This window comes from Cibotium barometz, chromosome 27, assembly GCF_041138505.1.
Source record: "Cibotium barometz isolate CiBa-2024 chromosome 27, ASM4113850v1, whole genome shotgun sequence".
In the NCBI taxonomy this organism is placed as follows: domain Eukaryota; kingdom Viridiplantae; phylum Streptophyta; class Polypodiopsida; order Cyatheales; family Cibotiaceae; genus Cibotium; species Cibotium barometz.
Window position 1 is genome coordinate 49,565,287 of NC_141072.1, and position 72,089 is coordinate 49,637,375.

Consider the following 72,089-nt stretch of genomic DNA (forward strand, 5'->3'; position numbering starts at 1 on the left):
ATTTTACTTTATTTGATGTAAATAAATAAAGCAAAAGTAAGTACTTATCTTGTTTTTCTCCCACAATTTGATCTTGGTTGAAGCTGAACAAAGACGCTGTTCAATGGCTGAATTGAATTCTCGTCGCTTCAAACAAATCCCGAACGATTCCGTGTGATTCAAGAGACTTGGGCTAGTCGAATTGTTGATGAAATAATTTTTCTGCACTTTGTAACCTACTGAAACAGTCCTGTAAACCTTGACCAATCTCTGTAATATTTTTTAAAATTTTTTCAAAATTTTTCAGAAATGATTTCAGAATTTTCTGGCCTTTTCTAGGCAATTTTTAAGCCTTTTAAAACCTGTAAATCACTTTTCTGCACCCAGAAATTTCAGATTTGGAAACCTTTTATATTTCTCTTCAAATTTGAAAATAGGAGAAGTAAAGGCTCCAAAAAAAAAGTGATGTGACTTGTATAGGGATTGGGAAAAGTAAGACTTGATTAATAAAGTGATTAAGCTTATGATAGTTAAGCTTATGGGTTTTTTTTAAAACCTTCTCCACTCGCTGTTTTGCGCCGGGGCAGGCTGCCGCCGTGCGCTTCTCCACGAATTTCTTTTGATGATTTTTTTTATGGCTTTTACACTGATTAATCTGCTCCGTCCATTATGGATTTACTCATGCTTGAAGCTTTCTGAGAGAATCCCGTGAGGTTTTTGGCTATGAGGATTTCATCCATGCGGTCAGATTTTGATTTCACTGAGTATTTGGAAAAACCACTTTTTGATAGAGGGATGGTTTTGCAGGGTGGTGAGTGGGTTTGAGAGTAGATCTAGTTTTGAATCTTTAACCTTTGGGTAAAGACCTACAAAACACCCTTCTGTCCAATGGATAAATTCCTGCACTTTCTTGATTTTTGAGAAGTTGAAGCCCTTTCCTACCTTCTCCACAAACCTCCTAGCCCAAGCTCTGATACCACTGCAACCGGAATCTTATTCTAGGATAGATTATGGAAGAGTAGAGAATTCACAAGAATTGATTCAACCATAAAAACCATTGCTTTGCAAGCTTCAACTAAATCAAATCAATTGAAATTTAAACACTTAACAAAATTAAAATACTTAGCTCAATAGACCATATTGGGTGCAATCTTCCCCCCTCTTGTGCGTGGCCTCTCCCCACACAAGAGTCTTTCTTTATTAGCTTTCTTTTCACCAAAATTAGGCCATAGCCCCCAAAATATACAAGATGTGCTTTTTAGAGAGCACGGCACTCTTCTTTAACAAAAATAGAGTGTCAAATATTGGGACTAGGGTAAAGCCATAGGCTTTAATAAATTCCACATAATAAATGTATCTTTTCTAAAGTTTAAAATGGAAAAATCATTTGCTAAGGTTGCAAGCTACTATGCTTGCCCAAAAATGAAATGTGATGAACCAAGACATTTCTTCCAAAGTAAACTCTTCAATTCCCATAGTCTTCATCACCTGAAAATATAAGCCCAATTAATAATTAAATTAATCCCACAAATATTAAACAGGCACAAATCATAACCAACTCTGACTATCAGGCGTAAGTACCCCAGGAATCACCCTGCCATACAAACCTAACTGAAATAATCATAGGTGGCCTCAAACATACGTCATATACCGCACGTATTAGTATTTATAGTAGTGGTATCACCCACGATATTAACCTAGCCGGCATGACGCAAGAGTAACCTAGGCGTCCCCAAATTACTCAAGAGGGAAAAAAATAATATTTTTCTAGAGGACTTAAAATATATTCTCATAACAATATATATATATATATATATATATATATATATATATGTACATATGTATGTATGTATATATATATATATATATATGTACATATATATATATGTAAGTACACACATATATATATATATGTACATATGTACATATCTACATATACATATATATATGTACATATCTACATGTCTACGTATATATATATGTACATATCTATATATGTACATATCTACGTATATATATATATATATATATATATATATATATATATATATATATATATATACGTAGATATGTACATATATATATATGTGTATATATATATATATATATACATATATGTAGATATGTATATATATATATATATGTAGATATGTATATATATATATATGTAGACATCTAAATATGTACATATATATATATATATATGTATATATATATATATATATATATATGTATGTATGTATATATATATATATATGTATGTAGATATGTAGATATGTACATATATATATATATGTGTGTATATATATATATATATATATATGTATATATATATATATATATATGTAGATAGGCACACATACACACATACACACACCACACACCACACACCACACACATACATACATACATACATACATACATACATACATATATATATATATATGTATATATATATATATGTAGATAGGCACACACACACACATACACACACCACACACCACACACCACATACATACATACATACATACATACATACATACATATATATATATATATATATATATATATATAGATAGATAGGCACACACACACACACACACACACACACCACACACCACACACCACACACATAAATATAGATATTTATATATATACATCTAAATTTTAAATATTATGATATCTATACTAATAAAAAAACATATATTCATGAAGAAGAATCAATCTAACCACAAATAAAACTTTTCTAAGGCGCTAAATTGGTCCATTAAATCCATCTAATAGTTTTTCTTTGATTATTCATATTATTTATTTATTATATCCAATAAAAAAGACATAATTAAAAAAATTATAAGTTAAAGTAATTTACATAAAAACATACACAATACACACAAAGAACATACCTACAATTTAAACAATAATAAGAGATAGTGTAGATATCACCTTCAACACAGTATTCTCTCTCTCTCTCTCTCTCTCTCTCTCTCTCTCTCTCTCCCCCCCAAGAAGTGTCAGCATCCTCTCACTCCTTGGGTATTTATGTCTTTATTCATAAAAATAGCCCACATGCCAAAAATAGTTGCACGCTTATGCATAGGCTTGCCTTTTACAAAAATATGAGTTGCGTTAACCAAAAGCTAAGATAAATTCTTCCTAGCTAAACCACTAAAGGAAAAATACATAAAGAGCCCTAAGGGCTAATTCACGTGCAACTAGACAAAAACTTATATCCATTATACAAAACAACATACCTAAGATACTTAAAAGCATATTAAACACCACATATTTAGGATAAAAATTTTTAAATTTATAAGCGACTAATCTTATTAATTGTGGTAGAGCAGCTTATAACTTGCCTTGCTTCAATTTGGAATCAGCACCAAAAAAAGCAGAATGATCAACTCTTTTTTCACTTCTACCGAAGACAATTTGCAATGAAAATAAAAGTAGTGAAAAAGAATATATGTATACGTATGTATAAAGAGTATATAAACATATAAGTATATATATTATGTGTATGTGTATAAAGAGCATATATATATGTATGTATATATATGTAAAGAGTATATATATTTCCACATCACCCTGTTTAAATAAAATCAATGTGGGTAGAAAAGCAACGTGGACAAAGTGAGGGTAAGGCTTAACCAAAATAAGAATGAAATTTGGAAGCATGGGGAGGAGGAGGTCACCAATGATGCCTGGATCGAGCACAGTCAGAAGAAGCTCACTCCCCACCATCGACAGCGATTTGGCTGCTACTACAAAGAGGAGGTGGCCGCATATACTCCCCACCGAAAGAGGAAGTGGCCGTGTACGTTGAGCGAGCCATGGTCCAGAGCACAAGGAGTTGAGTGAGCGTTGAGCTAGAGCATGAACAGGCTATAGATTACTCCTATGTGTTGTTTCCACATGTCGTGAGCTTTGGGGAAGCTACTCCTACTTATTTAGTATTTTTTCTTTTCGGTTATTCCTAGTTGCTTTGTGAGCCTCTCATGGTTTGTGGTTATGCGAGCTCTGTGGTTTATTAGTGATCTTGGGGCCCGAAGTGAGCGAGTTATGGTCACAGCTACAATTAGAGCAAGCTTGGTCAAAGCTAGAGTGAGCATGGTCAGAGTGGATGGAACTGAGTCGAGTGTGGGTGATGATGAGCCGAGCAGCAGAGCATGAAGCGTGAAGTCAAGTGATGATGAGCCAAGCGTGAACGTCGACAAGAGCTCACGCTTTTTGTGGAAGAAACACACCTCTCCTCCCGCCATGTAGCAAGGGAGAAAGCTATATGCGTAATAGAAGAATAGATAGATTGAGCTTCCCCCGCTGGTACGTGTGATAGTCTCGAGGCACACTGAGAGTGTTGAGAGGCCGTGAGAAGAGGTTTTCACGTGAGCCTGCTCCCCTACCTAACTCAAATGGGTCGCTGGGAGAGAATTAAGGGTAAGGATTCAAGAGTCAGGACATGGTGGTGGGGTTTGACTTGGATAACCACGGTCCGGGCGCCTGTTCACACGTTTGGAGTCGTTCACACGGTGGTCGGCGCTAGAGATGCATGATACAAACACCACCGACGGCTTTTTTTCTCTCCCTCTCTGCGTGTCTCTCTCCCGCGGCCTACTTGCTGAAGCTCTGCCGCCTGGGTTGCAACTGTTGCCTCTTGGCTCCACCGTCGCAGCAGCTGAAGAAGAAGAAGAGCACAGCAGCATGGCTACCCAATGGTTGAGGGGCACTGTCAAGGCTGTGCCCTCGGGAGACTCTGTAGTAATCATGGGCAGCGTCAAGAGCGGCGCGCCTCCTGAGAAGACTATTACGCTCTCCTCGCTCATTGCCCCGAGATTGGTGAGTGATCGAATTGTTGTTTTGATCTGGTCACGATTTGGTGAGGATCCGCGTCCTGTGTTGTAAAACCTGATGTTGGGTAATGTAATTAGTCGGCTGTGCGGTTTCGGCCTTCAGATCAGGAAGGCTTTTCTGTGACGACAACGGCCAGAGAGAAAGAGGCCATAGGGGCACACAAAGGGGTTGATTCCAAGACGAGATGATGGTGTGCGCCCCTGGATATAGCAGAGCAGTTGAATTCTTTTTTCTTAGTTAGCGTACAAGTGGTTGGGTTACGTGGAGACCTCTTCTCACATTTACACGTTTGAAGGCTAGTGGATCTGCAAATTTGACCATCACAAGCTGTTAAAACAATAGATAATGATGCTTTTGTCATGCCTGAATCTTGTAATATTTGCCAATTTTTTATTCATTGTATAATTTTCCCTTTCTTTAATTTCTGATGCTGCCCCAGGCACGGCGGGGAGGGCAAGATGAGCCTTTTGCATGGGAAAGTCGGGAGTTCTTGAGGAAAAAATGCATTGGCAAGGTGTGCTATGTTAATATGTCGTTCAACTTAGTACTGTGTTATTTTCATTTTCCATTATTGCAGAAAACCAGATTTGATTGAACAAAGAAGTACAAGGTAGGCCACTACTTTTTCTGTTAATGTTTACATCCGCGTGTTTATGCAGGAGGTGATTTTTAAGGTGGATTATGTAGTTTCCACCATAAATAGAGAGTTTGGATCAGTTTTCCTCGGAGAAACTAACCTGGCACTGGAGGTTGTCAGTCAAGGATGGGCCAAGGTAGAGCTGTATACACTGGGGCCTTTTTGTAGTCACAAATCTCCTTTCTGAAGCATTTCCTGTCCTCAAGATTGTAGTAAAAGCCAAAGCTTGTTTCTTTTTGGGATGAATGTAGACTTTTTGTAGTAGTGTTACTGAGGGTTGAAATTTCACAGGTTCGCCCCCAAATAGGACAAAATAATAGCGAGGCTAGTCCATTTTTGACTGAGTTGGAGCAAATGGAAGAACAAGCAAAACAGAAAGGGATTGGAATGTGGGACAAAGTGAGTTGGTTACTATAATGAAAATCTTTGCTGAAGGTTAGGTTTTTCTGGGTTTTTATTTCCTTTCGGCTACCCGGCAGACACCTGCTGCAGCTGAGGCGTCTATTAGGAATCTTCCTCCCTCTGCACTTGGAGATGCAGCAAATTTTGATGCAGCAAGCTTTCTTGAATTAAATAAAGGGAAACCGTTGCCTGCTATTGTGGAGCAAGTAAGGGACGGAAGCACAGTCCGAGTTTATCTGCTACCTGAGTTTCAGTATGTTCAAGTATTCATTGCAGGAATTCAGGTAGATGTTGACTTTTTCCTTGCTTTTTGTCCCTCTTTTCTGACAGTGCTTCTGGCATGGTGTGTCATGAGTGTAGTGATAGCTGTAGTGTTTGAGAGCTGTTTTGCTTACATGCATTCCGCACTTGCAAATTGTATGCTTCAATCTTGTATTTGCAGTCTCCATCGATGGGGAGGCGACCCCTGGCCTCTGACAGCCAAAACTCCACAAGCAATGGTGAGGCAGAGCCTATAGATGGTAGTAGTTTGAGCAGCTCATCAGGAGCTACGTTGACTACTGCACAAAGGTTGGCTGCATCAGCAGCTGGTGTGGAGGTTCCTCCAGACCCTTATGCAAGGGAGGCGAAGCATTTTACTGAAGTGCGAGCATTGCATAGAGATGTAAGATGGCATCTATAGAGATTTTGTCTGTAGGCTAGAATTGGTGTTGAGTGTTTGCCAGTGGCCTCACTTTCTTGTATGACTTGGGGCTGCAGGTGCGCATTGTTTTGGAAGGGGCAGATAAGTTCAGTAATCTGATAGGCTCACTGCATTACCCGAATGGTGATGTTGCAGTGGATTTGGCCCTTGAGCTTTCAAAGAATGTGAGTTTTGTTGCCAGCAACGTTTTCTCATCCTTCAGCTTGTGAAGGATGCAAGATTTGTCTTTACCTTTCCTAGATCTATAGCCATGTTTCTGTCTGCTACATCAGGGCCTAGCTAAAGTAGTTGAATGGAGTGCAAAGCTGCTGGATGAAGATTCAAGACGGGCTTTAAAGAATGCAGAATTATTGGCAAAGAAGGAGAGGCTGCGTTTGTGGATAAATTATGTTCCTCCCCCATCAAACTCAACTGCTATTCGTAATGACAACTTCAAAGGCAGAGTAGGTGGAAAGCAGAATGTTTGACAGCATGTTTTCAGATGTAATATTTTGTTTATCTTTTGAGGGGTTTAATGGGAGGCTAAAAAGTTTCTGGCTGCCTTTACAGGTTATAGAGGTTGTCAGTGGAGACTGTATCATGGTGGCTGATGATGCTGTGCCTTTTGGAAGTCCATCTGCGGAGCGTAGGGTGAATCTGTCAAGTATTCGGGCTCCTAAGATGGGAAATGTAAAGAAGGGTGAGAAGCCGGCTGCCTTTGCTAGAGAAGCAAAAGAGTTTTTACGGTCGCGCCTCGTAGGACAAGAGGTTCGTGTCCTTTCCTCCGTTTGTTCTCTTTTATGTGGCTTGTGTAGCATACGAAACTTAGTGTAGCTGCCTACAATGGAAATTATGAGAGCTCCATGGGATAGACAATGCATTTGAATTTTGCACTGTATCTTATTGTAGTATTTTTTTATGTGTCTAGGTTATATGCAGAATTACTATTGCCATTATATATCAACATATCAAATTACAAATTTTTCTGTCTGCCTCGAGTTGTCAAACAGTATATTAATTTGAGTTTTTTGTGTGGATTGTGCTAGTTATAAGTTTATACAGTGTCTTACTTGTTATTGCTAGCTCTGATTGGATATCTGGGTGCTCTCCATGTCTTGGCAGGTTAATGTAGTCATGGAATATTCTCGCAAGGTCACAGCATTTGATGGGCTGATACCCACCCCCGATGTGAGCACGGTGGATGCTCGTGTCATGGACTTCGGTTCCGTGTTCTTGCTACCTACGTCAAAGGCTGAAGCCTATGATGTGGTTCCTGCTTTTCCGGTGCCAGGACAGCCTGAGGGTATAAATGTTGCAGAAATGGTGGTGGCAAGGGGACTCGGGACGGTTGTTAAGCACCGGGATTTTGAGGATCGATCTAACCATTATGATGCTCTGGTTGCGGCTGAGTCAAGAGCTAAGAAGGGAAAGAAAGGGTTGCACTCCGAAAAAGAGCCTCCTCCATACCATATTAATGACTTGTCTACTCCTGTAAGTCGTTCCGAAGTTCTGTTTGTGAACCTCAAATCATTTACAGGATTTCAGCACTTCATTGCAGGAAATATGTTAATCATCACCGTGTAGTAGCACAACTTGGTAGTTCTGATTAAATAGATGGCTTCTGGCTCTGTTAGAGTAAGTTTTATATACCTCAAATTTTCACTGTGACTATACCACTGTAGTATTCTTTAAAGACTATCATGCTTCATTATAAGCTGCATTTGAGGTGTTAGAACGCATATTCATATTTATTGGAAGAAGATGCTCATCCTTGAATTGCTAATTGGAATGTTTGTTTTCAGAGCATTGTATCTCAAAATTCACAGAACGTAACACAGAAGACACAGAATGTGACATATAAGGCAAAACAGTTTTTGCCCTTCCTTCAAAGAGCCAAGAGGCTTCCTGCCATTGTGGATTTTGTGCTGAGTGGGCATCGTTACAAGCTGCTCATACCCAAAGAAACATGTGCAATTACATTCTCCTTGTCTGGTGTACGATGCCCAGGCCGGGGAGAACCTTTTGCAGATGATGCAATTGCTTTTATGCGGCGGAGAATACTACAAAGGGATGTTGAGGCATGTGGCTTTTCCCATTTCTCATCGTACCCGTGTGTGCATGTGTGTCATGTTGATGCTGTAATAGTTGAGAATTGTATAAAAAAGGAAATGAAGGCACATTTCCTTGAAAGCTTCCGAGTTTTTTTTAAAAGTAAGCACTCATACCGATCATCATGTTTTTGTTATGTGTCGGCAGATTGAGATAGAGACTGTGGATAAGACGGGGACATTTTTGGGTAGCTTGTGGGAGTCAAAATCAAACGTTGCAGTCTTGCTTTTGGAAGCAGGTTTGGCCAAACTTCATCCACTTTTTACTGCTGATCGAACAACAGAGGGCCATTTGCTGGTTCAGGCTGAGGAAAGAGCTAAAAAAGAATTGACAAAGGTAACTTGTCTATTCCCAGCTTTTGCCTCCATAAAGCACTTGTCCAAGTTGATGTGTCGGAAGGACACAACATCGATATGTCTGTAGGTTTGGGAGGGCTACGTTGAAGGACAGCAAGAAGCAGGGGTTGCATCCTTGGACAGTACCAAGCCAAAGCAGGAAGTTCTTCAGGTGATTTTATCCTGCTGCTTTGTGTTAATGAAGTCAAATGTCACAGTGCTAACATAAAAAACTGTTTTGGATTCTAAACCTTGAACTCACCAAATGTTTGAACGAAACCTCTTAGGAGTGAAGTTTATTGTCTTGTGGATGACTACCATGAGGTTATAAATTGCACTTTCTTATAAGGTGAATTTGGGCAAGTTCCTGGATTCATCTAGGTATATGAGGATATCGTCTCCAGTTTGTGGGAGGCATCCCTTGGCTCTTTCTTGCTCTCCACTACAAGGTCTGCAAGGAGTCGACTTCTTTTTAGGGGAATATAGATGGGAGCTTGACCAGCAAGTGCTGTATCTTCATATCCCCTCAATGCAGGAGCCTTCTTGGATCATGTTTGTATAGCTGAAATGTGTGAACTTGCCCATTCTTTAAGCCATCTGAACATATGTCCTTAGGCTGTAAATAAAGCGGTTCCAATGCGTGTGAACAACCGCTAGTGTGTATGATTTTGTGGGAACAGCCTCTTAGAAGGATATTATGCTAGTAGTGATGTGTGGCAAGTGACACCTATTTGGGGCACCTTGGCATCATATTTGACATATGGCATACGTGGTGGCAGCATATGCTTCACCTTTGTAAAAGGGGGTCTCCCCTGAACAATAGCTGGTTTCAGTATCAAGCTGAAGTAGATCAATCACTCATACCTTTGTTTGTTGCAGTTATGTGCTCCCATCTTGTTAACGAGCTACTGCTACTCGCTCAGAGCCGTGCTGCCTCTAGCCGCTGATCAAGATCGATGTGCTGCCCCCAATTGCCGCTCGGAGCCCCACGCCGCCAGCTAGTTGGGTGGCGGTATTGTGGAGTGAACCACCTCCATCGGCGTTTGTGGTGGCCGAGCGTGGCCAGTGGGCGGCGTTACTGTAGCGAGCATCACTGCTGGCGGCGGTCAGCCTGTCACCGCCACTGTTCCGGGCGGTGCTACCACAACGACAACCACCTATGCCCAGCCTCATGGCTCTGAGGTGGCCACCGCCTTTGCTCCCCCCCAATCTTTGCCCACGCTCATATCTCTGAGACATCGCCCCCTTTGAGCCATCCAGTGGTAGAGTGGTCAAATAGGGCCTTCATTGTCCTTTCTTGAGCTTCTATCGCCTGCACAATATATTTTGGGGGTTTCTTTTGCAAGCTTATGTGTTGTATATTTGGGAATCTTGTCCATACGGGGAAGATTTGCAAACTGGGAGCATCCATAGGCACTCTTGTACTTGTGCATATCATCTAGGCAGTCCTGTTCTTGTGCAACACTCCCGGAGTCTTGTGTTAGCTTGTAAGTATACACCCTGTTTCTGGTATACTTCAGCGATCGCACCTTTCATTTCGTCATGTCCTGGTGCCTTGTGTACATACTCAGTACCTCTCTCCTTCTCTTACTTTCCCGAAGGGGATTTCTTGCATCCTATCCAGCTTTGGGAAATCCCGCACTATGAGGATGTTGCAAAGAGCAGCTTCCACTGATCTTTCTGGTTTGGTGGATTCATGACAATTGAAGATGGGCTTGAAGTTCCCAACTACTCACTATGGAGCTTCATGATAAAGAGTCTACTAATAGCCAAGGGGGCTATGGGAGATTGTCACGGGGCAAGAGGCTCGTCTTGCAACACTAACTCTTGGCACCTCCCTTGTAGCACCAAGGGAGGCTCATTTTGTGGCACGAGTGGTATGTAGCATGCAATAGATTGATCGTTGTAACGCACAACAAAGACTTCTTTAATCTCATGAGTTTATGCAATTTCATTTTTTACTCTAGAGAGAAGAGAGAGAAGATAGAGGTCGACACAGTATTGGGTTCCAATTATCCAGTGAAGGCCTCCCCTTTGCAAGTAATGCATGCAGGAGTATTTGCTTATATTTCTTTGGAGAACTTTGTACAATGAGTATGAAAAATGACCAAGGTTTGCCAAACACAAGGACGAAGTAGACTGAACGCAAGCTGAACCATATGCTGTCCAAGCTTCTTTGAATAGCTTAGATGTTATTGGTGATAAGTCCATTTGTAGACGAAGATCGTATCACAGGCAGTCTCCCACCTTCACTGGGCTAGGCACCCGCACTACATTGGTCTTTCGGGACCGTGCACCAACAGGCACGCCCGTACTAAGACCTGGTAGGGTGCTGGCTCTCAAAACTTGAGAGCACGGTTAGAGAAAGCTTCAAGAAAAGTATAATCTCACATGCTCCTGGTGAGAGTGTGATAGCATCTACTCTACACACAAATCAAGGAAGAAAAAAAAACAATACTTAATTGTCATTCTGCTTGCAGCTCTTACCTGGTGGAAAAGGTAGGTTGTTATGACCAGTATTTTATGCTTCTTTAAAACACAACCTTCACTCAAATAGGTATATGCAGAACCGGTTCACAGCAAGAACATAGCAGGTACAGTAGAGTTTATTCAATAAGAGCAGCAACCTTTCAGTAGAGTTTGCAGCAAGTATAACAGGTACAGAGGGCTGTATGATGTAGCTTCCAGCAAGTACAACAGGTACATAAGGATTTCCAACAAGTCTTAGATTCGCTTTAGCACATTGTATCCAAACTAGAGGGAGAAAAAGATAGTGCAATCCGGTACAGCTCTCGTCCATATGACACGATCTTGGTCACACACGGGTGGCACAAGACTAGCTCCCGTCCATGTGACACAAAGTAACTGGCCCCTTTCACATGAGACACTGGCTTGGCCTCATGTGAACATGGCACAAATCTGGCCGCTCTATGGAGTGATAATCCCATAGGAGTGGCACCAAAAAATGGAGATGGACCAAATGGTGACATCCCCTCCGGCTTCTAAAAAGTTGACCTCAACTGAAAAGCCTCAAGATACGCTTGCAAAAGTTGTGGGTAATCAACGAAGTAATCCTCATCTATCCACTTTGCATCAATGGGTAAATAATTTTTAAACTTCATAAGGTATATCCTGGAAAGCTTTCTTGCTGGTAGCCTTCTCTCCTTGTGAAACACAATCTGCTTTGGTTGGAAGATCTCCTCAAGCTCATCATCAACCTTGGGTGGATCTTCTGTGACCGGCTCCTCAGGATCTGGCCCGACATACTTCTGCTAAAGACTCACATGAAAGGCATTGTGAATCTTCCAATGATTGGGTAAAGTAAGCCTGTAAGGTACTTTCTTGATTTTTTCAATCACCTTGAAGAGTCCATAATATCGAGTAGAAAGCTTAGGGTATGATCCCTCTCGTCTTGGCCTCTTTCAAAGCCTAGCTTTCTCAAATTTCAGCAATATCCAATCATCGTCCTTGACTTGCATGTCTCTTCTATGCTTGTTGGCAGCCCTCTTATGCTTGTCTTGAGAGCGTGCAATGGCTATCTGGATCTCAGGAAAGGCGACATCCAAATCACACACATACTCGTCGGTTGCAAAAGTCTCATCCTTTGTTTGAAGGATGGGTGGCAAGATCACTCTACCATAAATAATTTCAAACGGGGTCTTTCCCGTGGAGGCATGTACCGTGTTATTGTAGGCAAACTCTACAAGTGGAAGATACTTCTTCCAGGCACTCATTTGATGTGCCACATAATTCTTCAACAAATCCAACACAACAAAATTTGCAGTCTCACTTTGACCATCTGTTTGGGAGTGATAAACAGATGAGAACTCAAGCTTAGTGCACATGTTGTCAAATAAAGCCTTCCAAAAGAGACTCGTAGTCCTGGAATCTCTATCTCCAACAATGGACGTAGGTATACCATGATGTATAAATATGTGAGCAAGGAAAAGCTTTACCATATGATCGGCTTTAATGGTTTTCTTGACGGGCAAGAAGTGAGCTTGCTTGCTAAACCTGTCAACTATGGTCCAAATAGCATCATTCCCATGCGTGGATCTAGGCAAGTCCATAATGAAACCCATAGTAATGCTTTTCCATGGTGGCTGCGAGGGAATAGGCAAAGGTTGAAGCAAACCTGGAAGCTCTTGGCTATCAATTTCACCTTCTGGCAAGTAATACATGCACGTACATAAACCTCAATGTCTTTACGCATGCTTGGCCAAAAGAAATATCTGTCTATCATGTGTGTCGTAGGTGAAATACCTCTATGACCAGCATAAGGTGGAGCGTGACATCCTCCATAACCTTTGGACACATATCCTTCACCACACATAAGCAGTTATCCTTCATGAGATAACCGTCTTTGATCACATAAGTGGCATGTGTGTGACCAGCCATCAAATCAGCCCAAATATGACAAGAATCTGCATCCAAATGATATAAACGCATGGCAGTCAAGTCCCCATGTGAGGCCATTGAAACGGCAGCCACATATGGCCTCCTGGACAAGGCATCTGCCACTACATTCTTCTTTCCCAGAGTATGTATGATTTGAAAATGGAACATAGAAAGGAAATTTGCCATTCTCATTTGCTTCTCCGAGAGCTTTGTTTGAGATGAAAAGTACCTCAAACTTTGATCGGTTTTGACTATAAATTTAGTCCCAAGAAGATAATGCTTCCATATTTTCAAGGCATCCAAGAGCTCTTTTTCATAGATGTCCATATGAGTCTCTGCATCATGCAACCTACGGCTTTCATAGGCCACTGCATGACCCTCTTGATTTAGGACAGCCCCTATGCAATTCCCACAAGCATCACATTCCACCGTGAAGGGCTTTTGTAAGTCCGGAATGATCAATACAGGCCAACATATGATAGCATGCTTGAGTTGGCAGAAGAGATCCTTCTCATCCTGAGTCCATTTGAAAGTGGCTTTCTTCGTTGTAAGCTCATATAATGGTGAGGCAATCTTGGCAAAATGCCTTATGAACTTCTCGTAATATGAGCATAATCCAAGGAAGCTACGGACCTCATGCATAGTCTGCAACTCTGGTCAATTCCGAATGGTTTCAACCTTAGCAGGATCCATTCTCACACCCTCTTTGGATACAATGTGTCCCAAATAGTGTATCTCTGAGAGAAAGAACTCACTTTTCTTAGCATTTATGAAGAGTTTATGCTTTCGCAACTCTTCAAACACTGCGGCCAAGTGAGTTCTATGCTCTTGCCCATTCTTGGAGAAAACCAAGATGTCATCAAAGAATGCATCTGTGAACTTACGATGGGCTCGAAATATCCTATGTTGACTTATGGACATCTTGGGATACCACATGAATCTGGTGATAACCACTCTTTAAATCGATGTGGCTAAAACAAGCTGATCCATCAAGTTTATCTAGGATGTCATCTATGCGCGTAATCGGAAACCGATTCTTGATGGTGAGCTTGTTTAGAGCTCGGTAATCCATGCACATACGGAATGAGTCATCTTTCTTTTGCACAAGAAGCACGGGAGAGCAAAAAGGCAAGGAGCTTGGTTGAACCAAACCCTTTTCCAAAAGCTCATTAACCTGCTGCATGATTTCTTCTTGTTGTGCGGCACTCACACGGTATGTGGGTTTGTTGGGTGGGGAACTACCTGGAACAAGATTTATGCGATGATCCTTGGGCCTCTCAGGAGGTAGCTCTCCTGGCAATGCATCGGCAAAACAATCTCTATATACATTAAGAAAATTCAACCTTTCTTGAGTTAATACATCCACATTCACATTACCTTGTTCAATTTTATCACGAACAAAAACCAAGTACGTGGAAAGACTCTTTTTCATTGCGTTATTAATTTGGATGTGTGATACAACTAGGATGGAATCCCTCTCTTTGTCAGCATCAACGACATGCATGCGACCTTTATGCATAAAAGTGATCCTGTTGGTTTTATATTCTCTGTGGGGCTCAAGCCTATGATGCCAAGGCTTACCAAGCAATTCATCACATCCATTCAGAGGAGCAATCAAGAAATGCTCATGATCCAAACAACCTTATATATGTATGCGTAACTTCCCAATCAGAGGAGTGACCTGCACCTCTTTGCCAACAAAAGCGGCCTCTGCCTCAATATGGGGTTCCATGTTCCCAATCTCTATGCTCATGCTCCCAATGTAGAGATGAAGTTATCCGTCTCACGATCATCAAACATAAACAAGGCAGGTTGATCCTTGATTGCCCCTAAGCTTTGCATGACACCCTCTCTTTGTCATCATGCTCAGTGCTACCTTGTACATCGGGAATGGCATGCACATTAGCCTTAGGTTGTTTATCCTCTTGCTTTTGCTTGCGGGTAGGGCATTGCTTAAACATATGCTCTTTACTACAACACGAAAAGCATTTCCCCTCTTTTGCATATTGCTCTCTTTGCTCGGGAGTCAAGCCAAACTTGTTCTTCTTTGGCCCATTGTCATTAGATGAAGCATTTTTTACTTTACCTTCCTTTTGGGCTTCCTGATGAAAGTTCTTTTTAGGTGGCTGTCCACCTTTTTGCAGGTTTGGGACAGCCCTCTTTTTGCCCTTAGAACCACCATTATCTTGCTTAATTTTAAGCATCAGTTTTGCTGAGTAGCAAGAGTAGATGCTATGAGCTGTTGAAGGGTGTGTTTTGGGTGCAATTCGATGCCCGAACGGTAGGCTGGTTGCAACCCGGAGCGAAACTTCCTTTTCTTCTCATCTTCGGAGAGATGCATAAAAGGAGTAACCTTAAGTAAGATCTTTCAGAATTTGTTTACATATTGTTGTACACTCTCATTGTCTTTCTGCACAAGTCTATCCCACTTCTGTGTGAGAGTTTGCTTTGTATTTGGAGGTAAAAATTGGGCATAAAATCTGTCCTTGAACTCTTTCCAAGTACAAATGGGATCTTTGGTGGTCTTTTCAGTGATCCACCAGGGTGCGACTGTCCCCTTCAAAAACATGCTTGCAAGGCGAACTTTAGACTTCTTGGTAAAGTCCTCATTATTGAAAGCAATGTCAAGTTGTGCCACAAATGCTAGGACTTTAGATGCATCATAGTCCCCATGAAAGGCATCAAACTTGACAGATTTATCACCTGCCTTAAAACTCTTTAAGCTTTTTGGCATGTGATTCATGTTCTTCCCTCTTCCTCTTCCCCCTATCCAACGGGGCAGCCCTCTCTACATGGGCAACGGTGCAGCCAAAGGTGTTTCACGAGGCACTGTGGCATGTGCTCTATGAATCTATGGCCCAGAAGCATGTGACCTCCTTGAATGATGCAATGTCTCACCACGAGACAACTCAATGGGAAAAGTTTTTCGGCTTGCATGTCAACCACTCTCACCATGAAATACATGCTTTGAATGCACTGGGCATCATGCCTGCCACTGGCTCCAACATGTACATACTTGTTTCCTCTTGTTCAATGTGGAGTAGATGCATGGCGAGAAGTGACTGACATCTCTTCCTTGTGCACAAAAGATCTCAACCGTTGAGATGTTGGATCATTAGGCTTCAAACGAGATGGATTCTTGAACATTAACTCTCCATCCTCTCCTTTGAGATCACCCTTTCGGATGAGATAGGAAAGTGCCATTGTTGCCCAAGGCCCATAACTTTAATAAATGTGAATATATGACTTTATAAATATAAAGGTTAGAATAGCACCACCTATTCACATGTAATAAAACATGTCAAAAAATAGGGCAAGCTTCACAGCTCACTGGTAGGCGTCCCCACTCAGTAAGTGACACATCATGACAGGTAGCTACACAAATACAAGTCACGCGAAAACAATTTCAGACATGCAAAAATGAATTCATGTGCACATGTAATGGACAAAATCTCCCTTTCATGAAATTTGTACAAAACATTCTTGTCGGGCACAAAACTGGCGTGATAAAATGTGAGAACCCCGGCCTCCCTATGGAGTGACCGTCCCATAGGCCAGACGCAATACAAACACGGGTCCTTCCATGGAGTGACAATCCCATGGACAAGACGACGTCCTGGCCATACACGGGTGGCACGATACAGCTCCCGTCCATATGACACGATCTTGGTCACACATGGGTGGCACAAGACTGGCTCCCATCCATGTGACACAAAGTAACTGGCCCCTTTCACATGAGACACCGGCCTGGCCTCATGTGAACATGACACAAATTTGGCCGCTCTCTATGCCATATGGAGTGATAATCCCATAGGAGTGGCACTAGAAAATGGAGATGGACCAAATGGTGATAGGGGTCATGACATACAACAAAATATTCCTAAAAGAGGTAATCCTACTATATGAATGTTGCATTGATGTAGAGCGAATGTGTCACATAGCACTTGAGTGAAGGGTCCTTGAGACATTTCCTCTTGCTTAGCTTGGCAGTAGGTTCATGGCGTCCAAATAGCTGGGAGGAGTTGGGGGCATTTTGGAAAGAACTCTTCGTCGAGCCATGCTTCATGGACACCGGTTGTCCTTGAACTTCGTGTAGAATTGTCTTTGTCTTCGACCGGATCCATGCTTCCATTTGTGGAGAAGAATGTGTTCAAACTCAAATAACTTCGGCTTCATCTACTACGTTTGGTTGTTGCTCATCTGCAATATCCTGCAAGGTTGGACCAATGTGGGGCTTCAACCAAGAAACATGGAAAACATTATGCATAGTCTAACTATTTGGAAGCTGAAGCTTCATGGAGACATCATTGATCTTTTTAATGATAGGAAAGGATCTGAAGCTGTTTGGGACAATGCTTGTCCATTTGCTTCAGTCTCTGCTTCATTATTTGAAGTTATAACCAATCCTCTTCTTTAAAGTCGACATCTCATCTTGATTTGTTGGCTTGTCTGGTGTATGCTTCCTGTGCTTTGGCAAGGTGCTCCTTGACAGACTCAACAATCTCAGAAAAAGTTTCGGTGGTCTTGTTGGCCTCTAAGGAAGGAGACCATTCTTGTAAGAAGCAGGGGTGAAATGTTGCCTTGTATGGAGTCCGACCAATGCTAGATGAATGAGTGTCGTTGAGGATGGCTTGAACCAAAGGAAGGTAGATTTTTGTCTGTGGATAGAATGCATTGGACATATGCAACTTGGTCCCAAAGTTGTTGAATAATGCTCTCCAAAAATTTGAAGTAAACTTGGGATCCGTGCATGATGTTATTGTCCTTGGCGAACCACCGATAGGATACCAATGATGAATGAACAGGCGAGTGATGTCTTCAGCTATGGCTGTTTGCTTGCATGAGATCAACATGACTCCTACAAATTTTGAATTGTGCCTTTACGACTTAGAGCATTAGCAACGGGTTTATTCTTGCCAAGAATGTATTCAATCATACCTCCAAACTATTGAAAGATCTGACTCCATTTGGCTTGTCTATCACTCCATTGGGCACTAGGCATGATTTGCAATCATTAAGTGCCCGATGATCTGGCTTAACTGTGAACTCTCTCCCATAAAGGAAAGGTTTCCAATGCTTAAGAGTTGTCATCACTCCCAATAACTCCTTGCCATACAGAAAATAGTTCTTTTGTGATAATTTAATTTCCAGCTATAATAAGCCATTGGGCTCCCTTCCTGTTGGAGGACAGCTCCTATGGCTACATTGCTAGTGCCAATAAAGGATCATCCCATGAAGCCAATTTGAGAATCGGAGACTCGGAGGCAACTTTCTTCATTGCATGGAATGCCTGGAGTGCCTTGCTCGTGATGGACACTTTTTGTCATCTCATGCTTTTGAGCATATTTGTAAAAGGTACTGCAAGGTTGGAAAATTTGTCAATATGTTGAACTGTATGCTTACTAGAGACCTACGAAAGAGCGGATCTCGTGAGAATTTTTGGGAACATCCCATTCTAGAATTGCCCTTATCTTTTCAGGGTTGAGGCTAATCCCATCTGCACAGATAACATATCCGAGATAATTGAATTTCTTTTACTCCAAATTCGCTCTTTTTTTTGCATTGATGTAGAGCACATTATCTTGCAAAAATTGCTAGACCTTTTCAACATCGTGCTCATGTTGCTCTGCAGTAGCAGAAAAGATGAGTATATCATCCAAAAAGATGAACACACATATGAGCTCCACAAATACTCCAGACATCATCTTGTTAAATGTCGTCGGTGCATTGGTGAGGCCAAATGGCATCACCACAAACTCGTAGTGGTTTTGCTCAGTCTTGAAGGTTGTTTTTAGAATGCCAACCATAAACATCCGAACTAGTATTTCAGGTTTTGGCTGGCCTACTGGTAAATTTTTAGTAGTAGAAGCTAAATGCTTGTACTAAGCTACCCACTTTTTGTTGTCAGTGTCCATGATGCTTGATGTTTAATGCTCATTTAGAAGCTAAAAAAGGCATGTAAGCTTAAAGTAGCTTGTGATGTTGGCTTTGATTTACAGATTAGAGTGACAGAAGTTCTGGGGGGAGGCAAGTTTTATGCACAGTTGGCCAATGATGCTCGTGTTTCAAGTGTTCAGATGCAGCTGGAAGGATTAAGAGTCAAGGATAAGTCGCTTGCTCCTGTCAACTTTGAGCCTAAGAAGGGGGAAATAGTCATGGCCCAGTTTACTGCTGATGGCTCCTGGAATCGTGCTATGGTGAGCTACTCACAATCTTATATTTCGAAAGAGAATACATATGCATTTTTGCCTTCAGGAGAATACATACGCACTTTTGGCTTCAGAATCTTTGTTCTTTTAAAGAAAATTTGACTACGTTGAAATTACCATGGTAGTTTTCTAGCAGAGTTTATGCTTGCCAGTCAATTTTATGGAATGTTTGAAATGTGCAGATAGTGAATGCACCGCGGCAGTCTTCTTCAGCAACAAGCAAGGAGGATTATGAAGTATTTTATATCGATTATGGAAATCAAGAAAAGATCTCATTATCAAAACTTCGTCCCTTGGACTCGTCCATTTCTTTGGGAACCCCTGGTCTGGCATTACTCTTTAGTCTTGCCTATGTGAGGATACCAGAGTTGGAGGAAGACTACGGTCAGGAAGCAGCGGAGTATCTCAGTAGCATGATTGGAGAGAAGAGTTTTATGGCCAAGGTGGTGGACAAAGATACTTCTGGTGGAAAAGTGAAAGGTCAAGGAACTGGCACAAAGCTGAGTGTCACTCTTTACGATGTTGAGCCAGCCCAATCAATAAATGCTTCAATGCTTGAGGTAACATTCTTTTCAGACATTGCAGGTGGTGTCCTAATAATACTTGATGCCACATTTTGGTTATTTGCATGCCTACCACATTAGTCACTGATTTGTGCTTTTGTAAGTTTTATGCAAGTATTCGTCAGTCTTGTACAGAAGCTATTTATACCTCTCTCTACCGCATATAACACTATCAAATGCTACAAGACACTTTGGTGGGATCAAGTTATAGATATTCAATTTTTTTTAACGATTGCTCGTTTCCTAGGCCTGGACTCAAGCTTGAAAGGATTTCAAGCACTCTGTAGATAATATTTGTTTTGGGAAGGCCAGCAGGCAAAAGCAAGTCAATTTGTCCTGATACTAATACGAGTATTTCAAGTGATTCTTTCAGCCTTACCCAGAGTGGAGGCAATGAGGACATCATAAGAGAGGAGCAGACGGTAATCTGAGAGTGTTCGTGGTAGTTTTAGAAGCTTGGCTTTTGAAGCATTGCTTTTTCAACAAGAAGTGACCTAGAAAGAGGAGACGGCTGATAATTGTTTTCTGGCACCTTCTCTCTACCCTTTTGGCTTCTTGTTGTGAGCCCTTGAATGTGGCCTACATACTGCATAGATAGAGATAAGCAGCTTCTAGCTTGCCAAAATTTTCTGTGTTTTTTTTTTTTAAAGATACTTAAGAGGTCCATTTGGTTCCTGCATTCTAGGATTATCATGAGATGGTACACGGTATTATCAGGTAGCTACGGGGCCTCAATGAACTTAACGCTGTATACAACTCAAGGAAAGAAGTGTACCATTGACCATGTACAGTGTTTAAAAAATATAAGGCCATTACTTCACACCTTTAAAAGAATGACTTGATGCAGTGTACAAGGTGCTCTTGGTCTCCAAGCAGAGGGCATTGTCATCTGATTTCAAATTTTCAGTCTTGTGCTTTGAGAGGGATTCTAAGTGAAAGGTGTGTTGCAGGCTGGATTTGCTAGGATTGAGAAGAAGAACAGATGGGATTCCAAAGACAAGCAGGCAGAGCTGGACAAGCTAGCCGAGTTTCAGGAAACTGCCAAAAAGCAACGTGCAAACATTTGGCATTATGGTGATGTTGAATCTGATGAAGAGGACAGTACTCCTGCTCGCAGAAGTCGTCGTTGATTGGACGGTAGAAAAGTTTTGTAAGCTAGAGGTTTTCGAGCTTGTTCAAGAAAAGCCCAGAACAGTTTATCAAATAAAATGAGGTGCTGTTGCTAGTGACATTGTACACCCCTCAGTTTATTAGGGGGTGCAGAAGTTTTGGATAGAATTTTGTCATGCTTTTGTTCAGAACGAGTTTTTTAAAACAAAAATTGATGTAGGAACAAGTACAGCATCAAGCTACCAAAAAAATGCCATCTTCGGCTCTCTAGTTTTTTTCATTGATCTTGCAGCTTTTTGTAGAGCTCTCTCCCTCCCCTCCCTCCCCCCCCCCCCCACCCTCTCTCTCTCACACACACACACATACACACACGCACGCATGCACGCGTGCGTGCATGCACCACATGCCCGCTCACTCACTTTTAGATGAAATTTACAAAGAAATTTTGCTCTAGGCACAGAGCCCCTCAATAAAATGTGGATGCTGTCATTGATAATCTTAATATATTAGTGAAGTGTCATTTAGACCCTCTTACCAGTAGTAAAAATGACCCTCTTACCGGTAGTAAAAATTGTGTCCATCTTTTGATCATTGTGACATCAACTCTTTTCTACTGGGGGATTTGGTTAGGAGTCGTGCTATATGCCATAGATGTTTTGGGAGGAAGCACCCCCTAGGAGTCTTGGGATGATGTTGTGAAAGTATAGATAACATTTAAATTCCAAGGCTTATACACGTGCTAAGGCCACTACACCATACTACACGCACTGTTAAATACATGAAGCATGCCCTTGGAAAGAGTACCATTGTATTGGGAAGCTCATGCCTAGTGATCGGTTGCAAAGGCTTCCATGGAAATTAAGACCAAACTGTAAAAGGTTTTAAAAGGCGGATTGCTGACCTGTGCGCATGGTGCAAAAGACGGGTTGCAGAATGGCTACTTATAAACTCCCTTGGCATGGATCTGTTGAGCTAGCACCATGGAGTTGAGTATGGACCTTGGGAAAGATGAGGACATGTAAACGCTATGCACCCTTTACAACATTCTGCAGGTGGAGGATTGATAACACTCCCATGTCAGCCCATTTAATGCACACATTAACAATAAGATCCCATCGGTCCTACATAAGTTTCTCACTTTTACTTGATATGCTTTGTGTCAGCAAGATGCTATTGCTACGTGCACTTCTTGTGCTTATGTTCTTGATCATCAAGACTACTTGCTCAAGCTTGTTTAGAGCTTAGATTAATTGATACTTAACTAGCCACACACGTGCATGAGCTTGTGTGCTCATATCCACACACGTGCATATAGACACAAATACATGTACACTTGCATAGTAATATATACATTTCCTTTTTAACCTTTATCCTTTTAACCGCCGTTTTAATCCAAATATATTGTTTAATATTTGTTTACGTCTAAAGCCACACACATCACACTTTCATGTACATATGTGCATGTGAACACAGAAGCACATGATGACAATTTTATATTCTCTTTTTAATACTTTGAAATATTGAAGCAAATCATGCGCACTCAAGCCCTCTATAGAAGATAGAGCAACTCTAGGCGTCATTTTATTGATTCACAAGATAACTCCAGATTGAGGAGAGAGAGAGAGAGAGAGAGAGAGAGAGACTTGTCATTGACCTTGTGCTATCATAGTGCCTTGCCCATCTAAGTCACAAAATCCAATTAAGGTATTGCATGAAGCATAAGTAATGTTGTACTCGTGTACTTGGAATTTACTTTAACACCTATATCCATGTCTTCCCGAGGCTTATTCTCAACACAACTGCATAGTTGATTTCAATGGTGTTGCATAAGAAGGAGACTAAATTGAGGATCAAAAGCATTGGTGGTTGCAAGTCTCGTAAATTTTAGTGTGTAGTAATAACTTCTAAACTATCCAATCTTGTAGAGTCTAATTGACTATAGCAGTTATGAATGTATCTAGCTATTATGAAGCATGCACCACTGCTAAATTTTAGTGTGTAGTAATAACTTCTAAACTATCCAATCTTGTAGAGTCTAATTGACTATAGCAGTTATGAATGTATCTAGCTATTATGAAGCATGCACCACTGCTATATAGAACCACTATATGACAAACATAAGAATGCTATATAACAATCATGATGTAGGCACCAATACTATATATAGTAGTCATTATGATGCATGCACCACTGATATATGACAAACATAAGAATGCTATATAACAATCATGATGTAAGCACCAATACTATATATAGTAGTCATTATGATGCATGCACCACTGATGTGCGTGACGCCTCATCTCCAGGTTTGTGAGTTGTTTGGGCCCATACAAGAAAAGAGGGCCAATGGTGTACTTTCAAGTTCATGCACCAAGACTACCTTCGTTTGATTGGCAATGGCCAATAGTGGTCGTGAATGGCATGGCAAGGTATAATTCCCATATCACGGAGTGAAACTAGAGACTGAGTTGCTTTCGTTGCTCTCTGATGGTGAGGTACTTGTTGTGTAAAGAAGAGGCAAATGGTCCAATGGAGATCGAAAGGAGTTGTTCCCATTGAAGGTGTTGGGAGGTTCTTGTATGTTGGAAGAGGATTCGGGCGATGGGTCATATCATAGACCATAGGCACCATGGCACCCCATCCAAAAATGTAAGTGGATGGCTGACGATGATGAGGCTTAGTGTAGGCAAGCTATTATGAGTGCCTATGTATGCAAGCTATGTTTGTAAAGTTCAAATCCCTTGTAATAAATCCAAGTGTCATGCATGGCCTATGAGGGCTAAAGGTGTGGTTGTGTGTTCTCCTCCATGTGAAAACTCCAACTCTCTGTTTTCTTCAACTTTGAGTTTTGCTTTCTTTGACATTTACCTGTCATCATGTCGATGTCGGGGGAAATCAAGGTCATAAAGCTTTTACGACACCCCTCCTTGAGTTAATGAGGGTTTTGTACTAGTTCTAGGCCCATAAATAACTTGAAAGTAGTAGACGACAAGGCCTGATATGGTGGTGAGACTCCAGCTCCCTATTTCTTCGACATGTTTTTACTTTAGTCGAGAAAAAATAAGGAGATTTTTCATGTGAAGGTTTGTCGTTTGTGGGGTTAGTTGCTGAGATAGGAATGGATTGTCTAAAAGAATGGTATAACAACCATTAGTGCTTGCAACACCATTCAAGGGAACACAAGCAATGGTGGGTCATACCATGGACCAGGCTTTTGCCCATAGTGGCCCCCCAATCTAGAGATGTACCTAGAAGAATGTTGATGATAAGGGTATGGGTTTACCTTATTTGAGGTTGGCGGTGCGGGTTCTTCTAAGTAGATCCTTATTAAGGGTGATCTTCCATTATTAGCCCATCGGACATGTTGGGCCTCCCCTGAATTGTAAGTGTTATGATAGGACTCAAAGAAGCATAGAGAGAGTGAGAGGAAAACCCAAGATCCATGATGTTTGGATTCGGAAGGCATTGAGACCGACCTTGTCAAGGTAGGGGTAGTTGAAACATGACATGACACTCCGAGGACCTTGGACCTTGTGGAGCATTCGAGATCTAGGGAGCATGAATATGCTTAATGGTGACTCTCAATTTGGTAAATGGATCAAAAAGATCCATAAGTTGCATGTTAGTTTCTCGTTGGAGTAGGGATAAGGTGTTGTCAGCTTGGTTTTTGCTCTTGATGTTCTTTGTTCAAGGTTTAGGTTCTTAGTTTCAGTATGTGCATAATCGGTTTAGGTGAAGTGTCGAGGAGGCAGGCTTGCCGGAGGTAGTTAAATCTTTTGCCATAGTTGTTGACGTTGTCGTCATGGCGGCACTCCATCGGCACTAAATTGTGCTTTCCTCTCGGTTCTTCTCAGCTTTATTTTTATTTTTTTTAAATATCCCACTTTGCTTTTGTCAGTGCTACTACCATTTTCTTTACCGCCATTTTTCTTGCTTTGCTGCCAACTTCTTTTTTATCTTCTTGTTCTTATTTATTTCTATTTGTCATGTGCACACTCTCCCCAGTGTACACGACACTCTCTCGAGAGTGTCATGTCATGTGGACATGCTTCTATCCATTGGCCACCTCAAAGGTCAAGTATGTGGTCGGATTCATGTGTTTGTAAAGGCTATTGTTCCAAATCATTGTAATATTGAGTGTGATGTAGGCATGCTTCTATCCACTGGCCACCTAGTATGTGATCGGATTCATGTGTTTGTAAGGGCTATTGTTCCAAATCATTGTAATATTATCCAAGTGCCCAATGAGTAGTCTAATGTGGACACGGTTATTGGATTATTGTGCGAACACACTTCGTTGGACATTATTATTAGGGTTGGTAGAGTTAGTAGACAACTCACCAACATTAGACACTATAAATAGGAATCTAGGCTTTAGCCATGTTCATTTATTGATCATCATGGAGTCATTGAGAACTCATGAGCCACCATTGAGTACCATTGAGTATCTACATTCAACATTGTATATATTTCATGTTAGTAATACATAATAGATTAGGTCATCTTTCTCTACCGTGTATTGAGTAGCATGAAGAAGCAACAGCTTGTGCAATCTCTAATTAGGTGCTAAATCACAATCGATCAATTCATAAATACACTATAGGTTCTGACGATAGAAAGACTACACTTTTTCTCTCTCATAAGGGCATGGCGATCACGAAGAACCCATCATCATCAACGTTTTCACTCATGTTTGCATTTTTTTCATCAAGGTGGCGTTTGCAAATTCTATATTAGATAGCTCTTGTGTGTTCAAGGGGCACTTAGCCCCAAAGGGCAAGAAAGAGGGCCAAATACACCAAGTAGAAGGTGGTCAGAGTAAGCAAGCAAGATGGCATGTTTATAAACATGCTTTCGCAAGCACCCATGTTGCATTGGTATTAGAGCATTAGGTTTTGACGGCGGGCCGAATGGCTACAATTTTTTCTCTCATAAGGGTGTGGAGATCCATCGCGAAGAACTCCATCATCATTAAAATTTTTCACTCACATTCGGGATTTTTTCATTAACCTCACATTTGTAAAATCTATATTAGCAAATAGTTTGTGTGTGCAAGGGGTGATTAGCCCCAAAAGGCAAGAAAGAGGACCAAATGCACCAAGTAGAGGGCGAATAGAGAAAGCAAGCAAGGTGGCCTATTGGTGCTTCAAACATAGCTAGACATGGGTAGACGCAAGTGCATCAAGGGGGGGTCGGGTTATGGGTACCCAAAGGCTATATCTAGGAGAGCATAAGGGTGGCCATATTGAACAAAAATGCAGCTCTATTCAAGCCGTAGGACAACACACAGTAGGTGGCAAGATTCAACAAAAATATAGCACACAATAGGTGGATAGATTCAACAAAAACACCACCATTTTTTAGGTTACAAGATAGAACACAGTGGGCAACCATCCACAATAGCAAAACATAGCAGAAGGGCGGGGTGCCCTTCTATCGACCGGCCAGTTTGTGGACGGAGGGGATAGTGTTCACTCTTTTCAGTATACCCAACTTCCCCGCCGCCTCTAGCCTAAATTGTATTCACATTATGTATAGGCCATGGGCCATTGAAGTATCAAAGCAAGCCATAGCCATAAAACTTATATATATGGGTAGAGATAGGAATTGGGCACCCACTTAAGTTGGGTGGTCAAGCAAAACCCTTTTGTAAACATATAGCTTTTGCTAATGTAAATTGGAAAATTTTATCATTTATTAAGTGAAAAGCTTTTTGCTTTTCTTGAGCTCTTATTGTCTTGCTTGCTCATAGGGTGCATGCTTGTGTGTGTTGATGGAGTGTATTGAGTGTGCATGCTTGCTTGCTTGAGCGAGAGTGTGATTGAGCATGATTGGAGAAGAGGGTGGCTCAAGCTTTCTAGCTTAACCATTGCCTTTTGGAAGACCACCAATTTTGCTAGTGCACTTGATTGAGGCTTGGACTTCCAACTGGCAAGTTAGTGTGCTATGGGCATGGTATACAGGGTGCTATGGGGCATTGGTGATCCCTTTGAGGCTTAATATTATTTGGGGATTACAAGGGATGCACGGCACTCTCAAGGGTTTGATGCCATGGGTGGCTCTTCTTTTATGAACATGGAAATGGGTATAGGGCCACCACACATGGACTTGGTAGTTCCTCTTGAAGCATGGTTGCTCGGTGGATCTTTCAACTTCTTTAGAGGTGGTGCCGGCTCTTGAGTAGAAGAAGTAGTAACCACTACTCTCCATTCATGCATGGGTGTTATGGGAATATATTTTATACCCTTATTTAGAATATTATTCAACCTTTAACTTGCACAAAACTATAAGATTTAACATTAAAAATAAATAAAACATGAAAAATGCTTAGCTCAAGTGCACTCAAGTGTACGACATAAACATGAGTACAATCTCCCCCCTCTCATAAGCATGGCATTTTCCCACACGAGTATCTACAAGTTCCTCCAAAAATAGGCCATAGCCACTAAAAATACAAAAGTGGCTCTTTCCACTTAACTTGTAGGGCATCTCTCTTCTACTCAAAATAGAGAGTTGCAAAAATATTAAACTAAGTGGTGGCAATGAATTAAAGCTTACAAGATTTTAGAAATATAAATGCTCAAATGTGCACAAGCTCGCAAATTTATATATATTGCTTGCAAAAATAATGTGAACGACCACAAAATATCTACACATGCATAACACCTTTAATCATCATAATCCTCATCACATAAAAATAAGAATTCCAGATAAATAAATAATTAAAATAATCCAATCAATTCTAACACAATATTTAAAGGTTCAAAGGCGTAAACCATCACCAAATATCGATCATCATGTGTAAGTCTATACAAACCACATCCAATAACCAACAAGGGCCTCAAGCATATGCCAACACCACCAAATGTATTAATATTTATTTATGGTATCACCCACTATATTAAAATAAGGATTATGATGATTAAAGGCATTTGTGCATGGGAGGGACTCATATTTTGGGTCCATATCTTCACCAGCCAACCACCAACAACTTGTTACAAGCTCTATAGATATTAATTGAAGCGGTCAAAGATATTTGGTTAGAGATGTTGTGATGATTATGATGATTGAAGGATTTATGCATGGGAGGGTGTTAACTGCATTGGCTAACATTACTCCAAAACGTGCGGCAACATCTTCAAGCCATATTTTTGTATAGTGCAATGCGCTTTATGTAAAATGATTATGGGATATCTCCGAGTGTAATGCCAAAAGATAGTCAAACACCGAGCTTAAGACTTGTGTAACATGCTATCAAATAAAAAATCCAAAAACATGCACCATTAAGGCTAAATCGGAGGAAAAAATTTAGATTTTTAGACCAAAACATAGAAAATTGCTCTCTGGTTTGCCTGCGTACGTGCTTGATTGGGCCTGCACACGCACGTTCTCAAGTAGAAATGCACGTACCTAAGTTTGACATGTGCATGATATTCTCATTAAAGATAATATTCCTCCCATAATGCCCATACTAATAAAACAGTTGAAAACTGATCATCATGTGGCCCTGACTTCCATCACTACAAGTGGCAAACCTGTCAGAATTACGTACACATGTGTCAAAGTGAGAACGTACATTCTCACTTATGAACGCACGTTCATAAGTCCATTGACACCTAGGCATGCACGTTCCTATCTCAGAATGCATGTTCATAAATCATATCGGGCCACACACGTTCCTAATTCCCCATGCATGTTCCTAAGATTGTGAATACACGTTCGCAAGTCTAACTTCACTGGCATAGTCCGTGATGCTACGGGTGATGACTTGACCTCAGCCCTCACAGTCGATGTGGCTCGTGAAGCCTTGCACCTTCCTTAAGGTTGTGAATACACGTTCGCAAGATTGTGAATACACGTTCGCAAGTCTAACTTCACTGGCATAGTCCGTGATGCTACGGGTGATGACTTGACCTCAGCCCTCACAGTCGATGTGGCTCGTGAAGCCTTGCACCTTCCTTAAGGTACAAAGCCTTACCAGAAATTGAGTGGAGCACAAGGAATGGGCAAAGACATCATCAATAAAGTGGAGTAAATTGGGAGGACGTCACTTGACCTGATCTGCTTACCCCAACCTTTGTGACAGATAGTACAATATTTGCAACCTCTCCCTCCTCGCGCGCCCATCTCAAGCAAGTTCTACCACCACTAAACTCAATCAACCATTTCCATCACATGAACTCCATGGCATCTACGTGAACCCAACCACAAGTTTGGAGTAGCCATGATTCTCACAAGGGTGCTATACCATGGGAAGAGCTCCCCAAACCCTATAGCTACCAAAATGCCATCACCTCGAGCTAGTCCTCTCAGCAGAGCAAATCCGAGTGTCTCTCTCAACCCAAAAAGCAACGACTGGATCAAGTGACCATTGCCACCAAGGCCTTTGCCAAATTTTTGGAAACGAACCTAATGGACACCCCCACACAGCCAGTAGCAGTAGTCATAGGCACAAGTAGCATAGCCAAGACCCAATAGAGCTAGCATAGTCTAGTGCTACCCCCTATCGATCATTTCCTAGGGAGTTTAGGGAAGTGCCAGGCATGCTGTCCACTTTGAGGGAAGCAGATTCTAAAGTTCTTAAGAGGCGAGAATCTTATAGGAAGGGGATCTCACCTCGACTCTGGAAGCTTCTCCCAGGCCATCTTCAACTCCAAGGGAAGTGCCAGGCATGCCGTCCACTTTGAGGGAACCAGATTCTCAATTTCTTAAGGGGCAAGAATCTTACAAGAAGGGCATCTTGCCTCGCCTCTCGAAGCTTCTCCCAGGCCATCTTCAACTCTCAAGGCCACCTCCCAAAATTTTCCACTGCCTTCTCCTCTATGATCTATACCTTTAGTGGGCATATGACCAAATTAATGGCATGCCAAAAGGAGTAGATGGATGCGGCCGAAAAAGCACTACTCCTAGCGCATGCAAACATTGCCTAGCTAGAGGCTCACAAGAACAATGCCATTGCCCTGAATGATCGGCTATAAAGGTCCAACAAGCCCGACTCCATTGTTTGTGAAGAGAACTTGAGGTCCTACACGTAGAACTAGAGGGAGCCCAGGAAGACAGAGCCCAAACACAGGAGGAACTCACCCTCGCTACTACTCGCTGCACTCCAGAAAGCCAAGACCAATGACACGCAACAAGTAGCAACTCATGGACGAGGTCCATAACCAGAGATTTTTGAAGGGCAATTAAACCATCTCTAACCTTGAACAATCCATTACACAGATAAGAGCTAACCCCCAACCCATGTTGATTGCCTCAAAAACAGAACGACAGTCAGCCTTAGGAATATGCCACCGTTGACCTAATAAACCTCACCATCCCTTCCCAACCACCCTCTGAGCTCCTTGAACACTGTAGCATAGGATAGTCCAGCTCAACCTCCTCCAACACATCTTCCTTGATGAGATTCCCACCTCCACCTTCTCCACCATCCTCTCCAAAGTCTCTTATGCCTCCCACACCACCCTCACCATGGTCTTCTTCCAAAACATCATCTCCTTCATTGAGACCTCCACCATCTTTCGATTCCCTCACCATTTTGTCTGCCTCAACCTCTATTCCTAGTGTAGAGTCCTTACCTTCTCCCACCACCTAGATGAGGGGGACTTCATCAACCTTTTTGTTCCCACTAACTTATGCCCATAGCTTGCATCTATAGTAGTCATTAGCAAGGCATTCAGTGGATACACACACATGGTTGGCACGTTGTGGATGAGGCCTATTGCCATCTCACTGCAAAGGCCAGCACTACCTATGCACCCATTGGCATTCTTATTTTATACCATAGAATTTGGAAGTAGCTACAAAAGTGCCACCCCAATGAGGAATACATGGAGGCCCTTGAATTTTATTAATCCATGAAGCCAGCACTAAAGGTAAGGGAAGAGGAAGAGGACACAACATACACTGCCAAAGACAAGGATAACAATGATACATTCGACAACAAAGACATGTCCAAAGAAGGCATGGCCCTAGTGTGGAACTCACCAAGGCCCTTTGACATCAAGCCCCTCTTTAGCTACACCCACTCCAAGAACTTTTGCCAAAGAAAGGAGAAAGAACATGCATTGAACTCCTTTCCCTGGACCAACTCTCTACATCCTCTCCCTCTCTCCTCGCCTTCACCTCACCACTTTTGCCACTCCTCCTTGGATTACCCCACCCTCATCTCCAACACTGCTATCACCCCCAAGTCTCATCTCCTAAGCCGACCCCACCACCTCCCTCCCTCAATGGACTCACCAAGGCCTCAACCTTGCAAGCCGATCACCCCTCTCTCCCATCACAAGTCTTGAAAGAAGGCAAGATCCAAGAACCCCCCATTAGAGAGCAGCAACATTTGCACCCCTCTAACCGTCCCTTCAACTAGAGTGATTCTCTTGATAGGATTAACAGAGCTCTCTAAATCCTAGACCAGTGGCAATGCCTTGACCCTATTCTCGACACTTTGTAGGATCATTGATCACCTTGATCTATGCCTTATCAATAAACTTTATCTGGAACAAAAGTTCAATCAATGTTCTAAGTCTCATCTCGCAAGAGGGATCATGGGGGATACAATGACCACATGCCAGGGCATCCCCAATAATGCATGACCTCATGGGAGAGCAACCTATGTGGCATGGCAACCCTAATCCATGCCAAGTATTGGAAAGAGTATTGTTATGCTCCAAGGTATCTCAAGACTAGCCCTGTTTATTTCCTGATCAAATGCAGATGGTCCTAGGACCTCTTCGAGCAAGAAGAATGGATGCTTTGCACAATGCAGATGGTCCTAGGACCTCTTCGAGCAAGAAGAATGGATGCTTTGCACAATGCATAAGTTCATCCAAGGTTATAATGTAGTGTCGGACCCTAATATGGTCATAACCATCTGCATTTTCAAGCTCATCACCATTCTTTTTGTGGAGTTTCCTAATTGGCATGTATTTATTAAAGGTTAACACGACATGGCCTTTGACATCAACAACGGTCCAATTCTTCACCAAATACTCGGCTACTCTATAAAGCCAGTATAGTGGATGCAAGGCTCGTGCATGCTCACATTCAAAGATATATTTGAGACAGCCTTCTAGACATCCTACAAAGCCTTTCATCGAATCACCCACATGAAGTCCCACTTCGACTTCTACTAGAACTTCAGCGGCTTCTATCACTAGCTCCCCCTTGAAGCTTTATTGTCGATTTCAAGGACGGAACCATGATTAGGGAGGGGGGTATGTTAACCACATTGGCTAACATGACTCCAAAATGCATAGTAGCATCTTCAAGCCATATTTTTGTACTACACAATGTGCTTTATGTAAAATGATTATGGAAAATCTCTGAGCTTACGACTTATGTAATGCTGGAAGATAGTCAAACACCACAAGTTTGCAACTTGTGTAGACTTTTACTAGAATTTCCTTTCTGAACCTACAGGAATCACAACCCCAGCAACCGAGCCCGAAACGGGACAGAATCATTCTACAGTTGATCCTAACAAATCGGATGTTATCGCTCATCTCAAGTTGTTCTGCGTCGAGAACTTGGAGTGTCGGAGCCCCTTAATCTTGCTAAGTCTCTCAATTTTGAGGCAGAGCCGCAGCACATGGCATGCCCAGCCCCCGTTAAAGAGAATACTTTCCCCCGGCGGAGGGAGGAGGGATAATGTACATCAAGACTAGGAAATTAGCCTAGACTAACTTATTGGGACCTAGACATTATTTGGGTGGTTGGGCATTGTACAAATGAGTCTTGTATTTAAGGCATTTTGACTAATGAGAAAACATATAATCTCATTCTCACAATTGAGTTTGAGTCTTCTTGCTCTTGTGGTGGTTGAAGTAGCTTGTGTGCTTCTTCTTCTTCTGACTGCATGCATACTTAGGGATTGTATGAGTGAGTGAAGGATGTATGTTCTCTTCTCCCTCTCTCCTTCTCGTCTACTCTCTCATGATCTCACTCACTGTGGCATCAATGTAGAGGTTGAGCTTTCGATAGCTCTCTCTCTCTCTCTCTCTCTCTCTCTCTCTCTCTCTTCTCTCTCTCTCTCTCTCTCTCTCTTTTCTCCCCACCCATTTGCAAAGCTCCTTTGTGGTGAGAATGAAGGAGGCAAGAGTTACTCTACCAAGAGTGGCTTGAGGTGCAAACCGATAAGACCCTTGCGTTTGGCTCCCCTTGCCTCTATGTTGCAAGGCTCAAGTGTTCTCAATCGATGGAACAAAGGGGCTCCTTACCTTTACCAGCCCCCAACAGCTTGTTATAATCTCTACAGATATCAATTAAAGTGGTTAGAGATATCGTGTTACATGCTCTCCAAATACCATTTGAAGCTGTCCAAATGATTGTATTATCATTTGTATTATCGTACTTGTTTTTTATAAGAATGCCTCAATCCATTAGGTGTTTTTAAGTTTATCTTTGCATATGCGATTAGTTTCCCAATCATGAATCACTCTTGTGTCTCCCATATTTCTAAGGATCATGCTGTAAGATCCTTTTCTCTAGAAATTCATCACCAAGAGTGAGTGATGGAGGATAAGAAGGCTGTGAGGCCTACTATGTCCCACGCATGAGCAATATTCACACCCACTTGGAGGACAAGAATACTGTGAGGCCTACTATGTCTCATGGTCCCATGTGGGCAATATTCACACTTACTCAGAGGTGGGAACGTGCATTAAAACTTCCCCTATGTGCATTATGCCTCTAGATGAAGTCACCTTCGAGAAGATATTGTGTGGACCCATTTGTTGAGAAATTTGGGTGATCTAGCAGCCATATATCTTTAATGTGAGTCTTAGTGAAGATTGCATATGTCTAAGGTTATTAGAGCCTATGTTTACCAGAGTGAGCTCTCAGTGAAACTCCAAGTGGAATTCCCGTGATCCTAGGCACCTCCCATTGAAGTTGCGTATGTCTAAGGTTATTGGAGCTCTCAGTGAAACTTTAGATGGATTCCCCTTGATCCTAGGAACCTCCCATTCATGTAGAGAAGGTGGAGTAGATGTAGGAGAGGTGGGGAGGATTGTGGATCTAGGTTCCTATATCTATGAGTCCTATGTCCACACACTCATTTGGTGTGTATGAGAGCCTAGCTTATTTGTAACCTTTGTTGTTGGTCTAGTAGGTGTGAACACCTTCTCTATGTGTGTATATGAGAGCCTAGCTTAATTGTAACCTCCTTTGTTGGTCTAGTAGGTGTGAACACCCTCTATATGTGTGTACTTGTTGTTATGAGTCATAGGATAAGTGTTTCGTGTGTCATTAGTGTGTGGGTGTGTGACAGTGTGTCCACTATGTGACATGTGTCATTAGTGTTGCGTGTGTGTGTGTGTATGTGTCTAGCTATGTGACTACAAAAAAACATTATACTTCTAGCCTAAGCTACCCTATGTCTATAACCCGCAAATCGACTTGATAGTTTTGTCGTTTGCTACCCTACGCCGCCTCCCTATGTAGCCTATACGCCACCTTGTGCTGTCCTCCTTAGCCGCCACTATCTCATCTTCTGCCATTGCCGTGCACTTGCTCCACATGTACATGTGTCAACGCTTGGCCTCAACATGTCATCAGCACACCAACGACGTCAGCATCCACACGTGTAATTACAAAGCCTTAACAACAAAGAATAGGGCTTTTTAAAAAATTTGGTTTAAAAAAATCATCAAATTATTGCTCCTTTTTTGGGCTTTTCAAAGTTGAGTCCTCTGCATCAAAATATCGAAAATACGGGGATTTTTAGCCTCTTACATTGAATTGAAGTTCCTTTTGTGCCATGGAAGGAGTAGTGACATGGAGCGTCATTGAAGGAGACCGTTCTTCATCGACATACACCTGAGAAGTTTTTAAACTTCCAAAATTAATCTTTGTTTTTTGTTTATGTGAGCCGTCGAAAGAGGCCATTCTTCATCAACATACACTCGAGGAGTTTTTAAACTTCCAAAATTGATCTTCGTTTTTTGTTTATGTAAGAGTCATGGGTTCTCTACTCAGGATGTCTCCCAAAATCTGATAAATAATCTTGTATTTTTCTTATAAGCCTTGTTTTTATAAAAGGCTCCGTATTTTTCACATACCTTACTTAGAGCCAAGGGGGTTATTCTAGGTAAACTAATGTAGGCATAGGCATGAGTGGGTAGACTGATGTAGGCACAACCATGGGGGGTTGTTCTGGGTAAATTGATGTAGGCATAGGCTATTGGAAGCATAGGAGTAGCGCGCACACATGCGAAGGTGGCGCCAACGAGGCCACCGCCAACTCCCAATATGCCAAGGGTACACCATACTCTTTATACTAAGGTTTTTTAAGCTTAGTGATTGCATGTGGGAGCTTTCATAACACATGTGGCAACTAGAGAAGGATGTCACCACCAACACCCCCCGACCAACATGGCTCCCTAAACAGATTATGCTAGAGGCTGCAACTTTACGATGACTTGGCTCAAAGTTAGACAGCAGGCTTAGGTCATAGGCTTCAAAGGCTTAGCCATGGCTATTACGACTTGGCTCAGAGGAATTGGCAGGGCTTAAACTAGCTCAACGGCTTGACCATGGCCCTGCAGTTTGAACACAAGGTGGGAGCTTCATCAACAACATCTAGGAGAGAGCGAGGCAAAGCGTAGCTGTGATACTATGTTGGAAGTATAGGAGTAACACACACATGCAAAGATGGGGCCAATGAGGCTGACCCCCCTTCCCCCTCGCACTCTTTTCGACAAAGATTTGTGGAGGGAGAAGGGGTCCAAGGAGGGTACACCATACATTGTATACTAAGTTTTTCAACCATAGCGATTGCATGTGGGAGCTTTCATGACACGTGGCAACTAGAGAAAGAAGTCACCGTAACATAGTCATGAGTGATCAAGCTCTTATATCAAGTGTGCTAACGAGAGGGTTTCAGACGTTAGCACACTGTGATCTTTTATATCACGTGTTGCATGTTAGAGCTTAAACTGCCATGGCTGCTGAAAGTCTCTTAGACAACATCCCTTCACTTTGAAGGGGGGTTTGTTGGATATTTCGAGTCTATGCCCTCTTAGGTGTGAACACCCTCTATATGTGGGTACATATTATGAGAAAGTGAACACTCCCTATAAGTCATAAGATAAGTGTACCATGTGTCATTAGTGTGTTTGTGTGCGCGCATGCGCGCAGTATGTGACATGTGTTCAATTATGTGTCAAAAGACAAGGCACTCCCTAGCCTACAAAAGCATTGTACTTGGTGAGTGAATATCACCTATCAATCCATCACATCATTTAGTCGTGCAATACTCTCTCTCTCTCTCTCTCTCTCTCTCTCTCTCTCTCTCTCTGCACACACTCACACCCATGGATCTCTTTGATCCCCCCAAACCCTAACCTACAACCTCTTGGTGATTAATATAGCATAGCGTTACTTTTGTAAACCTTGCTCTTGCCAAAGTTACTCATGTTATATGTGTGCTCATTTTATTATTATGCTTTTCATTTAGCTTAATCTAAGTGCCTTATACTTTCTTGATTAGCTCTAATCTTACTTAGCTCACATACATTGAGTGTACTTCATTCATGATCTCTCACTTGACTGGACTAATCCTATAACCATTGCTTCATTTTTACTATGTTATCAGCACATCCATTCCGTAGGAATACATCTTGCTTATAAGTTGAGTAGGAGCATCTTTGTGTGTGGGTGAATCATCACCTTTGTGAGTGTGTGGATTTCCTAGCAACATTGACTGGTTTTCTCTGAGATTTCAGCCCTCTCTTATAGTCACTCAACTCTGAAATCTGCACCTTTTCTACCGTGAGCTGAGCTTCACCTTTGTGCAAGCACTCTCTACAGCAGACATTAGAGCTCTGATTAAGATCTATGGGGCAGCAACAGGCGGCTTTCTGTGTGCATCATTTGCCGCAGGCCCATGGCCTGTTTCTTGCTATCTCCAGGTCTGCTCTTGAGAGCTGAATAAAGCTCTCAACCAAGAGCTTCCTTGAGCTTTGTTTTTCAGCTTAGAGGAGTTTTCCAAGCAGTAGTAGCAAGGTGACAGTCTCTACGGTTTTCTGCGCACCTTCTCAGCAAACAAACGCCGACGTTCCTCTCCTTGTAATACCGTCATGCTATGAAGGGTTCCTTAGCGTGAGTAAATAAATGGTATCAAATACTTTGTGATCAACATAAAGATCCTTTGTATTATGCTAACATTATAAAATACTTCCTACCTAGGTGTTATATTCATGGCAACCCCCTTTCCAATTCCAAATGTCATCTTTAGCATGTCTTCTACATTCTTCTACATATTCACGTGGTGTTGGAATATAAGTGAATGGTTGCACATAATCTTCTTCCTCTACATTTAGAGTTTATCCCATGGGATTAGGCTAGGCAATTTCAAATGGGAACTGATTCTACACCTACCCAGCTTTAAGGTTGTGGGCTTGTGGTGGCTAAGGATATATTAGGTGGTTGCCTTTGTGGAACATCAAGGTTGGAAGTAGTGCCTGGGAGGATGGGCTCTTTACCTTTCTTCACATTCCATGTTCCTCATCCAAATGAAGAGGATCTAGAACTTGGTTTCACACGACATGGTTTGAGAACTTGTGATTCGACAAACCTTGATGGTATTGCTTCTGCCCTTGCTCCCTCATTGGAGCTTTGCCTGAAGAGAGGATGATTCCACATCCTTTTCATAAAATTCATGGTGCTATTTACTAATGAGCCTGTTTGTTAGCAAATATTTGGAGCTTTATTTGTCTCATTTCTTAGCTCCTCGCTTGAGTTTCATTTAAAGGAATTGAATTATGACTTGTGGGTGGTTCCTCCACTCGCCAACTGCATTTATTTGGCTCGTTTCTTAGCTCCTCACTTTCTAATCAGGTTTCCCCCTAGTTATTTGATGGACCAAAGGTTACGTGGGTTTGAGTATGTATGACTTGACACACTTTAGTTGCCTAGATTGTAATTTTCAATAATTTGCCTTGACCAAGTTTGTATCAAAAAGCTTCTCTTGGGTGAATCAGTCTAGCGCTCCTTATAGGTTCACTGGATTTAATGGACCAAAGGTTGGGTGGGTTTCAGGATGTATGATTTGATGCACTATAGTCGACTAGATTGTTGTTTCCAACAATTAGCCTAGACCAAGTATGTATCAAAAATATTATCTCTCAGGTGGATCAATCTTTAGCACTCCTTGCAGGTTTGGATTCAGACATGCATGTAGTGCTACTTAAGTTGCAAAATATATATATTTATATATACTTTAGATTTTAGTTTTTTTCTCTTTTTGAACTCTTTTTTTCTTTTGTGGTTGACTTGCATCATGCCTAGTTAGACTCACATCACGTCTTGTAGAATTGCATCACATCCTCCTTGTAGGATCATGCGAATTCGAAGCACCTAGGATCACATGATTTTGGTGGGCTCATATCACAATTGACTGACTCCCGTCATATCAAATTGTGACTTGGGCAGTTTTGCATGAAATAGACACACAATTTTGGATAAGCTTGATTCGCATCACGTCTGGTTAGAATTCCAAGTTGTGCGTATGTAGCCCATCATCCTCATCCTTACTTTGTTGTTGTCACACTAGACAACTTCCATGGCTATGGGTGTGAAGGAAGATCTCTATATATCCGCCTAGATGAGGGTTACCTTCACAATGGTTCTCACTCACATCTCAATCACAAGACATGGATAGAAGAGAAACTCATGAGAGGGGGACACCTACAATCAAACCTATCCATACAAGCATCCATCAATATATGCAAGCATTCAATAAAACACAAGCAAGAGAGTAGGGAGAAGAGGGAGTTCACGCTTGGCCAGTCATAACTTTAAAATGGTCCATGGCTACTATTTCTAGCCTTAAATACATACTTTCCCATTTAGCGTTAAGCAAAGGGTAAGGTCACTTCATATACTGCAGCACCAAGATAGGCTTCTATTACACACAAGTAAGATGGCAAAGCGCCTTACCGTAGAGCGAGGGAGGGTCGGTGGGTGGGTTGATGGGCGGGAAAAACCATGTTAATTAAGTACTAACAATAAGAGATCAAACGAAACATTCGGTTGGATGATCTGTTGTTGCAGCTTTACATACATTAGACATGGTTTTCTTCTTCCTTCAAGTTTAGCATGAAAACCCAATTTTAGAGGGATCACTTTTTGAGAGTCTATGACGATGGTTTCATTTTGATCACAAGACACATACAAATGCATATGTCACATGGCATGCGTATCGTGATTGGCTAATTATGATTTTGACAAGATCAGGGTTATTGGCCAACTCTCTTAGGGTGTCTACTCTTACGCATAGTATGCACCAAAGGATAGGTGGAAGATAAAGTGCACGATATGTTGTTGGCCAACCTAGCATGAGTTACCAAGGAAATTTTACTGCCTCTTTGGTGAGGGATTTGGCCCACTTGCATAAGTGATACAGCTTGATAACATGCTAGGTCATGTACTTATTGAAGCTCAGACGTCATAAGGATGCATTATTGAGATAGCATACCTAAAGGCAAACCATACATGATACTTTCGAGAGGGTCATTAAAGATTTCTTCAGTACTTAATGCATCCACATTAGAGCCCACCGCCCACACTAGCGGTTTGACCCAAAGCCCTAGAGTTGGTGATAGAACTCTTTCTATTTAGTGGATCAAACATCCCAAACCGGCATATCACAACCCTCCATTGGACATATGTATATCAAGGAGGTTCATCGACACTGTGATATGCTTCCTTTAAAGAGGTCATATAGTCTCTTAGTCATCCAATCCATATGGGTTGAGGAGGGCATCATTATGGTCATGGGCCAGCTTCCCCTATAAGGGCCACATGCTAATATCACATTTGTATACATTAGTGATAGTTACTTTTCCTTATCTCTTAGTTGAATTTTCATGGCTCAGTTAATCCATGTTACTTATAGTCTCATAGACCCTTGGGGTCTTAGTTACTTTTTCCATGGCTCAGCTAATCCATGGTATCATTGTAATCACTTATGGTCTCATAGACCCTTGGGGTCTTTTGTAGACGTTAATATGCATACCACTTACTTTAGGTGGACCTTTACTATATTTGATCTCTGCTCTATTTTGGTGAGACCGAGACTTTACAGATCTACATTCACCGTCTTTGACATTAGAGTGATGTTGTGCGAAGTCCTTACCTCTCAATCTTACTCTTCATTGTGATTTTTCGTTTAGGTGTTTTTTCTTGTAGATGCACTGAGAGAAAATCTAACCTTAACCAGTGATGTACAACCCAACCCTTAGACTCAATGAACAAGCATGCAACCTACGTTGCAATGTTTGACTTTGCACACTATGATTTTGTTACATCCATGATACGATTTTCTTATGACCACCGTGATCCAATAATGTATCTATTGCAATCATGCATAATAACAGTGTGTTAGATGTGACAACTCTTTTTTTTCTAGGATGTGCATTAACAAATTCAAACTCTCAACATATCTTTGTCATAAAATTGGGATAAAATTGAAAGAGGCTTAAATGGTTTGGTCTGAAATTGCATGGATTTAGCTTTTGATCCAGTTATTGACCAAAGCACATCATTTGAAGGTGCTGCAACTTTCAGTTTCAATGGCAAGGTGAACAAGACTTGCACACCATCCTTCAATCATTTACATCTATTTTTGATAGTACAAATTTGCAACCATTGGTGCACTTGATTTTGGTTTTGAGATTATCCCAAGGATCACGGACTCTAGGTTGTTTTGGTTCAACAAGAAGTTACAGTAACAAGTGCCTCAAAGAACCTAAGTTACAATTATTTAGAAGTGGAATTGAGGAAACTATTGCTTGTCTAAGGACTTGTAGTTAGCATGTTATGTTATAAGAATCAACTTTACTTCGATTTGAGAGAGTACAATCCTAAGCTCAAGTGACTTGTGTTTGTCATGATCACCAATGTGCTGAAATGGCGTGGGTGCTACATTAAATCAAGATGACTTTTGGGGTCGAATAGACCTATGAGCTCAATTGCAATGACTCGTGTGAAGACACCTTCAAATTGCAATTGAAAAGACTTGATGCGGTTGAATTCCAATGTAGTAATAAGAAACCGCATGGCCAAGATAGTGGATACTTCATTCATTCATCGTGAAAAAGAGGTGCGAGTTAAGGTCCGTATCATAGTGCCAAGTGATGGTCTTAAAAATTGCAAGTAGCAACCACAATTTAAATATCAAAAACGAACAAACCTAGAATGTTTTTGAGGAGTCTTAAGAACTTCATAGATTCATAAAGGTCTATTCAACACTTCTACAAGGTGGACATTATATCTAGTAGATTCTTTTTAGTGATGTTAATTTTCCTGAAATAGAAAGAAAGCTATATTTTCAACAATCATTGGGATGCGGATACAGATACAGTATGGAAGCATGTCTCCTATTTTTTAGTTTAAAAGTACAGAAGAGATGATTTCTAGGCTCCCAAAAAACCCTTTAGACACGGAAGCGATTCCAACTTGGAGCTGATTGGATTAGGAACATATCTATCAAGCTAATTATGAACCAAAGAGAAAAATGAATTTAATAACCTGTTCTTGAATGTTACGATCCCAACAATTGAAGTGCCAAAAACATGGAATCCATGGCAGCATGGAACATGTCACCAGTTTCCGTATATTAGTATGAAAACTCATACTTATTGATGTTCTTGAGTTTAGTTTGTTATGTATAGGGACTGTGTGTAGCAACGGTGCCGTGCCCACACCACAGGGGATGCCAAAAGGACTCTAGCAGGCATATATGTAAATGAAGGGGATAGTTAAACAATCTATCATTTACATATATACCCACTAGTGTCCTGCTACATGCTTTTGTGAACACTCTTCATCCTCTTTTTCCTCGCGTTTCGTGTGCCCTGGGGCTTGCCCTTGAAAAGAAAGGTGGAAGACAAACATTTTTGTTTAATGCTGCACACAAGCTGATATGAGGTGACACACACAAACATTATTGTTTAATGCTGCACACAAATAAACTGATATGAGGTGAAACACAAGAGGCAAACACTGTATGCACATTTATACTTCAGAATTTTCTCACAATGTAATTTGAACTAGTTAATTGAGCTCAGTTATTAAACATTCACACACCACACACACACACACACACACACAAAAAAAACAAAATCTAAGCAAAGAAGATCAGGAAGTTGCAGCACAAAAAGTTCCAAGCTTTTCATATAGAAGTTACTGTAATGAAATGAAAAGGTCAGGAGTATATAACCATCAGGTTTGTGAGCCTGCAGAAGACCTCAAAACTACACGCATTTAAAGCAAGCATATGCCACAAGGGTACAATCTCTTCAAGTTCCACATCGCTGAGGTGCCATCAAAAATCATTTTGGTAACCGTAACATACCAGTTCGAAACATCAACTCGTCCTCTAAGGTCAACAGCACATGGTTAAAAAATCTTCATGCTAAAAAATGATTAAGAATCTGATTCCTTCTCTTTTTTCTCTGCAGCTTTACGCTCCTACAACAAAGAGTAACGGTCAACATGATGATTAATCAAATCTCCTTGGTGCCAACTTTTTGGCATTTGCCTAAGTCACTTGCAATGACCTTCAAATAAGATAATACTTACATCTTCGGACTGCAGGGAAGCCAGCACATCACGCACAGAAGGATCGTTGGGATCAACTCCAGGAAGCTGTTCCACCCACCCACCAAAAAAAAGGATCACTCGTTTATTGCAGGAAGAAAATGATGCACCAACTTTCAAGTTTTTAAATGCACATCTAATCGTGTAAACATTACCGAAGACAGGATTGACGAGACAAAACTTTGGTCGCCCAGAACTCTGTTCATTTCAGATGAACCTCCATCTGATGCAGCAGCAGCCTCCTGCATGGATATTTGTAGAGCTGCATAGAAATCTCACGAGTCGTCAAAACAAGCCTATGACAATTAATCATGTAACGAAGATCGATTATGATATTTGGACAAAAGTTACGATCTAAAAGCCGCAAATGAAACTAAGACAGTCAAGTATTACTAATTAATGACACTTTTGTGTGAACAGAACGCCTCCAATTCCATGCTTCCACAACCATTGAAATTACTTTCCTCCCTGAATTCTAAGGCCCATAGCACCAAACATTATCATACAGACTACCAAAATAAACTCCCAGAAGTACCCATCAAATAAAGCTTGGATAACACCTAATACATGAGACCCATTGATTAATCCAGATGAATGCCAAAAATAAAGCATTACGAGAGAGAAGCAATAATTGAAAGGTGATACCCCAAAAAACAAGATCCTTCTATTAGTTACCAAAAAAAAACAGCAAAACGGGGGAGGGATGCACTTCTCATCCGGCTCGCCACTCTACGAGGGCTCAGACAATGGGTGGGTTGTTTTGGGGGGGGGGGGAGGGATAACCACACAAGTGGTCTATAGTGCCAAGTGGGCTCACCACCACTATTTGTGAGGAAAGGACCAGGTCACCAGAGCCTCAAGAAGGCTTCCCGACGCTTCTACATTCGGTCAAAACCACCCTGATGCTTCCCCCACTAGCTGTAAAGTGTATGTATGTCACCAATAGGGGACCCGGAACGATTGAAAATAGACCAACACTTCAGATACCAAACCCAGAGCAAGATAACACAGTGCAAGAACAATACACAATATAAAAACACCGCATTGAGCCGGAACTGCCAGCCCCCTGTAGGATGATCTTTATTGAATGAGAAGCTTTTACACCCGCACCAGATCTTTCCACAAATACTTGAGAGAAAACAACTCAGCTCCAAATAGCTGAGAAACTGTCACCAAAGAGAAGGCCCTAAAGCAGGCCTCAAACCAGCTCTTGGGCTTCACACATGTGGACCAGTGATGTAGGGATGTATGGCTGTAGGCACACGAATGGTTCTCAGTATCAGCAGAGGAGGAGGATGTTGCACTGCCGCTGAACCCTGTACGACCAGCGTATGCAGGAGATGGAGTGCAGTATGGCTGATACTCCTCAGTACGGCCTGTGCAAGAAGAGGAGAGGTGAGCTACTGTACTCCCCTGTACGGCCTGCGCAAGTGAGAGGCAGAGCTGTATGCTGTTCAGCCAGCGCAACAGGGAGGAAGAAAAGGGCTGCCCAACTACTGCCTCAGTGCAAGAGAGAAAGGGTCTATGAGACCAAAAGTAATACAATGGTACCATGGATATATTGAGCCATGGAAAACTGAAAGAAAAAGTAAAACGAAAACATCTGACAGTACATGTGATCAACAAATGCTCCTGTGTAGAGTGAGATATGCTGTGATCAGCTAATGACGATACCCGCCTAGGCCAAAAGCGATCTGAGGGAGTGAATGTCCGGCCTCTGTGATGGGAGCGTGTCATGTCGGCGGAGAACCTCACGAATCTGTCTGTGTGTGGTGGAAGGAGAGAGAGAAACACAGAGAGAGAAATCTGCCTGACTTGCTGAAAAAATAGGCGCATGCTTTTTGAGAGAGAGCTCAGCCCCTTTTAATGAACTCGATTAGCCATCTTTGCAGTGCTTTTTTCCTTTTTACCAAAATAGCTTAACTTTTGCCCAAAATATCAACTTGGTGCTTTTTTCAGACTTGTAGTCCAAGTTTTGAAGTAGGCACCTCCCTTTTGTCCACCTGTCCATGTCCAAGTAAATAATATGTCCACCCTGGTATTAATGGTGTGTTAACACACTAACTCATGAACCTTGTAAGCCTCTTGGATGAATAAAATTCATACTGCTTTTGCTCAAAAAGCATCTTTCAGGCCAAATTTTGTCGTGGAAAGCTCCAGCTTTCTTCTGTGGAAAGATCCTCGTTCACACCTTGGTTCCGCCCATTGTCTAAAACACTGAAGATTGGTGAAGGGACCAAATGGTGACAATGTATGATGTCGAGCTAGATTCTCCTGATGGACTCTGCTGGCAGGGTGTGGTTGCCTTCAATGGCTTCACTGCATCAAGCCTCTCCAGACGTGTCATGCGGCAATCCTCCTACAAATGTCCCATCTCTGGCCCGAACTAGGAGTCCAATGACCAATAGATGGGACTGGGACTGGGACTGGCACTATCGAAATGCGAAGGTGGAAGACCTGAAGGGCTAGTCCCCCACCTTCCTCTTTGTAAGCCATGACAACCTCGGCCTCAATGGCCCAAGCAACAGTGCCCCATGAAATAGTAAGGAAAGAGGCCCTGTCCATAGTAAGATGCAAAGAATCTACACACCAACTGAGCCTTTGGGCAATCCCAAAGACAACGTTGATGAGACTCTTGAGACTCCTCGGGATGGCCACATATCGGACATGATGTTGGTCTACCTACAATGGCCAACTACGTGCCTACCGCCAAACTCCTATGTGCCAGCAACCACAAAAAAAGAGTGATCTTCCGAGATCAAACACTGTCCCATAGCATCTTCTAGAAATCTGAGAGAGTGTGCCTTGGAACTACTAGTAGCCTCCGAGGAGGGTCTCCGATGGCCCTTGATCTAGAACCCCTATTCCGTCTACCTAATGGTCATGTGTTAGGAGCTCGGCCACATGTATCTGGGGAGCTCTGAACTACTAGGTCCCTTGGAGATTGGCTTACATTTAGACAGCTGCCCAAGTAGCCCAGGAGAGGAGCCTGACTGGGATCTGGGGCAGGGACATACTCAACCTCGACATCGACTCTTCCATTCCTCCAGAGTGGCCGACGCTGATCCTTGACCCTCTTCCCCCGCGGTGGCTTTGAGTGTTCACCATGCATGATTCTCCTGGCAATTCATGGTGCGGATGAGAGCTCCGCCTTACTCATCACCTTTTCGATTGGACCTCATGGCATATTAGTGAGAGCAGAGTCCCCCCTTGGAGGACTTCAGGGAATGCACGTTGCAAAGGGTGAGGGTGATCGGATTTCATGCACATTGGCCCACCCCCGACCAAGGTGGCCACGGAGAGACTCTGGCGTTCATGGATTTGGGAGAGCTGGCCCATCACGCGCCTCCAGTGGAACCTGGGAGAGTGGACTTGGTATGATTCCGCAAACAAGGAGGAGAATCCGAGTACCCCATTTTTTGCATTGCACCGCATGGCTTGGCCGTAGGATCCAAGTGCCCAAGGTCGAGGGAGCAACAAGACACTTCAGACAATGACCATCATGTTATGTAGCAAGAGGTGTTTACAAAGGCAATACTGGAACACACTGCTGGAGGGCCGGCCTGAGATGATCCCAACCTCGTAATAAACCGGTTGCAAATCTGTCCTCAAAAGCTTGGCTAAAGCCACAAGCCCGCTCTTTGTGAAGATCCATCTAGTGCTCTATGGCCAAGGGCCCCCCTGTCATGTGCACGTCCATGCCATGGCTAATCTTCATCATGAACAATCCTAATCCTTGGTTAAGTATCAATTAGGACATCATTAGCATCAGCAATAGCAGTACCTCATCATCATTAGCAGCATCACATCAGCATGAATGGCATGTAGAAGTCTTACCTCAGCATGGACAGCATAAAGGAGAAGTAAAAGAAGCATGAGAAGGTCCCAAAGGCAAGATGAGCGCTTGTCCCAAGCATTGATGGCTAGACAGCAATAGTAGAAGCCCTAGAAGGGCTGTCCACAGCCTACATAGGAGGTCCCAGAGCATCATAGTCGGCAACATGCAGTCGACAGCAACCCCAGCACAGTTCAGTCCACCAAGCGCATGCATATAAGGAAGGGGTTTGAGCATTTAATAGATTTTTAAGTCCCTTTATTCAAGTCCACTGCAGGCCGACAGCACCTAGTGCTGGCCGACCTGCATCCCAAGCAAATATGCCTCTGGGGCTGACCAAGGGCCCAACCATGTACAAACAGTCATGTCACCTTTTGTACCATATAAAAATACAAGAAAACCCTGACACCAATCTCTCTCTTCTTCTCTCTCCTCTGTCTAAATCATGCCTATTTTAGCATCTTGTCCGACACAGTGCACATTGTAGCCACCCCCTAGAGTCACAGTGGCACTGCCTTTGGGACTATCCTAGAGCTCAATAGGCTTGGCAGAGAATTCTTCACCTCTACATGATGGTGCAAGTTGCTTTGCACGTTATCAACCGAGGCCAATACCCTAAGTGACAGAGGCCAATCCCGCCCTCTTCTACAAGAAGACAGCACAAGGTCAAAGCTCTCCAACTGTCCTATTGTATAGATGGAATTCCTACTCCCAACCTATCTTCAAAGGCCTGGTCTCGAAGCACTTGTCAGAGATGGGTAGCATTACTACATGGCATATATGGTGGGCCCGTTGCAGTGATGCCATTGAAGGCATTTTCACCCCCTCATCTGAGTCCATCCACTCCATTTAGACAAACATCATTCATACCCTCTACGGCCAATGGAGAAACCTTCAAGGAGGATCGGATCGCATGTGTTGGCGGCTAGAGACTCTTTGCAAGCATGTGGTGTCAGAGTCTGTCACCATTTGGTCCATCTCCATTTCTGGAGCCACTTCTATGGAACTCACTCCATAGAGCGACCAAATTTGTGCCATGTTCACATGGGGCCAAGCCAGTGTCCCATATGAAAGGGCCAGTCTTTTGGTGTCACATGGACGGGAGCCACAACAGTGCCACCCGTGTGACCAGTGCTGCGTCACATGGACGGGAACCAGCTTCGTGCCACCCGTGTGTGACTTGCTTCGTGATGTATGGACGGGAGCCTGTTGGTGCCACCCGTGTATGGCCAAGATGGCATCTTACCTATGGGACTATCACTCCATAAGAAGACCATGACATTTTTATTTTTCTGTCGTGCCAGTTTTGTGCCTGATAGGAATTTCTTGTACAAGTTTCATGAAAGGGAGATTTCGTCCATTACATGTGCACATGCATTTATGTCTACATGCATAAACTTATTTTTGCATGACTTGTTTGCGTGTGTTTGCCCGTTATGCTGTGCCAGTACACTGGACGGGGACGACCCCACTGTACCGTGGAGTGTTGTTTGTTGACTCGGTGGTGTGGCGTGTGAACAAGTGGTAAGTATTACCATTTTTTCCTTTTTTTAAAATGTAAAATTTATAAGTTATAAAATCTATGCATGAGGCGGAAAAGTTGACACGGGAGGCACTGAAAGCTTTGCAACACGGTAGAAGCTAGTGATTACCCGCAAGCACTGGCACACATAGTTTGGCGTGACAGTTGAACTGTGGAGAGGATTGGCGGGTAAGGTTTACTCAATGGAACTCATTGCATTTTAGTTTTTTTCATTCCAACCTTTGTGTCAAGATGAAATTGGATAGAAAGCAAGTTACCTTAAAGGGAATATGTAATATAGTGGGGTCTAAGAATTCAAGATTAGACTTACAGATGACTCTCTCCTACTTGGATTCATGAGGACAAGAATCTAATAGATGGGGGAGATAATGTTACGTCCCGAATTGCCCTTTGGACCAATGTTAAATGCGGTAAAGATTATCACACAAGGTTAGGGTTAGAGCTTAGCCGAGCGTAGGGGCTAATAGAACCCACCAAAGCGGCTTAGGGCTAGCAAGGATGAGGTCCAAATTGGCCCAGACTAGATAAAAAGCTAATTAGAGGCTTATAATGGCTAAAAGCTTAATAATAAAGGCAGTGGACCAATAATATTATTACTATATAAGTGAGTTTGGGCTCACTTATGATTATTATGGGGGGTATCCACGCGGTAGAGAGGACTATCAAAGCGTGTAGGATCCTAAGGCCGGAGTAGCTCAGGCAGGTAAGTGGTCTGATGGTATGGAACACCATGGGACAATGTCGATGCTTGGCTAACTCACGGCAATCTGACCTCAGGCTCAAGGGTGGTTCCATCAAGGAGCCTATGGCTGGGAGAAGAGCCATCAACCACGATTAGTCGCGGTCGATAACCCTATTGGGGTTTCCAAGTGTGTGATGCTAACACCCACCAATGTTTCATTCCATGAACCTCACTAATCAAGCAATCTCTCTCTATTGCTTTATCATGAAATCTAGCATCCCTCACTCTTGCTTTGCTTCAATTGATCCTCTTTCCCAGTAACGTTGTGTGTCAAAGGCAAAAAACTTTATATAGAAAAACCATCAAAATACTCCATATCATTTCACATTTTACGAACTCCAATTCATGATGCTTTAAGGTCTCTACGTTGTTTTATCAAGCACATAAATGAAGTTCCTTATCATGTCATTTACCACTCACTCAAATACTGACCAAATGCTAAGTCTTGATCCTCTCCTCCGGTTTCTGCCATGCTTGTGTCTCCAGCGGCAGCACTTCCAGAAGCTACTACTCCATCAGACATAGACATTGCAAGGGCTTGCTCTAGAAGAGAGTTTTCATCATCCTGCTATCACAGCAGAATAGAGCCACAACCCAATCAATGATGCATATGGCCACATTGAACAACTTCACTAAATTAAATGCCAAGAACCAAGCACCATACAGCAAGGTTCGGTTTATTATTTTTGACACACAAAGTGGATAGAATATTAGATTGCAGCATACAACTTTGCAATGCTTATCAAAGAGACAAACTAATGGTGTGGACAACAAATTACCATCAAATCTGGTCCTTTCCCTGCACCTGCAGTACTGCCAGTTGCTTCAGACATTGTAACATCAGCAACACTTCTAGCTTGTGTATCTTGAGAAGCTGCTGCAGAGGCAGCTTCAGCAGCTCTTTTGGCAGCTGCCTCTTGTCTAGCCCGCTCTTCTTCCATGGAAACACGCAGAGCAAGGGCAAGCTCTGGATCCAGATTTGGATCCACCCCAAACTCAAATCCACCTCCACCACCCGCAGCAGCTGCTGCAGCCGCAACAGCCCCGGCGGCAGCAGAGGCAGCAAAACCACTGCCTCCTTCTCCATCACCTGTGAAAATGGGGGAGCTGCATCCAATGTCCATCAAAATCATATAAGCAACAACTTAATAGAGAAGCGCAATAAGATGTACACGTAATAATGCTCTTCATCCAGCTTACGATAACAAGACATCTGAAAGAACATTCGAGCCAGCTGGAACATGCACAATATGGCTAGACTCATTGCTATTCACAGCAGCCAAAAGGGCATCAAGCTTATCTGACTTCCCATCATCTTCTTCTCCAAAGTTGACTATGTCCAGAGAAACATTGCTCTTCTTAAGCTTCTTTCCAATGGTCTCTAGAGTCTTCTTGTCAGCAACAACTGGACTGCAGGAAGAACGAAGCCCAACAGTCAGCAAAAGATTCCTAGACCAGCCAACTTCACCGATGGAATGCCAATACATGCAAATGACCCATGGATCCATGGCACATGCACCATCTATAGAAAACAATGCAGTACCTTCCAGCAAACAAAACAACCCTTTGACGCTGATGCTTGTTTTGCCTGTGCTTAAGGGCCAACTGGGCTACTTGCACGGCAGACATCAAATTTGCATCCCCTCCGATCTCCACACCTAAGATGCAGGCATAAACATCAAGCTCCAAGGTAAGCAGCTCAAAGGGCATCGAGTCCCCAACCTAACACCCCCCCACCCAAAAAAAGGCAACAAAAAGGGTAAAAATTCTAAGGGATCCGTACCGTGCATGCACGCAAGTATTTTTCCGAGGTCGCTTGTTGGGGTCACGAGTACGCGTACTCCCTTCCCCGCCATCGTGAGGATGCCTACTGTATTCTCGGGGTGCGACTGAAAAAACAAAGGTGAGAAAAGGGAAGGGAAAGGGCAAAGCCACCACTCAGGGCCAGGGCCTTCAGACTCACCTGTGTCTTAGCCCCGCAAATGAGATTGACGGCATCAGCTTGCGATTGGAAACGGTTGGGAGCATAGTCGCCATTGCGCATCCACTCGGAGTTGTCGATGCAGATCATAGTAGCCTTGGACCAAAACAAAAAAAAACACAAAGATGCGACGATTGTCAAGAGAAAGGCTTGTTGAAGTTGCGAAGAGAAGCAGAGCTATGGCTCCTTACCTCGAGCACCATTGTGAAGGAGAAACTAAATGAAGGTGTGGGTTTTCCGCTGAGTTTCTTCTGCGTTACCCTAGGCGTCTCTTCTGATCGCTACGCAACCAAATACAGTATAAATATATAAATATATTTACTTAAATGTATAAAATTTAATATATATAAAATCTCTTGACTTGAAGCCTACGGTTTTGCCACCTAATTGTAATTTCATGCTTTTTCTCGCTTTTTGGCCTTCCACTCCAAGAACCTTAGAGTTCGCCTTCTTTAAAGCATGAAAAAACAAATATTTTCTAAAAAGGTGGTTCTACCATTTTTGGTGTGGCTTGCTTTGTCGTGCCTTAGTGTACATTGAATTGCTACAGTCTGACACCTAGGGTTTTTCATTGCCTTTATGTTTGGACGATTACCTTCATTCACTAGTGCGGCTCTCAACATGTTTGTCTTCCGTTTCTCGGGTATGATGGTGTTCCACTCTTGCCTTTGCTAGGGCAACCAGTTCTTTTCTTCTAAATTCTCATAAGGGATGGACTACTCCTCCTGTAACAATAGTCAATAAGCTCTTAATAGGTAAGAGGGGTTGCATTGCCTCTTAAAGAAAGCCAGAGATGGAAGTACTAAAACCCAGGTAAGATTCATGCAAAGAGTTAAGGGTGATGTTAAGCATTTCCTTGTTGGAATGATCTCATCAATGTCAAGAAGCTAATCTCTTAAGTCTTGCAACTAAGTTAAGGGTGATGCTAAGCATTTCTTTGTTGGAATGATCTCATCAATGTCAAGAAGCTGTTCTCTTAAGTCTTGCAACTTAGTTAAGTATTCATTCATGGATCCCTTCTCTTGCATTTTTTTGTTATTATATCAAGCTACCTTTTAGCAACTCCTACATCATTTTTAGCCATAGTCCCAAGCAAGTTTAAAAGTTTTGCAAGAACTAATATGCAAAACAATTGACCTTTTGATAGACAATGCAATTAATGCCAAAGCTTGTGTATCATTAAAATCTCATCTTCTTTGATCAGTAGCAGTAATCTGAGGGGCGTTTTTGGGTCTGTTAGCCTTGACCCCATTGAGAAGTAGCAAAAGAATTTGTGCCAAGGCGGGGCTCATCTCACCACTGATCAGCACCCATAAACCCTTGGTAGTAAGGACATTTCTAACCATGAAACTCTAGAGGGAGTAATTTGAACCATCTAACTTATCTTCTTTTGAAAGAATACCAACAAATCATTGGATGAGTTAGTAGCCATACTTGCCTACTATTGAATATGAGAAAATAGGTTTTAGAAATAGCTTGAAATAAAGTCACCAAATACTGATAGACTGATCTATCAGTCTGTGAAAAATCTGCAAGTTTACATTTGTCTACAGTTGAATCGGATGATTGAAGTCCTAGATCGTACAATTGTTGAAGTACGATTGAATCGAATAATTGAAGTCATGGATCGGATTATTGAAGTCCTGGATCGATTGTTAACATAGAATTGAGCGATCGAAGTCTGGAGCAGAGTCATGCGATTGAAGAAGTTGAATCACTCGATCATCGAAGAAGTTAAATCACGATCAAAAAGTTGAATTGTCGATCAAAGCAGTAAGATTATATAATCAAAATATTGAATTGGACGATCCAAGAAGTTGGATTGTCGATTGAACTAGTCCTAAATCATGTTGAATCCCACAATTTATGCAAGAGAATTGGGCGATTGTAAAAGCTGGATTATCGATTTAACTAGACTTGATTGTATGATTGCAAAGATTAGATAGCTGATCTAACTAATGCAAGAATCAAGGGGCAATTGTAAACCTAGTTAGTGATTACAAAAGTTAGATTGGGTGATTGTAAACCTAGCTAGTGGTTACAAAAGTTACATTAAGTGATTGAATTACTTATTTACCATGTGTTAGCTCATGGGTGACAGCACGATTGACAGAGAGATGGTTGTCAGGTGACACTTTTTGATAGACTAGAGAAAACATGTGTTAGCATTGTACCATGATTGTAGTAGATAAGGCTGTTAAAAACCGATTGTTGTGTGATGGTGAAGAAGAACCCCACGAACCGATTGCTATACAATTTTCAAATTAACAATTACTATTGAAGTAGGATGTTGAAGCTGACTGCAGCTAGTTGGGATGGAGCCAACTATTAGAGATGGTTGTAGCTAAGTTAAAGATGCCGACTGTTGCTCAACACCAAGAATCCGGCTCCTATTAGAAGAAAACACTACAACCACCTTCTTCATAGTCAATAAAGCTCCAAGTCTACAAGAGAAGCTTCAATAAAAGCTTGTAAAGAAACCAAAGCTCTATCAAGAAAAACACCATAGCCAAAATCAAAGGTCCTACTTTGATACCGCTGCTAGCTCACAATGGAGTTGAACCTATATACACAATGCTCAATGAATGACAAGAACACAAGGTTGTAGAGTGTCAGAGTAGCTGAAAGGGGATACAAATGAAGACCTTTGCAAGTACGAAGGAGAAAGTATAAATAAGCAGCATAAGGTATCCATTCACACTTGGATGGCCATGGGGAAAATCCCAATGGGATAAAAGTGACCATGGTATCAAAATCTCTAACAAAAACGGTACCTTGAATTTCTCCCCATGCACGTACGTTGAGCTAAGGTGCTTGTCTTGGCACATGCACATACACTAAGGCATCTCTTTTCTTGCCTCTCCTCTTGCATAGGCACAGCTAATTATTTAAGTAACGGAATCCCTCTTAAGGTACGTACGTGGATGCGAGCTCCACGTACGTACGTAGTGATGTAGATGATAACACTAGTGTACATATTCATTAGGCATTGGTAAGTTGTCCTAGCAAAGAAACAACATAAGTGCACACCTACTCATCCACAAGCTTGTCCTCACACTCGTAATTTGGGATTCACCCCACATGTGGCACCTTTTACCGTGCACCCAACCAATTAGATAAAAGTAACCATCATTGAAAGTAGAGTCATCCAGCCCAATGGCCATTTAAATTCAAATTTCAACGAACCTTCCTATTTGTTATTCGTCCATACTAGATCACGCATAGCCCTCAAGGTTGTCCACACTCAAGTACCCTTGGCTCGCGAAATTGAGCTCTACGCACTAGTAGGCACCCTCGCTAATCACCTGAGCAGTCCCATCTTGGTTTTTTAAGTGCCCATTACATTGTATAAAAGCAGCCTACCCAAAGCACGTCCCTAAGTGTGTTCACACCAGAAACCACTCAAAAGAGCCATTTTGCCCCCCTAAGAAAGTTGATAACATGAAACAAGACACCAAAAACCTTGGAACAAGTATTAAGATGTCAAGCTCAACATGAGCTGACACTCACAAGGCGCCTGCATGAGTGTTCGACATTTATATCACTGGCGGGTTTGGTAGTTGGCACCGACATATCTTTGCCAGAGATTCTATAGTTGGACTACACCGACTAGTCCACATCTACCCACTCCTCTTAGCGTGTTCACATTATGGACCACTTCTATATACTCTATTATGTGTGTTAGTCACTTTATCTTCTTTGTAGACCTCTTTTGTTGAGTGAAGAAGAAGAAGAATTTTCAGCCTCTCACCTTGTGTGCTCTCTTCTAGGGTTTGTGTGAGTGTGTGTGTGCTTGCAAGACCTCATGCTCTCTTCTCCCCTGCATCTTTTCATGGAATCAGAGCCTGGTTCATGCTAAGGGTTGAGCGGCAAGCAAGAGAAGCAAGGGAAGCGATACGAGTGTAAGAGTTTCATCTACTCTTCCCCCTTTTTGTTGGCTACTACACCCTTGTCAAGAGCTCTTCGAGAGGCACCGCCAAAGGAACTCCGATTGAGGAGCTTTCTCATCAGAGAATATTACAACAGTTTATGCAGGTCAAGCAAGAGTACTGTTGCTGGTAAATTTGTGTTATAGAAAGGATGTCAAATGATGAAATAAACTAGATTGTTGCAAAGAAGCTTGACATAACAACTTCCATGCTTGGAGGTTTAGATTGATAAATTTCTTGATAGGAAAATGTTACTGGGACTACATTGAAGGTGAACATGAAGAGGCACCGGAGATACCGGAGATTAATCCAACTGCTGTGCAGATATAACAGAATTCAAGGATTGGAATCAAGGAGAAAGGAAAGTCATGTATTGGCTTTCTATCAGCATACATAACACTATGATTGGGCATATACAGGATGCCAAGTCACCTATGGAGGCATGGGACACCTTGGTGAAGCCCAGGATTCACAACAACAACATACAGGTAGAAGAGGCCAGTTCACAGCAACATGTCTTCTACACAAGTGCACGTAGAGGACGAGGTAGATGTCATGGACGTGGCCAAGGTGGTGTCCGAACAGGTAATCAGAATTATGGTCAGCACTGCAACAATCCCAGGATTCACAACAACAACATACAGGTAGCAGAGGCCAGTTTAGAGGCAGAGGAAGCCAAAGAGGTCGTGGTAATTGGCAAAGGCAGCATAATGATACACAAGGCTATTTTTATTGTAGTAAGCCTAGGCATGTGTAGACAGATTACTATAAGAAGTAGAGTGACATGCGAAATGGGATGTTGTATTTGATGAGATGAGTAGCTGGAATGTTGCTGAAAAGGATGTTGTTGAGGCTGATGTAAGTGGAAATGTGGTTGCACATAATGCAACCACATTTCCACATAATGCGAAATGGGATGTTGTATTTGATGAGATGAGTAGCTGGAATGTTGCTGAAAAGGATGTTGTTGAGGCTGATGTAAGTGGAAATGTGGTTGCACATAATGCAAGTTAGCAATCACAGTCATTGAGTGGACCAAGAGAGTCCTCATCCAACGGTACTGTTGATAGACTATAGAGTGGCAGGCTGCGTCATAATACCAGTCGTGAAAATGTAGTTGGTACATCACATAAAGGCAAAGAGAAAGTGGTTGAGCCCCTTGGTATGCTTGACATTTCTGCAGAGCATTCTCTTGTTGATGGAGATTTTAGTGGCTCGGAGATGAGCCTTGATGAGGAGCTTGGGATTCCAGCAATGAGGACACCTGGTGTGAAGAAGGCTATGGAAGCCATGAATGCAAAGTTACGAAGATCTGGAAGAGTCAAAGATCCTGTGCAGAGGTTGACTTATGATGGTTATGTGGCACATCACTATGCATTTATGACAAAAGTTGTGGAGGTTGTAGAACCCACATGTTTTGATGAGACTATTGGAAATGTGTGTTGGGAGAAAGCTATGGATGAGGAGATGGATGCATTGTATGGAAATGAGACTTGGGATTTGGTGCCATTACCTGAAGGCAAGAAAGCTATTGGCTGTAAGTGGGTGTATAAGGTGAAACATAACAGTGATGGTAGCATATGTAGATACAAGGCTAGATTGGTAGCCAAAGGATATGCGTAGACACATGGGATTGATTATGATTGAGGAGACATTTACCCCAGTTGCAAAGATGGCAACTGTGAGAGTTGTGATTGCGCTGGCTGCAGCTAAAGGCTGGTTTTTACATCAGATGGATGTCAAAAATGTGTTCTTGCATGGTGACTTGCAAGAAGAGGTGTATATGGATCAGCCACCAAGTTTTGATAATACAGGTCACCCAGAATATGTGTGTAAGCTTCTTAAGGCCTTGTATGGGCTGAAGCAAGCTCCACGAGCATGGCATGACAAGATTGCTGAGTATCTTGTTACTATTGGTTTTCGTATGGCAGATACAGATCACTCTTTGTATGTGCGTAAGAGTGATAAGGGTATTGTGATCATCAACATATATGTAGATGATCTTATTGTTGGGGGTGACAACTTAGATGAGATTGAGCATGTGAAAAGTCTTCTCAAACGGAAGTTTGAGATGAAGGATTTGGGAGATCTGTGTTATTTTTTGGGAATTGAGGTCATTCGCACACCTGAGGGTATTTGGCTATCACAGAGACAGTATGTATTGGACATGTTGTCCAAGTATGGGATGGTTGATTGTAAGCCAATCTCGGTGCCATTAGATCAAAATGGCAAGCTTAGTGCAGATGCAAGTTTGCAGATGCAGGTTATGTGTTGGAGGATCCCACTATGTACAGGAAGATTGTGGGGAGTTTGATATATGTCACGAAGATCAGCAGGCTAGATTTGAGCTACATTGTTGGCTTAGAGAGCCAGTTTATGCAGGTTCCGCGCAAACCACATCTTGACAATGTGTGACACACACTTCGGTATTTGAGAGCCACTATTGATTATGCATTGTTTTATGCAGCAGGTGTACCATTGGAGCTATATGGGTACACAGATGCAAATTGGGCAGGTGTAGCATCTCAGATAGGTAGCATCTTAGAAAGGAGATCTACCAGTGGATTTATGTTTTCATTGGGGAGTGCTGCTGTGACATGGAGTAGCATGAAGCAGCCCACAATTGCCTTGTCGAGCACAGAGGCAGAGTATAGAGGAGCTGCAGTGGTGTAGCATGTGAGGTAGCTTGGTTACACAAACTACTTGCTGATTTGGGATTGCATGTGGAGAGAAAGGTTGTCATATATTGTGACAATCTTAGTAGATACAGCCAACAAGGAACCCAATTTCCATGCATGGACGAAACACATTGAGATACATTACCACTTTATCAGGGAGAGAGTCTTGGCAGGCGACATCGACTTGGCCTATGTTAGCACACAGGATCAGGTTGCTGACATCTTTACGAAGGCCTTGGGAGCTAAGAAGCTCTGCAGATTTCGAGATATGCTTGGAGTTCATGAGCTAGAGTTGAGCTTGAGGGGGAGTGTTGAGATGTCAAGCTCAACATGAGCTGACACTCACGAGGTGCCTGCATGACCGTTCGACATTTATATCACTGACGGGTTTGGTAGCTGGCACTGACATATCATCGCCATAGATTCTACAACTGGACTTCATTGACTAGTCCACATCTACCCACTCCTCTTAGCATGTTCGCATTATGGACCGCTTGTATATACTCTATTATATGTGTTAGTCACTTTATCTTCTTTGTAGACCTCTTTTGTTGAGTGAAGAAGAATAGGAATTTTCAGCCTCTCACCTTGTATGCTCTCTTCTAGGGTTTGTGTGAGTGTGTGTGTGTGCCTGAGAGCTCAAGCTCTCTTCTCCCCCTGCATCTTTTCAACAAGCACTAGACTAGGCACGTCTAATCAACGAGACCTAAAACCTTAGAACAAGGCCAGGCACGTCTAACTACTACTCATTTGTGTTTAGGCTAGTCAAGAGACTCAAGGAAACCAATTTCTTGGGTGCCTGGCTAGTCTAAGAGCATGTTCACACATAGGGCAAAAGAGAACAACACACTCATAGATTTGGGCTCCGTGTATAACTATGAGCTTGAAAGAGCAAAGACATAGGTCATGAATAGTACATGGAATCCATGCCTTGCCAAGCACCACACCTGCCCATTATACATACACATGAGGCTGCAAGACCAAGTATAACATAATTTGTTGCTCCCACAAAACGTGTCATGCCAAATTGTGTGGAATCTCGAAAAGTCCTTGAGTTGAGCTGACTATTTCCTTGACTCCACCTGTGTTGTGTTTGTATAGAATTGCCAACAGATATTAACATTCCATTAAAGCTTCATATTGCCATTGTATTGCTTGATAATCTCTATTACATTCCTTGTTGTGTCGAACATGAAGGAGAAGGTTATGATATAAAAAGGTGTAATGTGATAGAGATGTGAAGGGGTATGGGTTGCCACCGTTCCAAATACCCTATTAAATGCACACTTTATTAATATTTGCTCCCAAAGCTATATCCTAAAGCTATGAGTAATCTTATCCACTAACACTTGGAACACCTAGTGGGTCGGATTCCCAATCTGAAGATCGAACCTATATATATGATATAGAAATGAAATCCCATGAGGTATATGCAATACCATGCTATATCATACAATATGAATATATGGAACCATGCATCAATAATGATGTCCACACTCTAAGAGCACGGAGTGGACCATGTAAAACTGCCACATAAGAATCTGCATGAAGCTCCAGCATATGCATCATAGGCCAAAAATAGCATATCACCATAAAGATATGTCGACGATGAAGAACCTCCAGCCAACTAGTACATATAATAATGTCGATCCTTCAGCAACAACTAGGACATGTGCCAAAATAATAAGTCGATGAAGCACATGGTGAAAGATCATTACCATAAAACCATGCCAATTAGGATCTTAGCAACTGCATCAAAACAACTCATGGATGGTCGAATCATCCACCAAGGAAATCATCATGTAATCACCATGATCCACCATAATTGAATCTGCATCTAGAACATCCCCATCATGTACATCATACACATGATCACCAAGCACTAGAATCATATCATCCAATGAAGCACATAGTGGATAACTATGCTTGCCATCAATAGAAGTATAATCACCGTGATGAAGAGAATCATCACAAGTAAGCACATCATTCATGCATAATGCATGATTCATAAGAATAAGAGAAATCTGAACAAACAGAACCATAGGTGAATGATATATGCGTGCCAATAGCATATAAAAATCTATATTGTCCTGTTGCACTATATAATCCATAAGCATATTCCTGAACATCCATCAATACGAGCATGACAAGATAAATAAATCCCATCATGCATAGCATAAGAAACTATAGCATGGATAGGCAAATCAACCCCATCATACCTCATAAAACAATGGGATAAACCCTCCATCACATGGAAAAATCCATCAACATGGATCCCATCATGCATGGAAACACCATAAATATCATTATGAAGATCAATAACCAGAGATCTTGTAGAACCATCACATAAGACCACATTAACGTGATCATCACCATCATGCATAATTGGCTCAATCAATGGAACCTCCAAATCTAGATCATGTGTAGTAGATTCAATGTGAGTCTCCAAACTTGCATGAAGAACTAGATCACCATAAATAGAGTGAAAGATACCCATCGTATCTATATCAATATCAATACTAGCCAAAGCTAGCTCCTCTAGATCATCATCAAGAATCTGGATGAGAACATCATACACCATACCACTATGCATCACCGCATCATGTTTAAAAGCATCATCATAAACATGAAAAGAAACCTAGCTATCATCAACCATAGAATTATCCTCCTTCGAAAAATCAAAAATCACACCATCATCATGGACAACATACTCCATATCATCATGGCATCCATCATGTACCACATCATCAATGCTCTCAAAATCACAAGGCAATATGACATTAGCACGTACATGTGAGTCAGAACTATGCACATCGGCATCTCTGTCATGCTGACCATCTGCCACACCATGGGAAATATCCGATATGCTACGAGGATAGGGACACCCAAGGACATCTCATGGCTCTTCCGGCCATCATGCTCCCTCAACCTCCACCATATCCATCCCATCATCATGGCTATCAAGGTCACTTTCCTCATCGCTCTCTTCATCACTACTATTATTCTAATTGTCCACCACTAAATCCCAACATATGCGCACTAGCTTCTTCATAAGCTTTCTCCTTCCCAAGATGTCGTACATCCCATCCATCTTTGATTATAATGCTTCCAAGAGACATAAGTGATGATGTGTGCTCTCTGCTCTTGGTCCATGCATATGAAACCATCCATGTGCTATATCCAAAGATGCATGATAAGCTTCCAAGTTAACTTTAGCCCTATGCAATGATCTATGTGATACAACATGTGCAAGATCATTAAACTTCTCCTCCAATGCAAGTGAACAATATTTCATGCGATGACCTCTTTGTGCGAGCAATGCTTGCACAAATAAAATTGGCAATCCTTTGTGCCATGATCCCACTCAAGACAGAGCTCACACTTTTTCTTCTTTTTCTTTTTCCCCATCATGACAATAAGGAGTATAGGCCATCATGAACAGCGCACCATGCCGATGCGAGACCAAGCCCATACATCGCAAGGAGAGCTTGGTGCTATACCAAGATCCAGATGAGGCATGAAACTTGGTTGCCCATACAACGCAAAATTGTGACCCAATAATCATGCATCAACCAATCATTTCTTTTACCCTAAGTGTGAAATAGATTAATGAATTTTATGCTTAACTATGGTTATGAAATGAATGAGCAAAAGAACCTATGATTCGTCTTGGCCTATGGACTTCATATCTCTCTGGCTTGGACTCGGTCCTCGTAATTGGATTGGGCCCTTGGACTTCGGATTAGACTGCGAACCCTTGAAATTGGATATCGAACCACCTCGGCTTGGCCTTCCAACTTAGCTTTCAAGCTTTGAACTTTAGCTCGGATCCATTGCTACTCGGATCTTTGACTCCAGACTCAAATCTCAGAACTCGGATTTGACCTTCGGAGTTTAGAATTCATACACGTTGGAGAGGATGGCACAATGACATTGATGCTTTGTTGGGACCTCTGTAAATATGATGGCAGCTTACGCTCCAAGCCTTGGTCTACTTCAGTTGATGATTTCCTTGTGAGTAGCAGTAGTGATGACAATTCAAGTGATGCTTGCTTGCTTGCTTTTAATGCTATATCTCAAGCTGCATCTGGAGCCGAATTTAGAGCATATCTGCACGCTGAGACATCCGGACTGCAGTTTCCTCCATACTGTTGTTGCCGGATCTGCTTGTAGAATCCACCTCTGCATATGGCTGAAATAGCACCTGACAACATCTGCCTTCAGCACCTGTGTATAGTGCTACTGCTACACGGATGCTCTAATTGTGCAAATTCCAGATCACCATCCGTCAACTTTTTCCAGATCAACCATAGACTGAATAGGATGTCCTCCCCTAGAGGGCGTCCAACTGACAACTTTCAAGATGATATCATTAGCATGTCGTGCATGCAACATTGCCAAGACCGATGACGTATGCATGGCAAAACCGCAGCTAGGAGTCTTCGTGTGGTTGCACCATGGATGGCAGCATCATCATCATTGACACACCATGCTTAGACCCACATCCACCGAAACCACCACTTCACCACCCCCAAACGCCGCTACAGCAGCCTTCAAACATTGGAAGCAAAGAAAGGCCATGCCTCAGCACTTGCATCACAAAATCGATGACTACGAATCACCATTACATGGTTGCTTTAAAAATTGCCAGGGTAGGACTTCGCATGTAGACAAGCACCACCACCTTCATTACCCATATGGCACCACTGTCATTGCTAGATTATGTGGTTCGAATAGGCTGCAGGATCGCCAAGTGTTTGTATAGAATTGCCAATAGAGATTAACATTCCATTAAAGCTTCATATTGCCATTGTATTTCTTAATAATCTCTATTACATTCCTTGTTGTGTCAAACACAAGGAGAAGGTTACGATATGAAAAGGTGTAATGTGATAGAGATGTGAAGGGGTATGGGTTGCCACCCTTCCAAATACCCTATTAAATGCACACTTTATTAATGTTTGCTCCCAAAGCTATAGCCTAAAGCTATGAGTAATATTATCCACTAACATGTTGAGCAATGTTCATCGTCGAGACTATTCTCTTGACTCCACTATGTCCAGTGCACATTTGGTGTAAGTGATTGGCCCTTCTCTACATCTAAAGCCAAGTTAGAGGGAGAAACACATCATGGTGGTGATTCTTCTACAAGTGACTAAACACTCTACATCGTAGCCTGAGCTAGAGGGAGAAACACATCATGGTGGTGATTCTTCTACAAGTGGTGCAAGTGACTAAACACTCTACATCGTAGCCTGAGCTGGAGGGAGAAACACATCATGGTGGTGATTCTTCTACTAGTCATGCAAGTGACTAAACACTCTACATTGTAGCCTGCGCTAGAGAGGGTTTGGTTACTTACACCACCCTCCTATGAGGTATGCAAGTGACTCAACCCTCTAGGAGTGGTGCAAGTGTCTACATCTAAACTTGAGCTAGAGGGAGAAACACATCATAGAGATCCTTGTATGAGTGGTGCATCACCCTACATGCACTCTAAATGGAATGGACATGTTGACATTACACATATGTCTAGCCCCCCATAGTTTGTTTATTCCTCATATTAACACATGCAACCCCCTCCCCTTGAGCACATATGAGAAATATTTTGAGCATAGCACAAGTTATAGGAAGGGAAGTGGCACATGAATTGAGCTTCTCAAAGCATGAAACCTAAACCAACCAAAATCTCCAAGCTAAAACTAGAAAGTGCAGGAAACCCCATCCATCAACTCATAGTGTTCAAGTAAGTATGTGACCCATTTAACAATTTAGAAAAATCTATGAAGGTCCAAACTTTGGTCACGCGTAGACAGAAAAGTGAAGACTCTAAAAGGACCCCTTTACCATTAGATTTGTAGAGCAAGTGGTCCAAGATGCTATCGTATACTGACTCAAACAAAATCTAAAGGAAACTTTGTGAGATTACATGCATGGAGAGGGAAAAGTTAAGCAAGAAATTGATAATGGATGGTATCCTTGAGGGATTGTGGGTAGGGCCAAAAACTACGTGAACTTTTGATGTTAACAAACCCAACCTCAATTGATCAATATTGCAGATGGGCCATCCATCTATTTCAATGACAACATGTGATGAACTAAACTAAACATATGGCACACGTGTCAGTAATGAGGGAATGCTAATATGTGACCATAAAGGAGCTCAGTGATTTCTTAGTGATTTACTTATTGCACTTAATGCGAGGTAATAACTGCCCTTTGATTTCAAGTGGGACTTCTGTACTGAAAAATTTTAATGAGTTTAATGGGACTTCCAAAATGACCTATCATCATACCCATAAAGTAAAAAATTGATTCGTCATCATACCCACAAAGATTAATGTGTTGCTCATGCGTTGGTGCATAGTGTGTCAAGACACTACCCACCATCGTGCACCAAGGCCAAGATCTCCACTCTACTATGAATACTGCAAATGTCATGATTGACCATGGGATACTCGACGGTTAATACCATTGTAATGCATTGGTTGGAACTCGAACCCAACTACTTCTCTTGACATATGACTAAACCATTGACGTTGCTAGCCCCTATTAACCACACTGGTTAACATCAGTTTTCAAGCATGGTTATGCTTCTTGTAATCCATTGTTATGTAACTGCGCTAAGCACTTAATGAAAAAGATATATGGGATGACCGAGCTTACGGCTTGTGTAATGCTGGTCACAGGAATGAGCCTAGATGTACATATAGCTAGGAAGTAGTTTTGGGCCCCCAATTGTAAATGGGTAGCCGTCCATTGTAAAAAGAGAGCTCATATATATAAGTTATTTATAAAATATGAAAAGGGACAATCCCATTATCACAATTGAGTCTTGACCTCTCTCTCTCTCTCTCTCTCTCTCTCTCTCTCTCTCACACACACACTCTCTTGTGGCTATAGTGGTAAGCTTGTATTGGTGAATCCTTTCTTGCTTGGTTGTGATGTGTGCATGGAGTGGATTATTCTTGTCTAGTCTTGTCTAGTCTTGTCTTCTCCATCTTTTTGTCTCCTTCTCAAGATCCCTCTTGCATACACATTGGCATTGAGTTGAGGTAGATCTCTCTATAGCTCCCTTCCTCTTTCCTTACTACCTAGCTTGTGAGTCTCCATTTGATGATGAAAAACAGGTAGAGGGAGAGGGAACACACACACACACAGGAGCAAACCCTAATGTATTACTGAAACCCTAACCATAGAGGGAAGCCATGTCCCATCTCACATAATGCATAAAGCCATAATCGAAAAGCTACAACACACTACTTGTGTTGTGTCCACATAACACACTACTTGTGTTGTGTCCACACATTGCTAACCCTAGCTACTGTCCACACAACTATGACCAGTTGGACGCGATCAATTATGTCTCACACATGCTACTACCTAACACGCCAGCACATAGTGTAGTTGGCACAAGCTGTCATCGAGCTTGAATCTCACAGCCCCTCTCAAACTCATGATGTACTGCCATGGATGAAGATGTAGATGAGCTTGGGCATCAAAGCTCTCAACACTCCCCCTCAAGCTCATCCATGTACTCCCAACATAGTACGGAAGTACTCAAACTTCTCCATGCTAAGTGGCTTTGTAAAGATGTTGGCCACCTGCTTTTCACTCTTCACATATTGCAGATCCATTATACCATCCAACACTTTCTCTCTGACAAAATGATAGTAGACCTCTATATGTTTGGTTTGTGCATGAAAGACCGGATTCCTGGGCCAACTGTATGCTGATCATGTTGTCACAAAATGAATGACAACCTTGCCATCAATAGGCTCACCCAAATCAGTCAAGAGACTCTTTAACCATACTCCTTCACATGCAGCTATGGCTGCACCCCTGTATTCAGCCTCTGTACTACTCGATATAAAGCAACAGTCGGTTGCTTCTTATTGCTCCAACTCACCATTGCACTTCCAAATGTAAAGGCATAACCACTAGTGGACCTCCTATCAAATGAGCTACCTGCCCAATCTACGTATGTGTAGCCTTGTACACCATGCTTATAAAGAAGACCTTAATGTGTAGTGGTCTTTACATAGCGCATAATGCGTCTCACTGTATCTAAATGAGGTTTTTATGGCGCTTTGTATAAATTGGCTTACTAGTCCTATAGCATAACTTAGATCCGGTCATGTGATAGTCATGTAAATAAGATTGCCAACCATCTTTCTATACATAGATGAATCATCCAACTCTTCACTAAAATCAGCCCGCAGCTTCACATTATTATGCTCCAAAGGTGTACTCATTGGCTTACACCCTGTCTCATCCCATATCTTGCCAACATATCCAATGCATATTGGCGTTGCATTAACCATGTTCCTGCATGGTCTTTGATTATTCAATCCCAAGAAAATATCTCAATTCTCCCAAGTCTTTTATATCAAACTACCCACTCAATGCCTTCTTAACATGCATAACATCTGTAGCATGATCTCCTGTGACAATCAAGTCATCCACATAGATGACTTGATTGTAGCATGATCTCCTGTGACTTTTATATCAAACTGCCCATTCAATGCCTTCTTAACATGCTTAACATCTGTAGCATGATCTCCTGTGACAATCAAGTCATCCACATCTGTAGCATGATCTCCTGTGAAAATCAAGTCATCCACATCTGTAGCATGATCTCGTGTGACAATCAAGTCATCCACATAGATGACAAGCAAGACAATCCCATGATCTGTTTTCTTCACATAGAGTGAAGAATCTGTTGAAGAAACCTGAAATCCAATAGAGATAAAATATTGGCTTATCTTATCACTCCAAGCACGAGGTGCTTGCTTCAAATCATATAATGCTTTCTTTGACCTACATACATGAGTGGAGTACCTCGGGTGTACATATCCTTCTCGCTGTGCCATATAAACTTCCTCTTATAAATCACCATTTAGAAATGCATTTTTCACATCCATTTGATACATTTCCCAACCATTTGTTGCAGCCATAACAATGATTGCTCTCACTGTTCCCATCTTTGCAACTGGACTAAATGTTTCATCATAGTCCAAGCCTTGGGTTTGTGCATAACCCTTAGCTACCAGCCGCGCTTGATGGCGCTCAATGGAACCATTTGATTTGCATTTCACCTTATAAACCCATTTGCAAAACCAATGACATTCTTGCCTTGTGGTAAAGGCAACCACATCCCAAGTTTCATTATGGACCAATGCATCCATCTCAACATCCATTGCCTTCTCCCATACATGCTTCCCACCAATAGCTTCTAAATAGCATGTAGGTCCCACATGCGTAATGCATAGCAAAGTCACGATATGTCAACCTGTCAACTGGATACCCGACCCTTTGGGATCTTCGCAATGCATGCGGATCACTCTGAACACCTGTCACTCTAGCATGTGGATGCACATATCTATCCTACCTTGCACCTGGTAGTGTGCATAAAATTGGTATGCCAAACTTTCTGAACTTGACGACTCATAACCTGTAATGCTAATTCCTTCAACCTTCTTTTTCCCTTTCTCCATAGCACTACTCCCAGTGCTCGCACTATCATGTCTCAAACGTCCTTACCATGGACGTATAGTGCTACTCTCAGACTCTGCTGGACCATAGAAGTAGAACTTGTTTGTGGCAAGTTCACATGCGCATCAGCATCAATGGAATCAATGACACCCTCATCCTTTACCTTGTACCAACTAGCAAGTTCATCAAACACCACATCTCGTGAAATAAGCACTTGCCTAGTATGTGGATTGTAACATTTATATGTCTTGCGATCTTGTGCATACCCAACAAAAATGCACTTTTCTACCTTAGGATCTAACTTCTTCGTTCTCTCATCTGGCACATGCACATAAGCTATGCTACCAAACACTTTGAGGTGTCCAATGTCTGGCCTAAAACTTGTAAGACGTATCTCTGGCGTACTTTCATGTAAGGTAGCTACGGGTGTCTTATTAAGTACATACACCGTTGTGGCACACGCTTCTGCCCAATAAAATTATGGCATGCTCTTTTTATTGAGCATTGCCCTAGCCACATCACCAATGACTCTATTTTTCCTCTCAGCAATACCATTTTGCCGAGGTGTGTACCTGCAAGTTAGCTGCAGGTACACACCATTTTGCTGAGGTGTGTACCTACAAGTTAGCTGCCTTCTTATGCCATCCTTTCTCAAGAAGTTCTCAAAAGCATGTGAGGTGTATTCACCACCTCCATCTGTCCTTAAACATTTTATCCAACAGCCATACTGCTTCTCTGCAAAAGCTTTGAAGTCCATAAACTTTACCAACACTTCACTCTTCTCTTTGAGAAAGTAAATCCAAGTCATTCCCTGAAATCATCAATGAATGTCACATAATACATGCTGCCTTTAATGGATGGGCTTTGTGCAGGACCCCATACATCACTATGAACAATCTCAAGTGGCCTGCTATTCATGTTGCCTTCTTTAGGAAATGGCAACCTTGCTTACTTTCCAAACTAGCAAGCTTCACATACATGCATACTACCATCATACTTGAATCTAGGCAGCCCACCAACAATGCCTCTTGCCTACATGTTCTTTAACTTTTATATATTCACATGTCCAATCCTTTTATGCCACATTTCAATGTCTTGTACCACATTTCGGCATTTAGAACATAGCCAATTTCAACTCAAGAATCTCAGCATCATCCAATTTGAATAACCTGCCTTCTTTCTTGCCTTTGGCAATGACTCTACATCCATTTTTGAAATCCTCAACGAAGCAACCATGCTCCTTGAAACAAACCTGTAAACCTTGCTCAACCATTTGACCAACTGAGGCCAAACTCTTTGTAATAGAAGGCACATATAAGACGTCTGACATAGACTTCATTTCACCATTGTGCATCACCAATGGCACACTCCCAACATGAGTAGCATGCTGAGAATCACCACCTGTCTCCACATAGCCTTTCACATCCATTGGCTTCATATGTTCAAACTATTCGCCATGACAAGTCATATGGTTTGATGCTCCAAAGTCCATATACCAAGTGTTATCACTATCACCATGTGTCATCATAGACCCCACGACATGTTTCATGGCAAACAAGTGATTTGCACTACCATCATGATTGCTTGATGCAAAATTTTCACTATTTGCATAATTTTCACTATGTTGTGCTCTACCCCCTCTCTCAAATCATTATGTTTGTGGTAACAATCATGAGCTATATGACCAAACTTTCCACAGTAATGGCATTCCACATTTTGCATAGATGCTTGTTGGCCTTGCCAACGTCCTCTTCCACGAGAATTACCTCTACCTCTTTGAGGTGAATATCCATGACCACCTCTAGCACCATATGAAGGCCGAAAATTCTATTGTGGTGACCTCTCCTGCCATCCACAACCTCATGATGCAGATATCCCCCCTGCCTCTAAATCCCCTTTGTGAATAGAAAGCCTGATTCCTGCCATAATCATCATGGGGCTAGTAGATGAATCATGAAAAGGGTCACTGAGTATGATTTTCTCAACAAGCAAGAGTGAAACCAACTCATCAAAATCTAGTAAACCTGTACTCCAAACAGAGATAGATGTATTAAAAGACTTGTACTCCTTGCCAAGACCACTCAAGGCAATGTCTACCAAATCATCATCAGGTATGGGGGCATTGATAGTTGCCACCAATGCATCTGCATACTTCTTAATCTCTTGTACATAATCATGAATACTCTTTCCTTTCTGCTTCACATTGTGAATCTGTTGAAAACTAAGACTTACGAGCGCTAGTATCTATATCAAACAGCTTTACCAAAGTATCCCATGCATCCTTGGGATTCTCAACATCATGTATATGTATGAGAATAGCATCCGAGATGCATATAGACAAGTAATGCAAAACTTTGTATGCTCTCTCTGTCCGCTGCAACTTGTTGTTGTGTAGGTTATCGGGGTAGATCCGGCTCTGGCTCTGCACCTATAACAAGATTCCAAAATCCTTTTCCTTTCAGAAAGCTTTTGATCTTGTACTTCCATGCCTAGAAGTTCTTTCTATCCAACTTCTCACCCACAATCTATACTGGGTTGTCTGACATATTTGCTCAATGATGCAAATGCACCTTCTACACATGTCCAATCCTATAAATGAGCCTTCCTTAGCTCAACCACACTCTAATAAGTGTCCCAAATACTCCAAAGTACTCAACCAACCTCACTCTTGATGTAGAAAATCACACTGAGTGCATTCAAATTGAACTAGCATACGCAGTCCAAAATACCCTGTTTTGGCATACTTTTTGAGGCTTCCAAATGCTTCAAATTGAAATATAATGGTTCAATCAAGTGTAGATAACTTGAATTAACACCCGAACAAGCTCAATGTTGCATATTAACACCAACAAGGTGCATACATATAGAAATATCAAATCCCCTTCTCTGTTTTGAGAAAAAACCAGTAAAACTAGTAGTAAAAGCACTCTAATTTCTTCAAATCTTGTCCAAATTGAGGGACTAGGCATTCATTAGCTTAGCAATGATGTCTACTAACTCTGTGTAAAAGGAATTAGACCAATTATCAAAATTGAGTTAGTAATTAGTCGATTAACGACCCTCCGTTCCACTAATCACAGTTAACAACACTCTTAATCAGGTCATAATTGGCTCCCAAATGCATAATTGCTCCAACAAAACACATAGCATCCTTCTCCTCTGTGTGTACCATAATATTTCTAAGAAATTTGTGCAAGGAATTAATTAACCAAAACTGCTCTGTTTTAGCCTCCCAGGCTGCGCCTCCTGTAATTAGGGGAAATTGAAGAGTTAAGTGTGGCTAATGATGCTATATATGAGTTGCCAACACCCCTAGGCATGCACCCAAGCCATCAACCTTGTGAGTTTTGCAAAGAACTAGCTCCAATTACATAAAAAATGAGCATCTATTCACTATTTTTGTGAGGGCTTCCAAACAAAATTTTCCAACACTTTAATGCATCACACTTGCTCCAGAATCACTCTAGGGCTTGCACATGAGTTGCCAACACATTCCCATTGCCAGATACATGAACCTTTCTCAAATTTGCAACCATTTACAACATACATTCACCGCTATCAAGCTTCAATGGAGAGCTTGCAAAACAGAATTTTTCTTTGCTTTGAGCAACTCAATTCTGATACTGTTTGTGATTTTGCACTTGCAATCCGCTCAAGGGTGTTTAGTTTTCCTTACCTGGTAGGCCAAGCTCTCAGATCTGGTGAAAATCGATGTCCTTGAAGCGTCATAGCTCCAATGGCAAGCTCCACAATTTCTTCACAGCTTCTTCTCCCTCTTCTCTCACTCACTCATAAACCCTAATAGAGAGCACCTTGCCCTCTGATACCATGATGAAAAACAAGTAGAGGGAGAGGGAGCACACACATAGGAGCAAACCCTAATGTATTATTGAAACCCTAACCATAGAGGGAAGGCATGTCCCATCTCGCACAATGTATAAAGCCATAATAGAAAAGCTACAATACACTACTTGTGTTGTGTCCACACATTGCTAACCCTAGCTACTGTCCACACAACTATGACCAGCTGGATGTGGTCATTTATGTCGCACACATGCTACTACCTAACACGCCAGCACATAGTGCAGCTGGCACAAGTTGTCATCGAGCTTGAATCTCAACATTTGAGTGACGCAAGTGTAGGTGGAGTGAGCCCCTAGCGGCCTCACATCGGGGAGTTAACCCTCATTAGGGTTGGCTAAGTGCTAGTCTTCGAACCGACCCTTGCATGGCATCTTTCTCTTCTTCTCTCCCTCTCTTATGCAAGGTAATATGTTGACATAGTTAACATCTTTGGCGCCGTTGGGGATGGGCATTTAGCTTGGGGTCCTCCAGAATCCACCACTTGCTAAAGTCTTTGCATAGCCCGGTTGGAGTGTGAATCCACTGGTGGTTATTTGTTTGATATGTTCGTTTGTTGTTATATTTTGTTTGCCTCAACTATGAAGTTCAATGGAGCATGAGGAGATCAGGAGTCTTCATCGGAAGCGGGAGACACAAGTAAGTGCCTAAACTTTGCTCTTGAAGTTCATCAATTTTGGTTTTCTTCAACGTTTGTTAAACTTTGCACAATTAGCTTAATCCTTTAATTAAACTTAGGTAATTACGTTTTCTTAGGCATCATTGGGTAACTGGAGACTAGCTCTAGCCACCCACAAAAAGAAAAACATAAAAAATCATCAGGGAAGGACCCAAAACATCAGAATTCAGGGGAGGAGAAGAGGCGCATTTTTGATTATGTATGCCTTTTGAGAAGAGTACGGCCGTACTCTTCTCAGTGCCACGACCGATTCTGTCTACCTTCTGAGAAGTGTACGACCGTACCCTTCTCAGTGCCACAACCGTGTCTTCCTTTGCCATGCCCGTGTCTTCCTCCTGAGCAAATCCTTTAGAATCTATTGCATTAATATGAGCAGAGGGCAATTAAGGGGAATAAATTGCATTTCCAAGGTATAAAGGCCATTAAAAAGGGGTACAAATTGGGTATTGTTGTACTATTAGGGGAATATCA

The 72,089-nt window shown here is 42.0% G+C and overlaps 2 protein-coding genes across 3 annotated transcripts; one reads left to right on the forward strand and one right to left on the reverse strand.

Moving 5' to 3' along the window:
• Positions 1-4,442: 4,442 nt before the first annotated feature.
• On the forward strand, positions 4,443-21,552 carry LOC147623482 (ribonuclease TUDOR 1-like). The gene is made up of 16 exons (XM_086821643.1): positions 4,443-4,812; positions 5,267-5,341; positions 5,487-5,600; positions 5,756-5,863; positions 5,944-6,150; positions 6,309-6,530; positions 6,626-6,733; positions 6,842-7,012; positions 7,119-7,316; positions 7,671-8,039; positions 8,351-8,626; positions 8,805-8,993; positions 9,081-9,164; positions 19,390-19,587; positions 19,782-20,159; positions 21,113-21,552. Exons 1-16 carry the CDS (start codon positions 4,522-4,524, stop codon positions 21,290-21,292), a joined length of 3,168 nt encoding a protein of 1,055 aa, XP_086677769.1. The 5' UTR covers positions 4,443-4,521; the 3' UTR covers positions 21,293-21,552.
• Positions 21,553-42,421: 20,869 nt separating this feature from the next.
• On the reverse strand, positions 42,422-51,298 carry RPN10 (regulatory particle non-ATPase 10). Of its 2 annotated transcripts, none has more exons than XM_086821645.1 (10): positions 51,168-51,298; positions 50,959-51,072; positions 50,779-50,884; positions 50,539-50,653; positions 50,196-50,405; positions 49,775-50,102; positions 49,428-49,560; positions 43,031-43,137; positions 42,858-42,923; positions 42,422-42,746 (listed from the first exon to the last, which is right to left on the reverse strand). In XM_086821645.1, the coding sequence occupies exons 1-10, from the start codon at positions 51,177-51,179 to the stop codon at positions 42,702-42,704; spliced, it is 1,236 nt and encodes a 411-aa protein (XP_086677771.1). In that variant the 5' UTR covers positions 51,180-51,298; the 3' UTR covers positions 42,422-42,701. The 2 variants fall into 2 exon arrangements, with proteins under 2 accessions (XP_086677771.1, XP_086677770.1); XM_086821644.1 differs by having other exon boundaries at positions 49,428-49,563.
• Positions 51,299-72,089: the final 20,791 nt, after the last annotated feature.

Bases quoted from the DNA above. Each gene is read 5' to 3' on its own strand.
- LOC147623482 (XM_086821643.1), top strand. From the start codon at position 4,522: ATGCATGATACAAACACCACCGACGGCTTTTTTTCTCTCCCTCTCTGC. The intron at 6,531-6,625 runs GTAAGATGGCAT...TTGGGGCTGCAG, and splicing joins TGCGAGCATTGCATAGAGAT to GTGCGCATTGTTTTGGAAGG. The intron at 20,160-21,112 runs GTAACATTCTTT...GGTGTGTTGCAG, and splicing joins TAAATGCTTCAATGCTTGAG to GCTGGATTTGCTAGGATTGA.
- RPN10 (XM_086821644.1), bottom strand. The intron at 50,406-50,538 runs GTACTGCATTGT...TTCTTCCTGCAG, and splicing joins GTTGTTTTGTTTGCTGGAAG to TCCAGTTGTTGCTGACAAGA. The intron at 50,103-50,195 runs GTAAGCTGGATG...CATTGGATGCAG, and splicing joins CTTTCAGATGTCTTGTTATC to CTCCCCCATTTTCACAGGTG.